At 48.5% G+C, this 71,092-nt stretch overlaps 1 protein-coding gene across 1 annotated transcript; it reads left to right on the forward strand.

The window, feature by feature from the left end:
• The first annotated feature begins 7,576 nt into the window (after positions 1 to 7,576).
• NEURL1B (neuralized E3 ubiquitin protein ligase 1B) lies at positions 7,577 to 47,432 on the forward strand. The gene is made up of 5 exons (XM_053567134.1): positions 7,577 to 7,764; positions 26,851 to 27,396; positions 39,472 to 40,191; positions 42,123 to 42,248; positions 42,635 to 47,432. Exons 1-5 carry the CDS (start codon positions 7,734 to 7,736, stop codon positions 42,877 to 42,879), a joined length of 1,668 nt encoding a protein of 555 aa, XP_053423109.1. The 5' UTR covers positions 7,577 to 7,733; the 3' UTR covers positions 42,880 to 47,432.
• The last annotated feature ends 23,660 nt before the right edge of the window (positions 47,433 to 71,092 follow it).

Here is a 71,092-nt window from a genome sequence, read left to right on the forward strand (position 1 = left end):
CCAGACACAAAGAGTGTGAACAGAAGCCTATGAAGAGTTTAACAGCAGGAGTTAGAACCTGCAACTGTGGCTGCTCATGAGACATGTGTTTCTTGCGGACTTATTATTACCAGACGTTCTTGCAAATCTTCAGGCTAAACGCATTTAATCCTCATGAAACTCTCAGCTAGTTTCTGCTATTTGCCTCATTCTACAGATATAGAACTTGAGGCACAGAAAAGTCAGGTGAGCAGCCCAAGGTCCCAGTCAGAGAGTGCCCAAACTGGGATTCAAACCCAGGCCCCCTGGGTCCAGCGCCCTCCCTATACCCCAGGTGGAGGGAGGACTCAGCTCCTGCGGACACGCACACGTCCTCTTGTGGGCTCCTTCCTCTCAACCTAAAGAGTCTCTGCCTTCTGCAAGGGGGCAAGTCACAGAGGTGGAGGAGCCATTGAGGAGTGCCCAGGGCAGGCCTGAGTCCAATGCGCCCCAGCTGTGTGGCGAAGCACAAATCCTTCACCTCTCTGAGCTTCGGTTTCTCAATCAGTGAAATGGTCAAAGAGAAGACGAAAAGAGCCCATGCAAGGGAGCTGGTTCTGTGAACTAGAAAGTGCTGGGTATCAGGTTTCCACAGATGGTCCACCTGCGTGAACTTTCAGGGCAGGAAGAAGCCTCCCTCCTGGTTGCCCATCCCTGCTGGCTCAGGACCACAGTTCTGGCTACTGCTCCTTGACAGACTGACTCTCTCAGAGCAGCCTCCTGATGCTGGTGGGGGCTGATGGGAAGTGCTTGCTGCTGGCTCAGTTGGAGCAGGTACTCATTCCTGGTCCCCAGGATATGACACAAGGTCTGACACAGAACAGCTGCCCCAGCAATAGTCATAGGAGGGAGTTGCAAAGAGCCTTCCCGGCCTTCCATCCAGCTGAGGCCCCAGTGATGGCAGAGCAAGAAGGCATGGCGGGGGGCAGAAATTGTTTACATCTCTGATGGCATCGATTGCCCTCATTCATAGAGTGCCCTTGTATCCCAAGTGCTGAGTCCCCATTGATCTGAGACGTAACAGTAAAGTCACTTGCCCAATTCATGTGGCAAGTATGCAAAGTCAAGATTTGAACAGAGATTCTTGTGACCAGATCTTGGGCTTTTAACGTGGTCCTGTGTATCCAACTTCAGAACTGTGATACCCACAACCTCAGTGTCACAGTCCCACTCAAATCGCAGCTGATTCCACAACGACACTGCAGACGCTTTACAGATGAGGATGCAGACACCTCCCCTCAGTTCAGGCAAGTGAAATGAAGAAGGGCAAAAGATATGGGCATGAGCCCAGCTGCAGTGAGAAGGCTCCAGCATGGGCTAAGGTGTCTCCTTGGGCCCCTAAATAAATGAGGAGCAGGGTCCCTTGGTGCAGAGAACAGGCAGAGTCCCAGTCTTTCCTTTCCTGTAACCAGTAACGCTGGTTCCCTGAGATGAAAAGCCCGCTCTCAGCACCAAGGCTGGGGTGACCCAAGGAACACACCTCGGCCTCATCTATTCTTCCAAATAGTCTTTGAGACAGATCCTGCTACCCTGCTCATTTTTTCAGGGGAAGAAACCAAAGCTCAGGGAAGGAGACTGCTTCCCAGAGGCCACACGGCCAGGAAATAGAGAGAGGTGGTGGTTTTGAACCAGCCGGTCAGCTTGGTCCTGGAGCCCAAGTTGTGCCCTGCTACAGTTACTTTCTGGGGGCCCGCTGGGTTGCATCCTGCTGGGACCGCACTTGTCCCACCAAGGTCTGCTTTTGCTCTCCTGCCTTTGCCAGCTCCCCCAGGCTCCCAGCAGTATGTCGAGAAATGCAGCGAGTCTCACCTTATACTACAGATGTGCTGTGGGAAAAATGTCTCCACACTGCATCTTACTGTAAACATGGCGGTCTCGATGAGCCTCCGCTCTGCACCGCTCCTCAGGCTTCCTCTCATTTCATTCTCACTCTCGGTGGTATTGTACCCATTCTACAGATGAAGAGCCTGAAGGCTCAGAGTGGGGATGTGGCATGCTCAAGGTTCCCCAGCTCGGAATAGTGGGCTGGGTCAGGGGTCCACAGCTGGACCCTTACCTCTGTAGCATCTCCTGCCAGAGCCAGAGGAAGCCCAGTGTCTACTTCCCGGGATCCCACCTGACCCCCTGGGGGTACATGAGGACCAGCACATGACATGTATTATCTCATTTAATCTTCAAAACAATCCCGTAAGCCTAGTACTATTATTAGCCCATTTCACATACGAGGGATGTGAGGCACAGAGAGGTCAAGTAACATCCTCAAGGTCACACAGCTAGATAGGCGGGAAGCTAGATGGTAAACCCAGGCAGTGGTTCCAGAGCCTGCCATTTAACCTGTGGGTGAACCCAGTTCCTGCCCTTGGGTTCATCATCCATTTATGTAGTCATTAAGCATTTATTGAGCACCTACTCTGTGCCAAGCACTTTCCATCACTTCATTGCAAATTTATATCACCTACAGGATAGGTATTTTTGTCACTCCCATTTCACCAATGAGGCCAGTGATGTTCAGAGAGGTTGAGAAAGTCCACAAAGACAAATAGCCAGTTGTTCAGCAGAGCTGGAGGATACAAGTGATCAGCCTTTAGAGGGTGGCGTGGGCTGAAATGTATTGGACCTGGTGTGCCCAGCCAGGAAGCTTGGGCTCTGCCCTGCTCACAGATGGTGTCTCCATTTGGGAGAGGAGGTGGTGTAGCCTCAGTGGGCTGAAGTGACCTGCCCGGAGTCACCTAAGCAGAAAATGGACTCCAACCCAGCCTTCCTGGCCCCTTCTAGATGCTATCTGCAGGGGAGGGAAGGGGTTTTAAGCAGAGAAGGGCTGTGATCAGCTTGTGGGCATGCAGGAGTGGGTCCAGGGCCGGGTGACCAAGGAGAAAGTTAAGGCCTTCCTAAGCTCACCCCTACTGACTGTTGACTGTGTGTCTGGCCCTTCTGATTAGTCCATCTATTCCTTCTAATGCCCTATGAAATACGGACTCTCATCAGCTCCATTTTATAAACATAGAAACTGAGGCATGGAGAGAATATATAACCTTCCAAGGTCACCTAATTAGTAAGTAGCCAAGCCAGGATTTGAGCCTGGGTTCTTAAGACCCCATAATCCATTGCTCCAGTTTTTATTTAAAAGTTCACATCCTCCTGGGTATGTCCTTCACAACTCTGGGAAGTTGACAGAGAACAGGTTATCCCAGGGCCAGGCCAGGGCTGGGCGCTAGACTCTGAGGTGGATCAACACCGGCCTGCCCTCAAGCTGCTCCATGGGACGAGGCAGGCCCTCTGCAAACTCTTAGCCATCTGGAAAGGCCCAGAGTGGGAAAGCACAGACTCTGGGGTCAGAGAGGGTTGGGCTCTAGTTCTGGTCCTGCCACTTTTGGCTGTGTGGCCTTGAACAAATTGCTTCACCTCTCTGAGCCTCCCAGCATGCTCTGTAGAATGTAGATGATAAGAGCTGCCACCCTGCCAGAGGAGGTAAGGAGTAACAGAAACAAATACAGGGTCTGAGAGCAGCTCCTTAACCCTTTACTTCCTATTCTGCTACTAGGGTTGTGATGAGGATTAAATAAATCAGAGCCTAATACATTCAGTCAAACTGTTCTCTGCCCATGTGACTCTGGCCAAGCTATCCACACTCTGCTTAATCACCTATAAAGTGGGCATGTTGAGAATACTACCTCCTAGGTAGTTATTGCGTAGTTAACACATCTATTGCAAGGTTTAGAACACACCTGGCACTCAATAAATGTTAGCTATTATTGTGTCATAATTATCGTAATTGCACAGTGAATGCAAGTTATTGGGATCCCAAATTAATTTCAATTCAGCCTTGCCTCAGGCTCTGTCTCATGCCCACGGCATGTGTTTCAGAATGTCTAAACAAGGTCCCTGTGGTATAAGAAAGTTAAGTTCAGGGCATCCACGACCCCAGCCTCCAGCAGGGCTGCCTCCCTTGGATGTCAGGAAAATGTCAGCCCTTGACATTTTAAGATGGCTGGCTGGGACCCATCTGTCTGAATGTTATGGATGTGTTTTGGGGCAAATTCAGGAGGAAGTTCTGTCCACTTAGCCTCACTGTGTATCACAGAAGCGCTCCCATTGGATTTAGCTTCGGGACCAAGTGTGTATCTGCAAGCACCATGAGATGAGCCTTCTTTCCCTTTTTGCCTTGGCTGCCAGGTGTACCTGCCAGATTTTCTGTCACATAAAAGTGCCTTGCTCATTTGGGACAGTGCAGCATGAGCACAGGTTTTGAAGCCTGAGAAATTCAGACATGTAGCTCCTCTGCTCCCTGCTGTGTCACCTCAAGCAAGTGACTTCATAACTCTGAGCCTGTTTCCTCCTCTGTAAAAAGAGAGCTGAGAACTCTCTGAGCTCCACCTCCTTCTGCCTGTGCAAACTTGGCAGCTCCTTTCTGTCTCTGAGCTTGACTTTCCTCTCCTGCAAAATGGGAATTGTGTTAATGACCATGCTGCCAGAATGTGATGAGGATCACTCAGAGGGCACAGCCTGGTGCCCACTATGTAGTTGGCAGTTTGTAACCAGCAACTGAAAAATATTGCTTTTGCAGGTGAAGACCTGCTGGGTTTGGAAATCTAAGGTTTTGTATGCAGGTTTTGCAGAAAAGCACAGCCTTCCTGTGGCAATTTTTTTAAACTGAGCTTTGTGGTTTGACTTCAGCCTGGATACTCAGCTCTTGAGTTGTGGGGAGGAGGCTCACCAAACATCCTAGAGGACAGAATCATTTCAGCCAGGTGTCCACAGTGGGCATAGCCCCTCCCCCAGCTCAATGTGTGCTCTTTTTACAAGGTGCACCTGACTGCCTGCTCCTGCTGGGGCATGCCCCTGGGGTTCAATGCCAGGAATCCTGGTGGGACACTCCCACTACCTGGAGGCTCTGCTGACACTGCACAAATAAGAGAGGCAGCCCCACCCATGGGCCCCTGCAACCCATGTGCGGGTACTGGTGCAAAAGAAGGTGCCAGAGTCCATGCAATTCTGGATATGGTTGGTGGGGATGTTTGTGGGATATGTGTGTGAGAGGAAGTAAAGTCCAGGAGTGGCTATGACTAGAGGCTGCTGCCCAGGTCCAAGACAGCTGGCACCCCATGCCCTGTCCCTCAGGCCTTGTGGACCTTTGGGTTCACATCTCAACCTCTCTTAGCAGCTAAAGAGCCTTAAGCAAGTAAATGCACCTCTCTGAGACTCAGTGGCCTTGTTCAAAGAACAGGGATGACAGAACCTATCTCCTTTGGTGTAGCATGACTGAGATCTTTGGGGAGGGAGAGAGTCAGATTCCATATCTGTGAGAATAGAGCCTCCATGCAGCAGGTGCTCAGGGCCCTTCCCTTCCTGCTGCCAGCCACAGTGTCTGGGCCCAGGCCCCTAATAAATGCAGACAGAAATTCCACCCCATGCCAGATGGCCCTGCTTGGGAGCTAGTGGAAAGGGGTGAGATTGGGAGAGGCAACAAAAATAGGGATCCACATCCCAGGAGGTCAGCTTGGCATGCATGCAACAAAGACAGGGGTGCATCTCTGCAGTTCTTCCAGAGCCAGAAGATGCAAGACCAATAATTTCCTCCTGAGGTCTCACGTGGCCTGCAGGGCTCAGTGGATTATTGGACTGGGAGGTTTAGTTTAAGAGCCACATGATCCAGGAAGCCCCTCCACAACAACCTTCCCAGGGAGCCACACGATTTCTGTTTGCACACCTCCTGCGACAGGAATCTCCTCCTCCCCCAATGCCACCTGCACCATCTTTGTGGAGCAGCTTTGTCTTTCTCGAGTGTGGTACTCAGAGCCAAAGTGACTTCTGGAATGGTGTAATCAACAAGCAGCAGAGCAGTAAGCCCCTCCTTTGTCCTAAAGTCTATATTTCTGTTAATGCATCCCTATTTTCTGTTTGTTTCTTTCTCCCCCAACACATCACTATGGATCATATCAGGGTCTAGTCTACCACCAACTCAAACTCGTTCCTTGAGAACTCTTTCCTTCCTCTTCCTTCTTCCCTCTCTCTCTTCTCCCCTTCTTCCTTTCCTCCTTCATTCCCTCTTTCCTGTTTTTATTTTATTTATTTATTTATTGCAGTTTTGGCCACGGCCGGGCTTGAACCCACCACCCCCAGTATATGGGGCTGGACCCTTACTCCTTGAGCCACAGGCGCTGCTCCCTCTTTCCTGTTTTTCTCCCAGCCCAGGCAAAGCATCTCTGCAGTTAATTTATTCAAACATGTATTAAGTACGTGTGTTCTGGGCACTGGGGTTTCATATATGAACACAGCCTGAAATCTGCTTACTGGAGCTTCCCATCTGGCAGTGGAGAAGAGAGAAAAGTAACAGCTACAACACCCACCCAGGGACAGAACAAAGTGCAGAGGGACCTCAGAGAGTGAGCAGCTACCGTAGATGCCCCAATTTAAGGCAATCTGAAGTAAGGTTAAGGGCAATCCCTGCTCTCCACAGGACAGAAGATGCACAATGAAGTTGAAAAATATAAACTTTAAGGGGTGAAGATGAGCTAGACATCGACCCATAAGATTTATTTTAAGTATATACATTGGGCATGGACTAGCAAGCCTCAATGCCCACTGAGTGTGACCCAGGTGTTTGCACAGGCGAGGTGCTCAGAAAATACCTGTGGGGTGAATGAATGAAAAATGCCTGTTATTGCCTCTGCCAGAAACATTCTCCCCAACCTACGGCTCATCAACCTAAGGCTGATTGTTTCTGGTTGAGATGGAACTTATATGCCGCCACCCACTCTTCCTAAGCCCCTCCAAACAACGTCACCCATCACTATCTTATTTTCTTCCTGACTTTGATCCCTAGTTGTGTGATCTTTTTTTTGGCTGGGGCTGGGTTTGAACCCACCACCTCCAGCATATGGGGCTGGTGCCCTACTTCTTTGAGCCACAGGTGCCACCCTAGTTGTGTGATCTTAATTGCTTGCTGTTTCTGTCTCCATCACTAGCATGACATCTCCATGAGAGCGGGAACTTGTCTGTATCAACGGGGCCCAGGGCAGTGCCTGGCACACAGGTTGTGCTTAATTCATATTTTAATGAACGAGGGAGTGAATTAATGAACTTGGGTTCCCTCCTCCCGATATTAGGACATCACCTAGGTTTCTCCTACTCATGTGGCCCTGGAGGGTAAAAAAAGATCCCACCCCCACTGCAGGGACCCTTTACACTGTACCGTGTGCCCTCTGCCATTCCCACCCCAACACTCCTCAACGAGCTCCGCCGGGTGGGACTTGGCCGGCCAGGGTCCAGCGCCTGGAAGAGGGCCTGGCACACAGTAGGCCTTCTCGGGTGTCGGAACAAATGAGCGAAAGGTCATCAAGCTGCGGAGCCCGGCACCCCGAGGGCACCCGGCTGCGCTGCGCGCGCGGGAGCTGCGAGGGCGGGAGGTTCTGCTGTGCCTCTCCCGCCACCCGGTGCAAACTTTCAAAAGATGCGGCGGCCGCGGCCCCGCCCCTGCACGGTTGGAGGCGGTGGGAGGCGGGGGCAGAGCCGGCGGGCCCGAACCGGTAGCTCCGCCTCCTCCAGCAGACGCCGCCACCTCTCTCCCGGCGCCCGCCCCAGCTGCCGCCCGCCCGCTAGTCTGTGCAGTGGCTATGCCCCGGAGGCTCGACCCCAGCCCTGGTCCCCGGCCCGCCGCCTAATTAGCCTACGCGCGCCCAGAGCGCGCCGCCGCCAACGCCGCGCCAGGCGCAGAGATGGGCAACACGGTGCACAGGACCCTGCCAGGTACGCCGGGGAACCCTGCCCGGGAGGCGGGCGCTGGGCTTCTCCTCTCCTCCAAGGGACCCGCCGGGTGACTCTGTGAGCCACCCCACACCCCGTGAAGCCCTCGGTGCACAGAGGGCTAGAGCCTCGGATGCCTCCTGGATCTCTGCTCTGCGCGCGCCCGGTGCCTGGGCTTTGCGCTCCGGGAGGGCGGGTACCGCGTCCTGGTTACCTTGGGGACCCCCGTCCTGATTCTCCTGGCTTTGACCAGATGCGCAAAAGGGCGCTGGGGTGATGCCGCGCGCCCCCTCGCCTTTGTCTCTGCCCGAGGGCGCTGATGACTGAATCCAGGGCGATCCAAGGGGTGACTGGAGCTAGGCTCACTCGGGCTTCCGACGGCCACTGGCCGCCCGTGGTGCCGAAACTGCAGCTGCCGAGAGTCGGGGGTGCTGGCAGGAGTACCCCAGTTTCCAGCCTTCTTGCACCCCCGCGGCACATGCTTCCTTGCCTTGGCCGCGATCCCACGCGCACCCGGGCTGCGCCCCCCTCTGGTGTCCGTTCAACCGGGGGCTCTTTACCCCATATGGAGCCGCTGCTGCAGAGTGCATCGCCCCCTAGTTAAAACCACCTTTCCAAGACTAGAGAAAGGGGATCCGGAGGGTGGGAGGAGGCCTTCCCGAAAGAATACCTGGTAATTGTGGGAGCATAGCAGCGCGCGCGCGCACTAGCGCGCACGCAGGCTCACTGCCCAGCTCTTCGCTTACCCCAGCTCGGTATGCAAAGGAGCTTCGCGATGAAGATGTGTAACCCAATTTTACGAATGAAGAAATTGAGGCTCAGAGAAGGGGAAATGACTCACCCAAGGTCACACAGCTGGTAATGGGGAAATCTGGATGGGGTCTCGCGTCTGCCTGTCCGCCCTCCCCTCACTCCCCCAAATCTTTAGAAGTATTTTGGCTTTAAGGCTGGGCCTTTCTAGCATCCTTAGCGCCAAAGGTGAGAAGGGTGTGTGTGTGTCTAAAGCACAAAGTCTCAGTTTTGTGGGAAAGCAAGTCAGCTGTGGGCAGATTTAGTGTGAGGCCTTAGAAGAGGGACATATCACCCCATCTCTGCTCTAACACTTTCACATAGCTTTTCTGTCTAGGCATTATATGTGCTTATTGAAAAATAATTGTTTCTTTACCTGGAGAAGGCTGAAATGGATGGTGCTGAGCCCCAGATTCTTAAGCCAGCTTATGGAAGGAGGAGCCAACTCCTACTTTCTAACCCTCTGGGCCACTTTAGAGCAGCTGCACTCAAACCTTCAAATTCTCAGAGAGATAAAGTCACCAACAAAGATTCAAGAGTCACCAACTAGTCAGTGGCAGAGGTGGGATTAGAACCCAAGTCTGCTTGCTGAAGGGTAGACTCTACCTCCTGTGGACATGGCTATTACCCAGATGGAAGAGACCCTCCCCACCAGTCAGGAGGTAACCAAAGATGTTGGCAAATATGGCAGCATTTTCCTAGCCATAAAGATATTGGGCTGAGACCCCTTTGTTCGATTTCTTAATTAAGAAATGTTTGTGCTGTTTTAGAAAAAAAAAAAAAAAAAAGCCATTCTGCCACCTGTGGGTCAGCCTTGGGATGGATAAAGGGACAGACACACACCAGGCAGGCTAAATATAGCTAGAGATTTATATAGTCTCCATTCCTTTCAGCCCTCGCTCTGTGGACTGGGCCGCCCTAAGCAGGAAGCCTGGGGTTAAGGTTGGTTCCCGCTGCAGTGACTAAGTATGGGAAATTCAAACTCTCCTCTGGAGCTTAAAGCTCGCATTCAGTTTGAAGACAGGCACAGAACTGGAATTCTGGAGCCACATCAGGTGGCAGGTGCCAAGAATATGAAGAGCTTGTTTTGTGACTTGCCTGTGATCAGTTCTTGCACACACTGTGCCACTGTTTACACTTTTGTGCCCAGTGTCAGTGTCTATCTTTTGAAATCCACCTCAGTTGTCACCCCTTCCAGGAAGCCTTCCCTGACCATCCACAGTTTCATCCTTTGCTCTGCTACTTGGATACCTCCTTAATAAGTCCCTGCTGTTCATCTACCACATTGCATTGTCTTTGCCCATCTCCATGCCTCTCCTCAGGGTCCCCTGAGGACAGAACTCATGCCTCAATCATCTTGTATCCCTGATTGCCCATCCCAGAGCCTGGTGCCTGGCAGGAGCTCAAAAGCCGGTGGTGGAGCTCAAATGTTGCCTGAATCTTAGACTGAATGAACACTTGGCACAGTCTTGCCCTGTAGAATCCTTGTGCTTTCGCTCTCAGGAAAAGGACACATGCGTGGGGTTTGTTCTGGGCGACTTGAAATAGAGAGCTGGCATTTGCCGAGCACCTGGATGCTATGCCAGGCTTCCTGCATATGTGGCTTCACTTACATGCCAGCCATGCTTCTCCTTTAAGCTCCTGCACTTGCTGATCCCTCTGTCTGGAACATTCTTCCCCCGACCGCCCTGTGGCTCCCTGCAGCCTCCTTCGGGTCTCTGTTCCAGTGTGGGTCCTGCCACTGCCCTGGGCCCAGCCCTTCCGTCTTGACCCTGCTCTATGTTTCTCCTTAGCAGGGATGACTGCCTGACACCCTGTGTGTACAGTCAGCTGGTGCTTGTCTGTCTCCTCAAGTAGGTTTTGTCTGTTTCTTTCACTGCTATATATTCAGCACCTACAGCAGTGGCTAGTTCATAGTAAATGTTCAGTAAATACATGTTGGATGAATGAATGACTTGGATTCTCCCAACAACCCTGCAACTATCCCCCTTTTACACATGAGAAACCAAGAATCAGAGGTAAAGTGGCTTAACCCACCCCACCCAGCTCATCCACTTGGGAGAACCAGGATTATTTAACTCCAAAGTCCTGCATTCTTCCTCTGACATGCAGTATCCTCCTAACCTATGATTCAGATAACATTTATGGGGTGCCCATTGTGCACATGGCATGTCACACTACACAATAAGGAAATGCCATTCTTTATGATGAGTTACCAGGAAGACCCATAGCAGCTCTGGAAAAGTACATCAGTACATTCAGATGAATGCCCTTTGGACAGAGTGTGAGGGGGTCAGCATAGGACCTCAAACCTGCTACTGTGTGCTCTACCTGTTCTCTTTCCAGTTGCAAATCAATCTTGCAAAGTAAAGTGCCCTTCTCCTCCATTGTACAGATGAGGAGACCGAGGCACAGAGAGGCTAAGACACCTGGCACACAGGCAGCGGCAAAGCTGGACTTAGAAGACAGGTCTGATTCCCACACGGTGCTCCTCTCTAATTCCATTTCCCTGAATCTGGTTTTGTAAGGGGGAAAAAAGTGTGAACAGGTGGGAGAAGGGAAGGGCAACATTCTGGGATGAGGGTGAGGGGAGAGACTCTTCCCTTCCTCTCTCAACAGCACATTCCAATCCCTCTCCATGCCTGTGGGGCTCCCCCTTAGTTCTAGTTGGAGAAGAGGCTAAATTCAAACTGCATGTTGGGTTTAATCATTAAGTTGGGCCATGTTTGACCAGGCCAATGGCTTTTTAGAGTTAGCTCAATAAACGCGCGCTTTGCAGTGAGGAAAACCTGTTGACCCTGTTCTGTGTCAAGCCCTGGGCCAGGGGTTTTCCCCACAGAATCCATTCTAAATCCTCATTAACAACCCTTTAGAAGGGCTTTATTTCTTCCCATTTGACAGGGCAGCAAATGGAGGCTCAGCCAGGTAAAAGACAAAGGTGCACATAGTTAGTCTTCCTAACCTGGCTGGGCAGTCTGCAAATGCCATGTCCGGATGAAGAAGCACCTGTGCCTACCCCAGACTCTCAGCCACCTTCCCCTCGGAGCCCCTTTTCTGTTTGACCTGAGGAAGGAGCACTGAGAGTGCAGGGGCTGCGGGGTTCCGCTTTGCCATTCCCTGTCTTCCTGTCTGAGCTATGGCTGATGATGCTCCCTGGATCTGGACTTTCTCAGCTCTTGGGAGGACAGTGACCTTTGTCACTCTCCTTCCAGCTGTACACATGGCTGACAAGTGATATTCCCCTTTCCTCCTACTTCACCTAGTCCTGATTTAAGTTGAGCTGGGCCTTCTTTCTTTGCCTGTCTTGCCCCATCTGCTTCCCTTCCACCAGGTTGCTAAGGATCACTTTCAGAGCCTGTACAGAGACTCTCCTCTAATGGTCCTGAAACCTCTGTGGCTGTCAGCACAGGAGCCTGACTAGCCCAGGCTCCTTGGTGGCAGCCTGCAGCGATGCTGGATCAGGAGTGGTAGGAACAGAGTGGTCTCATTCATCAGTGGAAGTGAAAAGGGCACCTTTCCAGCGTATAGGAACAGTGGAGAAGTTACTCGAGGTGAATTTGGAGCCAGAAGGAACTACGGCCTTCCTCTGTTTTAAACCTCTCCCTGTCACCACCTGACCTCCCTTCTCTCTGTCTCTCTCCCCTGGCTGTGGGACCAAGGGGAGGCTTCCTGGAGAAGGTGACATCTAAAGGGAAATCCCATTGACATACAGGTGGAGATTCAGATCTGAGAGAGTGATTTTCAACCAGTGTGCTGTGAAAATTTTTAAAAACCATTAATTAAATTATTTATTTATTTATTATCGAGATAGTCTCTCTTTGTTGCCCTCAGTAGAGTGCTGTGGCATCACAGCTCACAGCAACCTCAAACTCTTGAGCTCAAGCAATTCTCTTGCCTTAGCCTCCTGAGTAGCTGGGACTACAGGCACCTGCCACAATGCCTGACTATTTTTTTGTTTGTTTTTAGCAAGCCTGGGTTGGATTCGAACTCACCAGCCCTGGTGCATGTGGCTGGCACCCTACCCACTGAGCTACAGGCCCCATAAATTATTTTCAAGAGAAAATAAATTATTTTCAAGAGAAATTCAAAGCAAAGTGTATTCAAGTGTATTCTTTTTTTACCTTTTTTTTTTTTTTTTTGGACCAACATAATTTAAGTGTGCTATGGAAGTTTAACTATAGGTTCAAGTGTGTCATGAGATAAAAAAGGTTGAGAAAAACTTAAGAGTCCGGCTGCCTGGATTCAAACCTCAGCTCAACCAGTTCCCACTGGCATGACCTATTCGTGCCTCAGTGTCCTTACATGAACAGAGAGGCTAGGGATAGCTCCTTCACACTTGGCAGTGGTGGGGGGAGAAGGAGAGCATTTAGCACTTTCCCCAGAATGGAGGCTGTTGAGGATATGGTTGCTGCCATGGGAAGAGGCCTCAGGCCAGCCCTAGAGCCCCTGTACCAGGCAGGCTGAGTGACAGGTGCCCTTCACTCCTTTCCTTGAAAGCCCTGCCCTTAGTGACCACAAGCCTTGAATCAAGGGGCTGGATTGAGAGAGACCCCTTTCAATGTGCATTGACAGCAATTTCCAGGAGTTCCTTGGGCTCTTTCCTGGACACCCGATTTCTAATGAGAAGAATCTGCCTAGCAGGTTGCATTTATAGTTTTCATGAGTTCACCAAACCTCCAGGCCAGGCTCTGTGCTGGGCTGGGAAACAGCTTGAGTTTAGGGACCAGGTACTCAAATTCTAGCAGGAAAGATCAACAAGAACACAGCATTTACAGTAAGTGGTTAGAGCTCCGAGAAGGAGGCAAGGAGGGCTTCCTGGAGGAGGTGTGCTCTGTCTCACTGAGATCAGCAAAAAGAGACATATGCTAGGAGAAAGGAATTGGAAAGGCTGTTCAAGGCCAAGGGCCCCATGTACCCAAAGGACGGACATGTGGGGAGCTGCAGAGTTTGTGGAGTGGGGGAGTCCCAGTGCAAGTAGGGATGGCATGTGGGATTACAGTGATGGGAAAGAGCTCATGGCAGAGGCTGGGGCTGGGAGGTTCTTGGAGGCCAAGCTGCAGTCAGGAGACTTGAATTTCTCAGCTGCCACACTCCCCACCGGGATAATGCACCGTGTTTGCCAGCAGGGGCGTAGCATTTTTTGCTGGGCTGGACCGCAAGACCGCTCAGAACAGGCTGTTTAATCTTCCCCATGGAGAAGAGTCGCCTCTGCCCCTCTTTTGGACTAAAGAGCTTTCTGTACTTATGCTGCTCTCTGAGGGCTTAAAATAGAAGCTCAGAAGCCAGGTGTGTGGTTAGAGCCTAAAGCAGAGAGGGAAGAGAGAAGACAGACACCAGATCTCAGCCTCGCAGGTAGCAAACGCTCCCCTGACAGCAGTGCTGGGTGGTCAGAGCTTGGGCACACTCACCCCACGTCAGGCCCTTTGTCTGTTTCATCACACTGAGACCACCAGGACCAGGCTCCCAGAGGTCATCTCCTCATGTTACAGAGGAAGAAACTGAGGCTCAGAGGGGGATGAGACCTGCCTCGGTCAGGCGGCTGGGAAGTGGCAGCTGGGCTTGGGATCCCAGGCATGTGGGGCATCTTGGGGCTCCTCTGGCTCACTTGCTGCGGCCTCCATCCTCATCCTGAGCTCCTGAGCCTCTACCCTTCTTGCTGGTCACTCCCTTTGCCCTCCAAAGATGAGTTACTTCTACCAAGAGCAGCCAAAATGAAGCTGCTTCTGGAAGACGTCCATCCTGTATCCCCAGCCCACCTTACCCCAGGCCTGTGGACTCTGTAGCTAAAACAGTGGATGTGGCCTCTGGGAATTTTGTCCTAGAGAAGAGATGAACTTGAGCTCTGTACCCCTTCCTCCTGTCAGACTGGGTCTCAGGTGTCTGCCTGGTAAAAGCTGGCCCATGCTCTGCTGCTGACAGACGGCACAGTGCTCAAGACAACTCCCCTGAGCCTGCTGCTCACTTCTTCCCACCAGAGCCCCAGTCAGTCAGCAAGGGTCAGGGCCAGGGTGAGAGCTTCGTCATCCTGGACGGCATCTGTCCTGCAGGTGAGGAGCAGCCTGTGCCCACGCTAGGCCATTGGTGTCAGCGTTGGTAACCACACAGGCTGGAGTCCTTCATTCCTCCGGCCACCCTTTATTAGCCAGACTTGACCTCTCTAAGTCTCAGGTCCTTCTTCTACAGAGGGAGATAATGATGTTACCTCTCAGGAATGCAAAGTGTCTGCAGATACTAAGTGCTCACACACAGCACCTGTTATGACTATGCATTCACTGGGTGAAGGAGCCCCTGCTCCAGGCTGAGCCCAGGATCTGAAGCTCCCAAGGGAGGCAGACATAAAAGAATAATAATAACCATTAACTTGTATCACACAGCCCATCTGCACTCAGACGCTGTCTGAGCAGGCATATGCATTTAAACTCTCAGGACAGAGCCTTCTGAGATACCTACTATTCATGTTGTGTAACTGTTGAGAGAAAGGAAGCAGAGAGGGAAAATAACTTGCCCAGGGCATACAGCTCCAGCGGACATGATTCTGGCTAGAGGGAAGGAATGTCAGTGAGGATGAAAACTGCAGGGTCAGGGTGGGGGGGTTAGGGGGGAGTGTTTCCCATTTGCACTAGAAGCTTTTATTGTATTTAACAAAAGTCAGTGAGCATTTAGAAATACTGGAAGGTTAATTTTCAGTTCTTTGGTGGTGTATCTCACACCCCACATCTGGGCAGGCAGGGCAGGGGCACTCTCAGACAGCCTACTGGTCCACCATTGGGGACCCCCCCACCAGGCGCTACTCCTCAAAATCTGATATGCAGCTCTTCAGCCCTTGCCATAGCAGATCAGGGGAGAGCTGATGTCCTGAAGGCTCTCTGGACAGCAAAGTGAAGGCCATGTCATCCCCAAGGGAGCAAAGAATCCCCAGCAACCTAGCCTGGGGACTGTTGGGGCCTGAGAGCTGCCTGCAGACCTTGTGGGACAGAGCACTGTGGAGTGAATGCAGATGTGACCAATGTGTAGATATGACATGAGGCAGTCAGAGGAAGGACTTCCTAAGTGTGAGAGCTGTCTGGAAGTAGAAAGCAGGGATGGAGGCCTGTTACTGGTGTTAAGCCCAGCTCTGGGCTGCCCAGTATCCTGGTAACAAGAATGATAGAAGGCATGAGGGTTGGCTGGGCCTGCTGTCCAAGGATGGCTGTCCCTAGCCCTGCTTAGAAACACCTGCCACTGAGTCTGAAAAAGTGCTGAGGCTGGGACTTGATGTGGATATTGCAGAGGCATCAAGAGTACCTAAAGGATCCTGGATGAATTATCTGTAAGGTGCCTTTGACTCCAGGGTCTTCCAGGGAATGTGTTCCAGCACCTGTCTGCTGGACTCCTGCAGAGCCCTTCACACCTTTCATTTGAACTGTCCTCCTACTTCTGAAAGGTGGGGGATTGTTTGCCCCATTGTACAGGACAGTGAAGCTGCCTGCCTCAGCCTCGGTCTCTTCCCTCACTCTGACCTCTCAACTTCAGCGCATTTTCAGACTCAGTAGCAGGTGTTTTTGAGCACGGCTTGGGACAGCCATCATGGACGGCAGGCCCAGCCTACTCTCACGTCTTATTTCATTCTTTTTACCAGGGCTTGGGGCAGCTCACAGCTGGTCTCTTGCCTCACCTCTGAACAGTGGAGGAAAGTTCTTTAATGAGTAAGCCATTTGGGGAAATGGGTGCGGCAGAGCTGTCTCAGTCATTATTGGTACTTGGCAGAATGCCCACAGCTATTTAAAACCATATTTTGTTTATATCCTCAACATCATGCATTGTTTATATCACAATGATATCCCTTGGGCACGTGTTTTATTTCATTTTGCTGCCGGGATGATGGATTTATGAGAGGAGTGGGCACACATCTACCAGTGTCTCCATAGCTGGGTCTGCTTATGGTAATCCACTCCAGACAAGCAGATCTTCATTTCCCAGAAGGGCTTCCCTTCCCTCAAGGTTGGGGGCAGGAGAAGGCAGAGTGGAGTTTCCATGTCTACAGGGTATGGCACAGAACTTCATCTCGACAGGCTGGTCACCCAGGGGCTCTGTTCCCAGGACCAGAGAGTGCTGGGAATTGCACATCCCACTTCCCTGACCAGAGCCTTGCACAGAGTCACAGAACAATTACAGATTGGGTCTTGGGCTGGAATCTCAAGAGGGGAAGTGGAAAGAGGATTGATGTTGTAGGCAGATCCGAGTTTGAATCTCAGCTCCACCACCTCTAAGCTGTATGACCCTGGGCGAGTCACTTTCCCTCTCTGCCCAGACATTTCCTCATCTTTAGGATGAGGATGAGGATGGTCCCTCCCCCCCTCATGGATTTTAATGAGGAATGCATAGGAGACTCTATGTGAAGTCTCAAGCCCATCGGAAGGTGGGAACTCCATAAGTGACCATTGCCTTTCTTCCTTGGAGGCAAGGAATATGTGCTCCCAAAATTATTCTGTGCAATGAACCCATTTTAAATAGTCCTGCTGTGTCACACCTCTCAAGTCCCTGTGATAGATTACTAAAGTAGCTGTAGGTTGGCTAGGGAAGCAACTCTGCACGATGGCCAACAGCATGTGTGGTCTTTGGATTCGGATCTGAGTTGATTCTTGACTTTGCTATTTACCTGCATCATGATCTTGGGCCAGTCTTTACCCCTTCTCTGGGCTTAATGTCCTCATCTGTAAAATAGGCTCACAGGGTGATAGAAAAGCCCCAGTGAGCCCAGGACTGTCGGATCACCAGAGCTTAGGGTATGAAGGATGGGGGTTCTTAGTGGGGCTCACTTTACCTCTTGGGTAGGCATCCACAGGCATCACCCCCCTGCTCTCTTCAGGCATTTGGCAGAAGCTCAGCATAATGAATGATGGGGGAGAAAAGAGAAAGCTGCGTCTTCAGAGAGGGATGGTGGGGGGAAGAGATACACACGGGAGTCACTTCTTGGGGGACCTCAGAGCCAAACGTGGCAGGAAAGGAAATATTAGTAGGCCCTCGGGGTGCCAGGCACTGTGCTCTGTTCCTTCTCTGCAAGGTGTGACTTCTAAACTTTGCCCAAAGCAGCCCTAGCCATCTCCCTCCCAGCCTCGCAGAGCCTGCCTCCTCACTGGCAGCTGGTAGCAGTAACCTCCTCCAGCACTGTTAGGAGGCCCACTGGAGGTCTCCTGGGTGGAGGGCATCTCCCCTGGGAGGCCTGCTCACCTATCGACCCCCACCCCCAATTCTTTCTCAGACCTCCAGGATGCAGCACTGCCCCCCTTCCACTCCCACCTCCCGCTGTAATCAGTCACTGCTTCCTTTTTTAGATGCTTTGCTTATTGTTCATCCCAAGTTCCAAGTTCCGCCAAACTGTGTGGCTTTTGAGCTGCTCAAAACAAGCTGATTGATGACATCTACCACCACCCCTTCCCCGCCCCCAGCCACAGCTTCCTCCCTGAGGCCAAGCCAGGGCATGGCTCACCCTCTGTGCTGGAAGGTGGCTCAAGCTACTTGTACGTAGTCTAGCTTTCCCTCCGGGTCAGGACGGGCCAGCAAGCGTTTTGCCCAGCTGTTGCACTTGCAAAGAACATTTCCTCCACCCCAGGAGCCAGAAGAGCCTTGCTCAATGGACTCTTTGGGCCAGTGGACCTATTGTTTCAAAAAGTTTCCACTCTTTGGAGCCCTGTGGGTGTTCACCTGGGGCTGAGACTGGGAGCAGCCAGGCTTCTGGTGGGGGGAGAGTGGTTGTCCTCAAGGCAGGGAGGAGGAGCAGCAGGCATGACAGACAGCCTGCTCATCAGCGGGCAGCTGCCAGGGGCTGCAGGAGAAGAAGCAGGCACAGGGGTGGGACTGTGTTGGCCGTTGGAAGAGACTTTCAAATCCTGGACTGTGTTTCTCACTCCTGCTATGCTGGGCCGTTTTGATAGGGAAGAAAGAAAGGCCCCGGATTTGAATCTCATTCTTCAGAGAGACAGATCATGGGGGTTTATTCCCTTCTCCAAACCTTCAGCTGTCCCCAGAGTCTTCTTGAGGACTTCAGCCTCCTCTGCATGGCCCTTAAGCCATGTGATACAGCCCCCAGACCCCTCTCCACCCCTCCCCTCACTCTTCTGCCCTGCACTACCCAATACATTCAGCTTCTTCTCACCTGTAGGCCTTTGCCGGTGCTGTTCCCTCTGCCTGAAACACTCTTCCCCTTCTTTACCACCCTGCCAGCCCTCCTTCCACAGTCAGCAGAGTGGCTCCCTGCAAACCTGTCCCCGTTGGCCTTGACCCTCACGCCAGCTGCTCTGCGCAGTTGTGGGTATCTCAGCTCGAGGTGGCAGGGACTGTGTGTGCCCCTGTAGTCAGCACAGGGCCTAACACAGACATTGCAGAGGCAATGTCAGATGAAGAGGGAAAGGATGTACTGGAGAAGGAATGAGGGTACATCCTCCCACCCCTCGCTGCAGTGAGCCCCTAACCTGGGAGTCAGCATGTTGGAAGTTGGAGTTTTCTGGGTCCCATTATCAAGAAGAGACCTCAGTCAAGGGGCCCAGCCAGGGCTGGAGCCAGCATGGAAATCCCAGCTCTGGCTGAGCATGCTTCAAGGGGGGTGTCGGGATGACCTCACCCCCTGGGAACTCTCACATCAGAGCCCACTCAAGCTAAGAGGGCTGCCACTTAGGCCTGGATGGAGGGGGCTTTTCTCTCTCCAAGCAGCATCCTGTGACCTCCAGCCTCCCTCTGGGGTGTCCTTGCAGCTGTTGAAGGGTTTTGTTTGCAAAGCAAAGTTGGAGGGAAGCAGGGTGGCGGTTTCCTGCTCTGGCTGGCCCTTTTCCACCCTGGGTGCCGGCTGACCAGACCTCTGAAACAGAAAACAAAGTCCCAGTAAGCTGGCTTCTGTCTCCTGGACGCCTGTCACTGCCCCATTTGGCAGAGGTGAGGAGGGTTGGTTATTGTTTTTCTAGCCCATTTTTAAACCCACCAATGGAAAAGTTTCTCTCTGTAGCCAAAGGAGACCAATATCCTTGTCCCTCTTGGTGTGCGGGAAGCCTTGCCACAAAGCAGCCTTGCCTTTTCCTCTCTCTAAAGCAATCCACACACACACACACACACACACACACACACACACACACACACCACGTTGCTTCCTACTGCCAACAGTGCTGCCTTGCATTTTGGACTTGGGCAAATGTCACTTGAACCAGAGATTTCTCACTCAAGATCCACACTCCAGGAATGGATGCTGTAAGGGTCTAGGAAGACCTTGAAGTTGAGCATCAAATTTTGTGCATGGGGTGTGTGTTTCTGGGGAGAAAGACTGCTGTAGCTTTTATTGCTCTTGACAAGGTCCATGACCCCCACCCCAGTCCAAAGGTTACAGCAGCTGTCTTGAAGAACGGGTGGGGTAGGAGAAAGAACCTGAGCCTGAAAATAAAGATGGCAAAACCCACTCTGCAGGGTTGTCCTGAAGATTCAACCCAAGAAATAAAGGCCATGTGCCCAGCACATAGTAGGGGCTCAGTAACACGCCAGTGAAATCAGTTGTTCAACAGAGGGGCAGAAGAGACCATTCTTGCAGTTGGCAGTCCCCTTTCCTGCTGGAGAGGAATCTGCTGAAAACTTCAGCCAGCACGCCATCTGCTGAGTGCCGCATGCGGGAAGCCAGCCTTTCGGGGGCCAGAGCAGTGTAGCTGCTGCTTCCCACCACCCCCCGGGCAGTTTCTGCCATTTCCTTGGACTCCTTTTAGATCAAAGGAAGGGCCAGGCTGGGGAGATGAGTGAGGATCATTCAGGGGGTGGCACAGAGTACATTTGGGACATTGCTGGGGTGGCTTAAAAATAGACCTCTGTCCTTGGACACCAAGGGGAAGCAACCCCAGAGTTTACAAGAGGTCTTTCCTGGCCAAGGTCATGAGCCCTCCAAGGGAGAAACACTTCAGAATGTATTGCTCCAGCTTCCACTGGTAGGTGTCTCTGACCCAGAGACAAACCTTTCCTAGGCAAAGGAACTAAAGGAAGTGGTTGAAGAAAGAGACCAGTGGTTGAAGAAATGAGCACCTGCTGTGTGCCACATACCGTGTCTGACAAGTTGCCTTGTGTCATGGTCATAGACGTCTTGCCGAGTGAGATGACTTTTACTAGTTTTCTAGGTCTGGTAGGGGAAGTGGGAACAGAGAAGTTAAGCATAGATCCTAGGATCACACAGCCAATAAATGACAAAACCAGAATTCAAACCCAAGTCAGTCTGACACCAAGCCTGTGCTCTTTTTAACCACCTATCAAATCGTGATTTTTAAATAAAAAGCATGACGTGATCTCAAAACCATCTTTTTAACCATTTATCATAGTCTTCTTTGCTTTTTGGGAACTAAAACAGGATGGACGGAAGGACTGGGTCATAGACACCCTGATGTAGGAGACCCCAGATGGAGATGAGGGGCTCCCTGCCATGGTCGAACTTGATGTTCCCCATGGGGAAGGGGATGCCTATGTCTTGAACACCTATGTTCTGGGATATCTGCTGAGATCTTGCTGTGCTCTCATCGCCCACCAGCAGCCTGAAACGGAGTCTAAGGTTATGTACCATTTGGGTATACCTTTGAGAGGTACAGTGACTTGTTCAGAGGCCCTCAGACAAATCAGTAGCAAAGCATAGTCTTTCAACCAGAGTCCGAGAAATAAAGCAGGGTGCCTCCCAGAAAGGGAGCCGTCCAGAAAGATCTGCCCCAGGCTGGGCAGTGGCAACACCGATTTAGCCAGAGCAGAAGTCCTTCCTCACTAAACATCTACAGCCACCCCTCACCCACCACCACCCCCAAAGTCTCTGGCCATACATTTAGAGTTGGGGTGTTGTCTTCTCTTTCATGATGTGGTCGGGGCCTTTTCCAGGAAGAAGGTTTGTTTGCTTGTTTGTTTTGTTTCTTTAACTGTGATGGGGTGTCTGTTAGAATCTGGTCCTGATGCCACCAGCTGAGTGAGGGCTTCTGTGGTGGCAGATTCAGCCATGATCAGCAGGAAAACATGGGGGACATTTTGGCCCTTGATGGAATGTTCTGTAGCCATGAAATAAGCCCAGTGATGGCACAGGAGCGACGTGGGGAAATGCTTTTTATGTAATGTGGAGTTAGAGAAGAACAGGCAGGATGAAAAACCGGGTGTGCACTCTGATTGCAAGAGAGTTAGAAAAACTACTCAGGGCTGCCCAGTACTTCGCACTGCTTAGGGAAGAAAGTTAAAGGAAAGGGCGCTGGTTTGGGCTCAGACGGCCAGGTTCACAGCTCAGCAGCTGCGGGAAGTGTCTTTGCTGCCTGGAGCCTTGTTTTCCTCATGGAAAATGGAGACCAATCCTGCAGGTGAAGATTTGTTTTGAGAATGAGCTGCAATCACTTATCAAAAAATATTGGAAAACACCTGGCACAGGGTGCGATACGTAGTGAGGACACCCCCAGCGGTTCTCATCTGAGATCAGGACTGGAACTACGGAAAATGCAGCTTTCCCAAAAGGCAAAGTGGGGAGATAAAGCCGGGGATGGATTTTTCTCCTCTTTCCCAAACTTTCTATACTGTGGCCATTGTTTATATTGCGGCAATTCAAATGATTAAGTTCAGGGTTTCCTTGAACATCTGTCAACTAGGAATTCCTGCAAGGCCCTTTGAGCCCACCTCCACAATTTTCTGTTCTTTGTAGAAACCACTTTCCCTGAACCGAGCTAAAAGCAGATGTTGGTGTACAATTTGGAGATTGCTTATTGTTCTTTTATTTTAAGCATCTTCAATTTGTGTAAATAACAGATCCTCTTAGAAACTTTTTCACTCTGGTTTTCTTTATCTTACATCAGGGCTCTGGCCCCTAAGGAAGGGAAAAATGAGTGTTTATCCCTCATTCCCTGAAGGAAGTCAAATCATATAATCAAGATTAAACAAATATGTAAACTTAGCTGGTTACTTGGCTGCATTTTATCCTAACATATAGTTGGTTTTCCCCTTATAGTAACAAGGCAGTATTTCTCCCCACTCCAACATTCATTTAAATCGCCAGACCCCTCTCAAAGAACATCTGCTCAAGATTCCCAAGCCATTTTGCAAAGAAACTCTCTGATGGGGAGATACGGTTGGAAAACACAACATTGATGGGGAGGGAAGATAGAAATAATTAAATAAGGTTGGCCTATAGATGCTGGTGCTCAGGAGGGCTTTTGATCTGTGGTCATATTTAATGTTTCCTGGAGAATTTGCCAGCTGGAGGGACCTTGGCCTATTGCGCACTGGCAGAAGCCGTAGCCAGAAGTCAAGTGCTTCGTACAAGGCCACAGTGTGCATGGAGAACACAGGCTTCTGCTGTCCCCAGCTGCCTCTGCTGATGGTTTATACTTGGATGGAGTTCCCCCCATATCCCCCTCCACCACCAATTTGGGATTTGTCCTTTGAACTAGCTCTCCAGCCAGCCCTTCCTTTATCCTTGTGGTTCCAGAGATGGCCTCTGGTCTCTGTCCACCCTCCTTGCTGTCTTGGAGCCCCCTCCCTAACAGTTCTGCCCATGGCGTGCTTTGCTGGAGCCCTAAGGTAGCTCCCTCCTGCCTACACTGTGCCCTCTAAGCCTCTTGGATTGGCATTCATGGCCTTCCCATCTGATTCCTTGGACTTTGCAGCAACCTCACCCCTCACCCCTGTAAGACAGTGGCTGCCCAACTTCACACACCTCCTACTACACTTGCTGTATTACTTTACCCTCTCCACAGATTCCAGCCTCCCCTTGCCTCTGCCCCAGGCATTCCCCTCTCCACCCTCTCCTCCCTCCAGACCTGGCTCAGTGGGCATCACCACTATCCAGCCCCTGGCTGAGTCTGGGGCTTCCTGGAGGCCCCCAGTGCTGTTGCCTGAGGTGCTATTTATCATGCCTATTGTCACTGGGTACTCAGCTGTGTGTCCATCCTAGAGAGGGTCAGATCTCCATGAGGGTAGGATGGGATGATGTCATTGGCCGAAAGGATGAGTGACTAAGTGAGCAGTGGGGCGAACATTTTGCCTGTTGGCCTCCTGTGCCAGTCCAGCGCCTGGCAGGCCTGCTGAGAGGTTTAGGGAGGCAAGGGGGCTACTCCTCTTATAGTAACAAGGCAGTATCTCCTACATCAGGGGTCTATGGCCCATAGACCATCTATCCATCCTGTGTTAACTCCTAAGAGGCGTAGAGACTATGACAAAGCGCTTAAATAGACAGATCTCGGGATTACAAAACCTGGTTTCAATTCCAGCACTGTCCTTAGGTAAACCAGCTGTGTGACTTTGGCCAAGCAACTTGACCTCTCTGAAACTCCATTTCTCCATCCGTGATGGGATAGATAACAGTAGTCTCTGCCTCATAAGGATAATATGAGAATTAAGTGAGGAAATGCCTGGCAAACACCCAGCCCAGAGTAAGTGTCTGAATGCCTGATGAGTCTATCCATCAGGAAATTTTTTGTTGCAAGTATCAGAAACCCAGCTCAACCTGGTTAAAAGCAAAAGAGGGGCTGGGTACAGTGGCAGATGCCTGTAATCCTAGCACGTTGGGAAATTAAGGCAGGGAGCTTGCTTGAGGCCAGGAATTCAGGACCAGCCTGAGCAAGAACAAGACCCTGTCTCTATAAGAAAAGAAAAAATTAGCCAGGAGTGGTGGCTACTATTTGTAGTTCCAGCCACTCAGGAGGTTGAGACAGGAGTTTGAGGTTGCAGTGAGCTATGATGATGCCACTGCACTCTAGCTAGGGCTACAGAGAAAGACCCTGTCTCAAAAATAAATAGGCGCTTCTATCTGAGAAGGCTGCAGTCATCTGATTGGCCAGGCCTGGGTCACACTCCAAGGAAAACTGGGATGTAATAACCAGAAAAAGAGGAATGGATGCTGACCAGGTAGAAGCAGCTGGTACCCATATGACAGTGGTGGGGGGGTCCTCTGTCATGGCTCAAAGTCCAGAGAGGTCATGCTTAACTGGCCTCCCTAGCGCCTTACGCTTCTTGGGCCAAAGTGACCTATGACATCCCACCTCCCTGCATCAGGGATGGCTTGGCCAGAGAGCCCAAGAAAGGGGTTCCCGCCCTGACTTTGACTGACCTTGAGCTTGGGAAGGCCCCTCTCCTTCTGTCCTCCCATCTGTAAAATTGGCATATAGGAAGTTATGATCTCTGAGGCCTGTTCCACCTCTGACTATAATACAGGCAGCAGCTGGCATTTCTCAAGTGCCTAGTGTGTGTAAGGACTTTGCTGGGCACAGGAGAACCAAGACGGAGATGCCCCTGCCTTCCAGGACCTACCTGTGTTATCTCCCTGCCCTTAACACTGATTTGCTTCCCTTTCATGTGCCTGGTATATAGAGCCGACGTGTCTTTAAAATTTGTTTCATCTACTTTCTGTAAAAAATGAATTAAAGCCTCCAAATCTCTACTACCTTCAACTCATATCCAGAATCTGACCCCTTCTCGCCATCTTTTACTGGTACTCGCATCTGATCCACCATTGTCTCTAACCCGGAATAATACAGTCCAGCTTCCTTGCCCACCTGTCCTCAACATTCCCCTCCATATACAATGGCCTGAGCAGTCCTACCACCTTTCTGCTGTAAACTTTCAATAAGGGCTCAGTCCATTCAGAGTAAAATGGTTAAAGAAAAAATAACTACTATAGGGAACCCCCCCAAAACTTCTTTCCTTCCACACCCCACGTGCTAACACCATCCTGGCTACACAGGCTCCTTGTCATTTCTCGACCACACCAGCACATTTGCACCTCAGGGCCTTTGCACTTGCTGTACCCTCTGCCTGGAATGATTTTCCCCCACGTGTCCCCATGGAAATCCTAAGATAGCCACTCTCTCTGCATTGGTCTCAGTAACGCATCCTACCAGGTGGAGTCTATCTTACATGTTGTCGACTTGGCGCACTGGAATGTCAGCTCCATCAGAGTGGGAAGAATCTTGATGGTTGCTGTATTCCCAGTGCCTAGCATGGTGCCTGGCACATGGGTGCTCAATATTTATTAAATGAATGAATCACTGACGTCCCTAAGTGCTTTTTTCTAATATGGGAATTTGGCTTTTTGTATTCCCTGTATTTTTGTCTTCTGTGGGTCAGTGGCTTTTGTTGGGAGGGAGGCCTCCCTGCCTGCCTTGGAGACTGGGGCTTCCTTCTCCTTGGGCTGGAGAGGGAAGCCATGGCTTGTCTGCCTCCTCATTGCCTCTCCCTCTTCATTTTTCCTGCCCTCGTTCCCACCAGCCTTAGTGTTAATTGAACTCCCCACCACCACCCACTGATGTGCCCAGAGCACAGGGCATCCTGTGGCTGAGTGTGGGAGGAGCGGTCCCTCTTCCCTGGGGTCACCATTTTTCTCATTGTGGGCCTCAGACTGCCTGCAATTTGTAAGAATTCCCCATGAAAATTGTACTCAGCTACTGTTGTGAATTAATAGCAGGGACTCCTGCAGTAATCACCCACCCTACTCCCTCCCAGGATGTCACAGCCTCCCAAGAACTGCCCCTGGGGGGTGAGAGGGAGAAAAGCAGGGCTGAGATAAACACTCCCACTCATTGGATTAGCTAGGTTTATGACCAGTAGCCAGATCCTTTGAAAGACCACCCAAGGATTCCCCAGGTCCTTCAGAGTAGAATTTTCTTAGAAACGAACCCTCAAAAGTGTAAATTCTAGAAAACACAACCTTTCTATAAGGAGTGAGGAATGCCTTCATTTTCTGTGGGTCACAGCATCCTGGCTTAGATTTGCTTTGGAACCTCAGTAATACCATGAGTGGCCTGTTACACATAGACTTTGTGCCAGATATTATTATTCTAGGGACTTCATCCACTCAATCATTTAGCAGCTGTGTGAGTTAAGTAATGTCCCCATGTTACAGGCAAGAAACTAAGTTGGAGATACTAAGTTAGGGATTCAGGTGGCCTTGGGGATCCCAAAAGAATGCTGTTTCTATTGTCTTACCTGCCTTGCTTTTGAACAAAACTTACAGAGAAATAAGCTGCCAAAGACTTTCAGTATACCCCCCGCCCCCCAACAAAGGCAACAGGGACACTACAGCCCAGAGGTGGCCTCGGGAGGGCCTTCTAGATTTGGCAGTATTTGACGAAGAGGGAGAAGTCATTTGAACCCTGCTGGCTATCAAGACAAGTTCATTGGTGTTGCCCTGTCTGACATTGAAACACTTGTAGTGTTTACCTACCCACCTGATATACACCCTGCCTTGGTTTGCTCATCTGTGAAATGGGTATAGTGACTTTGCTGTGACAAAGAGATTTGGGCTGGAGTTCCCAGGCGCCTAACTGTCTTGCCTATCTCTTCCTACAGACCCGAGTCCTCCCGCGCGCCTCCTGGCCACCCGGCCATGCTGTGGTCCTGGCCCAGAGCGGCGCCAAGTCCTCGGCGAGGCGCTGCGCTTCCACACACAGGCCAAGGGCAAGAACGTGCGGCTGGATGGACACTCCCGCCGGGCCACGCGGCGCAACAGCTTCTGCAATGGCGTCACGTTCACACAGCGGCCCATCCGGCTGTACGAGCAGGTGCGGCTGCGCCTGGTGGCCGTGCGCCCTGGCTGGAGTGGTGCGCTACGCTTTGGCTTCACCACTCACGACCCGTCGCTCATGAGTGCTCAGGACATCCCCAAGTATGCCTGCCCGGATCTGGTCACGCGGCCTGGCTACTGGGCCAAGGCGCTGCCAGAGAACCTGGCACTGCGCGACACCGTGTTGGCCTACTGGGCAGATCGCCATGGCCGCGTCTTCTACACCGTCAATGACGGCGAACCAGTGCTCTTCCACTGTGGTGTGGCCGTGGGCGGCCCACTCTGGGCGCTCATCGATGTCTATGGCATCACCGACGAGGTGCAGCTCCTTGGTAGGTGGCGGCCCTACTCGGGACCAGGCAAAGGTGCCCCATACACGCTGTGTTTTCTTTAGTATTCACAACCAGTGGGCCTGCTTTGGCAGACTTTGTGCTAAGCGCTTTCCACATCTTAGCTCATTTATTTATCACAACCCACCAGCCACCCCAGTTTACAGATGAGAAAACTGAGGCATGGAGAGCTTAAATGGTTTGGGTTACAAAGCCAGGATTTGGAACCCACAGGGGTTGAACCCATGCTCTGGCCCAGATTCATTTCTCTTCAATTCCTTGTTTATTTGCTGTTACTCATTAACTCTTGTTGAACTCACTAGCAGCAGCATTTATTCACTTGTTCAGGCCTTCACTCCATTTGTTCATTTACTCAGTATTCAAGCCTGATCACAAGCATCGTGAGGACCTGCACTGTGCAGGCAGTGAGCAAGTCAGATGGACCCAAGCCCACCTGAGGTGTGTGGCTCATGCCTATAATCCCAGCACTATGGGAGGCCAAGGTGGGAGGATCATGGCCTGAGGCCAGGAGTTTGAGGCTGCAGTGAGCTATGATTGTACCACTGCACTCCAGCCTGGACAGCAGAGCAAGATCCTGTCTCAAAAAACCCTCAAAAAATAGCCCAGGCCTCAGGGTTCAGGAAGGCAGATGAGTGTGAGCCAATCCTTACAGAGGAGCCAGCCACTAATACTTGATCCTCCTGGCCAGCACTCGTGAGAGTACAAGTTTGGCACACTTAATGGGGAGGCCTTTCTTTACACTTTTAAAAAATGAGGTAAAATTCACGTAACAGAAAAGTAACCATTTAAAAATAGATAAACTGGGTTGTATGCAGTTGACAGCCTTCACCTTTGTCTAGTTCTAACACATTTCATCACCCCAAAGGGAGACCCTCTACCCATTTAGCCACCACTTTCATTCTGCCCTTCTCCCAGCCCCTAGCAACCACTAATTTGCTGTTTGAAACCTCTGCCCTTGAACCTACACATAGCACCTAAACCAGCCCAGCCTCAATTTATGGGGAAATAAAGGGAGAGAAGATTTCTCAGGGTGTTTGGACACAGCTCTAAATGTAATTTCCCTATGATGAAATGCACAGATACAAAGATTTATGCACCTGTCTATAACCCCAGATACTCTGCCTGTCTCTTCTGAGTCAGCTTCCCACGTCTCTAGAGGTATATAAATGGTAGAATAGAGTAGATATGCATTTGTGTCTGGCTTCTTTCAGCATAATATTTTTATATTCATCCATATTGCTGTGTGTAGCCATGGTTTGTTCCTGATTATTGCTGAGTAGTATTCCGTAGTATTACTGCAGTTTGTGTATCTGAATGTTTGGGCTGGTTTTTTAGTCCTGCATCTTGATGGAAAACCCTGGCCTGGGCTCTTGCTCTCCTGCACTCCCCCAATCACCACCCCACTATTGGGGAAGGAGGGAAGATTCATCATTCCAGCTGTGCATCCACCCCCAGAAGCAAAAGGCACCAAGACTTCTGTAAGGTCAAGAGCAGGAATTGGAGCTCAGGGACCTCAGTTGTAGACTGGGCTCGCCACTTGCCAGCTATGTGGCCTTGGCCAGATGACTGTGCTTCAGTTTTTTTCATCTGCAAAATGCGTTCAGGATAGCACCCACCTTATGAGATTGTTAGTAGGGTTACATGAGATGATGTAGGAAAAGGATGCAACACAATGCCCGACACAGAGAGGGCACTCAAGAAATAACATCTAGGAAATAAGAATGTTCGCGAGCAGAGCAGATTGTGAATAGCCGCCCACAGTCCAAGCCTGGGCTTTATTTGGGCATTTTAAGACGTTAAAACACAAACCTTTCATGCTGGTTTTCATGAAAAGTTTTGGAAGTTTACCTCCAAGGAATGCAGGTTTCTATAACCTCCTACATCTTCTGTCACTCTTTTGGAGATCTTAATTCCTATGGAGCAGGGAAGCAATCCCCCTCATCCACAGCCTGTGTCTCTGGCTAATAGCCAAAAAATCATAGCCGCTCCATAATCAGGCCAAGTAGATTAGGATTTTTAAAAAATACAAATTGGAAGCAGCCTTTGATGACATAATGAGACTGGATACACCTCCCTCCACATTTACTTATTCAACAAACCCTTGTTGAACCCCTACAGCATTCTGGTGGGAATTGGCAGAGTCCCCTGGAATGGCAGGACAACAAAGCAGACGTGAGCCTCAGTTTCCTTATGTGCAAGTCATCCCTGAGATGCAATAATTAACAGAGAGTACTTGGCACATGTGCTACAGGAAAATGTTCACAGAAACATGAAAGAGGGAAAGGGAATTAGAAGGAATTCCATCTTTGAGTAATGAGATGAGTGAATTTCACTTCCCTCTTTATATGCGTGAATTGCCATTTAAATATATATCTATGTGTAAAGGGTTTGTATTGCTTTTATAGTTAAAAAGATCAGTAAAGTTATTTTCCTTTCCAAAAGTTATGTGAGATAATGGAAGGGAAATTTCTGACACATGATTGAAGCTCAATAAAGCTTTCCACCAGGCACGGTGGCTCACACCTGTAATCTTAGCACTCTGGGAGGCCGAGGCATCTGGATTACCTGAGCTCAGGAGTTTGAGACCAGCCTGAGCAAGAGTTAGACCCTGCCTCTAAAAAATAGCTGGGTATTGTGACTGGTACTGGTAGTCCCAAGCTACTTCGGAGACTGAGGCAAGAGGATCATTTGAGCCCAAGAGTTTGAGGTTGCTGTGAGCTATGATGCCACAGCACTCTACCAAGGGCAGCAAAGTAAGACTCGGTCTCAAAAAACAAAAACAAAAACAAAAACAAAACTCATTGTTTCCTTCCCAGGGAAAAGCAGGTTGACATTGGTTATATCTGGGTAAAGGGATTGTGGGTGATCTTATTTCCTTTTTTCCCCTCCCAAGTTATCAATGATTTATAAGTCAGGAAAGAATAATTATAATAAAAATAAAGAACTAAGCAGTCATGACTTTATGTGGTGTTAAGTACAGACAACAAGTACCCTACGATTGTCAGCATAGGATGAGGCAATATGAATTCCTACCAGAAATCTAATTCCTGGGAGAACTTGACTGCTTGAGGATGTGTCTGAGGTACCAAATAGATACATAAAAGGCACCCAGTGTCTATGTTATCCTCAGCGCTAATTGCAAGGAACAAGGAGATGACATGGTTCTTTTAGAGCTTTTCAGCTGTGAAATTCCAGAATTGAAAATCCCTGGGACTCCTCTATTCCTTCAAACAGAAGTATGGAGGTAGGGTTGTCAAATTTAGCAAATGAAATACAGGACACCTAGTTAAACTTTATTTTCAGATAAACAATGAAAATGATTTATTTATTCTTTTTTTTGGGGGGGTTGGAGACCACTGTGGCGTCACAGCTCACAGCAACCTCAAACTCCTGGGCTCAAGCAATCCTCTTGCCTCAGCCTCCCAAGTAGCTGGGACTACAGGCGCCCGCCACAACACTGGTTATTTTTTTAGAGACAGGGTCTCACTCTTGCTCAGGCTGGTCTCGAACTCGTGAGCTCAAGCAATCCACCCACCTCAGCCTCCCAGAGTGCAACAATGTTTTAGTACAAGTATGTCCCATGCAATATTTGGAACATACTTATGTGGAAAAAAAAAATTGTTTATCTGAAATTAAAATGTAAGTGGTCATCCTTTATTTTATCTGGTAACCCTGGTCTGGGAAGCATACTCCCCATCTTATGGGATGGGAGTGCACTTTGCTGTTTGCCCTAGAACTTAAGCCAAAGTTAAATCTCAGAAATAAAAAGAGATTCATAGGCCTCACATATTTTTTTACCTGGTTGCAATTGTGCATCCAGCCTACTTCCTCCTGTATGGCAGTCGAGCTGCCCCATAGAACACTGCTTCTGTGGGGCCAGGCTCTGGGATGCCCTTTTTAGACAAAGAATCAGGTTTCAGAGAAAGAAAGTGACTAGCCTAGAACTACCAAGATTACCAGTGGCAGAGCCAGGACTGGGAGCCAATGTGTCTGTATTTGGTTTAGTGATTCTCAGCCTTGGCTATAAATTGTGCTCACCTGAGGAGCTTTGAAAATCCTGTTTCTCAGGCTGTCCCCAGACCAATTAAATCAGAACCTCAGTGCTGGGTGCTGTGACTCACACCATTAATCCCAGCACTTTGGGAGGCTGAGACAGGAGGCCAGGAATTCAAGACCACCCTAGACAACAAAGCAGGACCCTGTCTTTACAAAAATTATAAAAATTAACCAGGCATGGTGGTAAGAGCCTGTAGTCCCACCTACTCGGGAGGCTGCGTCAGGAGAATCACTTGAGCCCAGATGTTTGTGGTTGCAGTAAGCTGTGATAGTGCCGCTGCACTCCAGCCTGGAGGACAGAGGGAGACCCTGTCTCAAAAAAAAAAAAAAGTCAGAGCCTCAAAGGGTGGCTCCCAGGCATTCAGATTTCTTAGTGCTCCTCAGGTGACACCAGGGTACTAGCCAGGAGTGTGATCACAGCCCCCTTTGTTTGGGTGTGTATTCTCCCTTCTTTTCTCCCCTCCTTGCTTATAGACTCCTAGGTTCAGGACTCAGTATTGGGCCATACACGCCCCCTTTCTTGCTTGTTTGCCTTTTTCGCTTTGTCCTCAGTCTCCACTCCTCTTCATGCCTTCTCTTGTCCAAATAGGTGCCACTGTGATGTTTGTCAAAATCCCACGAGTATATCTCTTAAAGATGTGTAGTTTGTCTTATATATTTTATGCATATATGGATGGTATTATTAGCATAATACCTGTTTTTGTTTGTTTTTCCTTTTCCACTCACCCATTTTTAGGGTCTATGTCTGTTCTATGTCTCTCTGGTTCCTTGTTTTCTCATGGCCTCCCCCATTGTTACTGTCGATCCCCCCACCTACCCGCACACACTAGACTGTAGGGTGCATTGTCTCCCAGGGCTGCTCGGGACTCTCCCAGTACTGCTTGTTCAGTGGTCTGTAGGACACAGACTAGGGTGGGCTTTCTAGTCCCAAAGTGTCCATCCTGAGAGCCTCGGATTTCTCAAGATGCTCCTTGTGGTCAAAGTGCAGGAGCTGAACTTAGAAAAATTCCTTTCTGCTGAATTTAGCAGTTTCTGGACTTGGGAGAGGAAGGTTCTGCCCAGCTGTGCACGTCTTTCCTGCCGCTCCTCTCCTTGGCTCCAAGAGATATTACAGGTTGAGTATCCCTTATCCCAAGCATTTTGGATTTCAGTATTTTTTGGATTTTGGAATATTTGCACTATACTTACCATTTCAGTATCTCTTACCTGAAAATGTAAAATGCTCCAATGAGCATTTCCTTTGAGCATCATGTCCGTACTCAAATCTTTTGTTTCGGGTTTTGAAGCATTGCAGATTTTGGATTGGGGTATACTCACCATGTATCTCCTTCTCTATAGAAGCCCTTTCCAGGGGCTCCTGAGTTCAGGCCCCATGCCATTTGGAGGCAGCCCTATCCTTCTTCCCATGTAGCTCAGGAGTAGTCAGTGTCAGCCATAGTATTCTTCCTCTCTCTGTCCAGTGGTGGAAGGCTGGTCAGATTGAACAAGCAGTGCTGGCCCAAGGCTTTGGCATTGCAGACTATATTTTCAGAAATCTTTGGTTGCAAGGGACAGAAACCAGTTCAGTCTCACGTGAGGAAGAAGGAGATTTAACATTTCATGTGACTTCAAATTCTTGGGAACAGCTACCTTTACGTCTGGCTTCATGCAGGGGCCCAAAGATCAGCACCTGGAATAGTTGCCTGTCTTCGTTTCTTGCTCTACTTTTTTCTTTGTTGGCTTCATGCTCAGCTGGGCTATCCCTTTGCAGTGGAGGAAAAGCCATCAGGAACTCCCGTCCCTGTCCCACCAACCTAAATCCAACAGAATAGCTGCTTTCCCACAGGTCTGCCTAAAGTCTCAAAACTTAGCCTCATCTATCTGGCTTGGCTGTGATGCCCAGCTCTAGACCCATCTCCATGGCCAGGGGGATTGGATGAAGTAGCTGACAGATCAAGCCTCCCCAGTTCAGGGTAATCGGAAGAAGGTATGGGCAGTTCCTCCCAAAGAAAATCTGAGTGCTGGTACCAGAAGAAGGGGGGTGGATCCCAAGCAACTAGAAACAACAGCCCCGCATTGGAGCTTGGAAGGGAGTCATTACCCAGCCTGAAAGTGCTGAGACCCCATGTTATTTACAGTTACTGGGCATCCACTCTGCGGCAGGCACAATGCTGAGACCTCTACGAGTGTCATGTCTTTGTTCCTTAGGAGAATCCTGTGAGGTAGGAAATACTATCCTCCTCATCAGCAGGCTCAGCATAGATAGATAACTTGCCCAAGGTCACAGATGGCGGTTCCAGAATCAGTGTTTGCTCATGAGTGTTATGAACAAAGTGTTAGATGAAGATTTGAACTTACAGATCTAAATGCAGGGCTCAGAAGTCTAAGTTCACCACTCCAAGCTACAGGTGAGGAAACTGAGGCCCAGAACAGGACAGGGACTAGCCCAAGATCTCCCAGCTGATAATGGCCAGGATGGGGTGATAGAGCTTACACCCAGGGCCCAGGGGTGCCTCAGTATGTGGCTTATGCACCCACATCAGGCAGGGAGGAGCTGCTGCGGCCAGCTTCACGTAGTGCCCCAGCCGGGAGCAGCGCAGGGTAACAGGCTTTTGGAGTTAATGTTTTCTTTCCAAACAGGCCAGGCCAGCTCCCACCTCCCCACCCCAATAGTAAAGCATTTGCTAGGCAGGGTGGCTCAAAGGGTTGCCCTTTTCCAGCCTGGAGTGATATTTCTGCTCTGACTGCTCGCCTGTCCTACTAAGGGCTCCTGACAGCCTGTCCTGTGCCAGGCATGGTGCCAAGTCTGTGATTGCACCATTCTGCCCTGTTTAATTCCATAGACCAATAAGATAGGGTGAGGGTCCCTAGTTTGCAGGTGGGAAAACTAAGGTCACAGCCAGGACTGGCCAGAGTCTGTCTCCCTAGTCCAGCCTTCTTTGTTTGACAGAAGGACAGCATCCCGAAAAGCATGGGCTTGGTGGCCCACAGACCTGGGTCCCGCCAGGTCATGCCCAGACTGACAGTCCCTGACTTCTCTCCTGGATCCCCAAGGCCCTCCCTTTGTGCCCACCCACTTGGCCTGCCTCCTGTGCCCACAGATTAGAGCTGTGCCCCATCACCTCCCACCTCTTCCTTGTCCCCTTCCCATTCTCCACTGAATCATTCCCGGGAGCACAAAAGCACTCCCATGGTATCTTTTAGAAAAGCCTTTGACTGTCTCCCCCCTACCCCAGGCACAGTCCCGTCTCTCTGCCCTTCCTCAAGGCAGGTCTTTCCCAAGTGCTGTCCACCAGCCCTCTCCTTCCCCCACCCCCACCCCAGGCTGGGGCCCACCCAGCATTGACCTTTCAGCCTATTAGACCCTGAGAATCCCCCCACAAATCCATTCAGCCTCTGTCTTTAGCACAGGTGACCCCGGCCCACTGCTTGTGCTGCCACTCCTCATGGCTCCTGAGCCTGCCTAGCTCCCAGCCTCTCCCCTCCCACCCACGCCACTCCTCTGGGCCTAGTCTCCACATGTGAGAGCCCCAGGGTTCCAGCCTCAGCTCAATATCTCTTTCCTTTTAACTGTCTTAATCTGAGTAATACCGCATGCATATAGGAAAATATCTAAAACAACTGTAGAGTTCAACAAATTGGCATAAAGCAAGGCTGTTTCTCTTTACCCTTTTTACCCAAATGATCCATCACTGGGCTCTGAGTCCCACCTCTGAACTGTTGGCTCCGAAATCCATCTCCCCAGCCCTGACACCTCCCCTGAACTCCAGGCAGTCCCCACTCAACAAGCCTTGGCTGGCTTTAAGAGGCGCCCCACACTGACATGCTCAGACAGAACTTGCCCCTCCACCTCCTGCTCCCCAGAAGCCCCCATTGGCAATAAGTGCCACTACCCACTTGGTTGATCAGGCCAAAAACCCAGGAGTCATCCTTGAATCTTCTTTTCCTGGTCCAATATCCATTCTGTCAGTCTGTCCTGTCATTTCTGCCACCAGCACATGGCCCAAATCAGTCCTTCAGAAACAGGGAAGTGACGAATGGATAGGCCCTCTGTCTCCAGTTCTCTCTGCCTGCATTTTCATTTTCACTCTGGCTGAATTTGGAGCCAGTATTGCTAGTGTCAAGGGGCCTGGCTCTGGAGTCACAATCTGGGTTAGAAACCCAGGTACTGTCACCCCTAGGCTCTGTGAACTTCAGTAACTCCACCTCTCAGAGCCTCGGTGTTCTCTCACTGTGAAATGTGCCCGTTTTACAGAACCATTGAGAATAGTCATGAGGACCGAAGGGAATAATCAGTGTATGTGGTTGCATCTGGCAAGTGGTCAACATGCTTGTGTACACTTGAATTGGGTCCAAAGAGTGGGCTTGGAGCTAAGCCATAGGTAGGTGCTGGGTAGTCTCAGTACGCTCCCTTGGTGGCCTCTTGATGTTGGATTTCTGCCTACAGCTGACTGGTTTTCCATAGAAGAAATGCCCATTTGAGCAGTTGATTCTGGAGTGTACAACCAAGGCCAGCACCATGCCATCCTGGACCTGTCAGGCCCCCTCCCCAATGGGGAATGAGCTCCTTGCATGGAGATTAATGTGAGATGTAGCATTTTCTGAGGGGCTGCCACAGGTATCACGCTCACTGTAACCCAGTCTTGCAAACACACTGAGCCTCCAGCGCCTCTGTGCCTGGAATGCTCACACACTACTCTCACCTGGCCACTATGCCCCTGGCCTTCAGACCTCCCTTTAACTACTATCAGAAAGATCTTTTTTGGCTCCCTCTTAGGCCCTACTCTTAAAAAGTCCCCTTTTACATACTCTCAAAGAATCTCAGCTCTGTTGATCCCCACTGTGACCTGAGGTAATTCACCTCTCAGAGCACCCCACTTATCTGTGCATGGTGGCTTCTGGGGGCACTCATCAGCGTTCTGTAAGATGGTCTCGTTTTATAGAGTCTGTCCCTCCCACTGGAATGGGCACTCTGTGAACACAGGATCCAGGCCTGTGTGTCCCCTTCTGTTTGCCCAGTGCCCAGCAGCACTTGGCACATGGTGAGTGCTCTATACATTTTGTTGAATGCTGAAGGAATGATTATAATTAATGTTCACTTTATTGAGCACTTAGAGCCACGCTCTGTTATATTCCTTATAAAAGTAATTTAATCTCCATAACAGGGTGGTGGGGCAAAGGGATTTACCACTAACATTCTATGTACTCAAAGCTGAGGCTCCAAAGGTCACAAAGCCAGGAAGAGCCAAAACCAGAACTTGAACCCAAGTTGGCCCACTCCACAGGCCATGCTCTTAATGAGGATGCTGCCCTAAAGGACAGGTTCCTGTGTGGAGCCACTAGGGCCAAGGAGGAGAACACTGGGGTTGGGAGCAGAGCTAGCAGGGGCCCAGGACAAACTGAAGCCAGTGCCTTTAAACTTGGCCTGGCAGGGAAACTGTGGGTAGGACAAGGAGCCCTAGGAAAAGCACATTTATACCAAGAGACTCTCAGAAATATCCACTTGTTTAAAATCCTTTTTTAAAAAAGTGCCTGTTTTATTCTTTGTACGTATTTTTTTTCCTGATTACAAAATCAGTAAATTAGGGGGAAATGAGGAAACCAGAAAACAGTACAGCAGCAAATTTCTTCACTGTTTATAACCACTCCAATTTTTTGATGTATCTCCTTATTTTTTCCCTATGCAACTCAAGCACACATTTCCAACAAAATAGAATCAAACCATTTGCTCAGCTTTGTATCCTCTTTTGTTCACTTAATGTTATATCAAGGGCACTTCCTATATTGTTAAACATTAATTAAAAACTTGACTTTTTAAAAAAATTTTGATTTTTTTGAAAACTAGGAGTGTACATGGTTACTATAGAAAACCTGGGTTACTATAGGAAAATTTTCTTTAGAAAAATCTAAAGTCCTTCATAGTCTCACTGCTGAGAGATAATTACCATTAACATTTTCTTACTTTTCTCTCCAGCACCTGATTTCCTATGCACATAAATAAGATGATAGAGACAGACACATTGAAAATGCACTTCTTTCCTCAGGCTATGGGGAGGCAAAGTACACACATTTAGATGCCCAAAGAGCCCAAGCAAGTAGCTGAGTGGGGTGAAGAGGATGACCTTGGGGCCTCAGGGAAAGTAAGATCTACCAACCTCAATAAAAGGGCAAGCTATAGCCCATTGTTGTCATATTAGAATTCAGGCCCTATTAGCAGACCTGATTTTCCCAAGAGAAGCTATAGATGCAGTTTAAGTGAAAGGTGTGTTGGAGGTTACATATAAGACTCTCACAGGGCCTAGGGCATATGGTTTGAAAAAGCACATTCATGGGCGGCGCCTGTGGCTCAGTGAGTAGGGCACCGGCCCCATATACCGAGGGTGGCGGGTTCAAACCCAGCCCCGGCCAAACTGCAACAAAAAAATAGCCGGGCGTTGTGGCGGGCGCCTGTAGTCCCAGCTGCTCGGGAGGCTGAGGCAGGAGAATCGCGTAAGCCCAAGAGTTAGAGGTTGCTGTGAGCCGTGTGAGGCCACGGCACTCTACCCAAGGGCAGTACAGTGAGACTCTGTCTCTACAAAAAAAAAAAAAAGAAAGAAAAAGCACATTCATTATTATTTCACTTTATATTTGGAAAACTAAAAAGAGAGAAATTTTTTGTGATACAAACTACAGAATGGTAATAGTTAAAATCTTGGCTAGAGAGCAGTCTGTTTAAAAACGTTTGAGAAGCATGCTCTTATTAAGGGTTGACAAGAACATCTTTATCAGTAAAAAAATCTTCAAAATATTTTAATGGCTTTTTCTTTCTCTGATTTGTCTTTCAGTCTAGCAGTCTCTTCTAGAGACCATATTCATTCATTTATTCATCCAATAAACTCTTGATAATGAAGGCTATTTGTCAAGCAGTCTGCTAAGCCCTGAGACACGGTGGTGGACAACCTTGCCTTCCGGGGACTCATATTGTAGCCAGGAGACAGGAAAATAAATAAGTTATCTACCAAAGTATGAAGATCTTTATTACCTGGATGATAAACATTATTTTTGCTTTGTTATACAACCATAACATAGTATCAAGAACATTTTTTCACAGCACTAGAGATTACTCAAAAAATATTTTCATAACTAACTTGTTAAGGACTTTCCCTTCATTTCCTGTTTTATAGAACGAGTGGATCTCTCGCAAAGACCTTACTATTTAAATGTTTAGGGACATCCCCAGGGCCAGGCCCCGTGCTCTGTGCTGGGCACACAGCAGTGAGGACAGGCCCAGGTCCTCCTTTCTTTCAGGGAGGTGCTGAAGGGCCCAGACTCTGAAACCAGACAGTCTGGGTTCAGGCCCACGGGTTTTGCCGCTTAGTACCAATGTGCTCTTGGTGATGTTCCCACCCTCCGTGCCTCAGCTCCTCCTTAGCTCAGTGGCTGGGAGTAATAGCACATAACGCAGAGTGTGGTTGTGAGGATCAAACGAGATAACGTGAAAGAAGCTTATTAGTTACCTGTCGCATAATAAGGCCACAAATGCAGGTTTGCTCTTCTTTTACTGAAACTTGTGTTCCATTAGGGGCGAGTGACAATAAAGGATGTTCAAATGCCCTTTGAATGTTCAGAAGTATGTAAGGCAGAAAAGGAGGGCAGAGAGGAGGAGAAAAGCAGGGGGAGTGAGACAGAAAAGGAAGAAGGAAAAAGGGTAATCCAGGAGGGAGAAAATAAAGAGGAAGGGCGAGAAGGGGGGAAGAAAAGAGGCAAGGTGGAGAGAAAAGGAAGGAGGGGGTGAAAGAGGTGGCGGCAAGGGAAAAGGAGGGCTGGAAAGAGAGCGCGAAAAGAAAGGCGGAAGGGCCTTCTCTGCCCATCCCCAAAGTTAAGAGCGTGTTAAGTGGGCCGTGGATTGCGCTTAATCCAATTCTGTGCACCAGTGGCTCCTTAAACAAGGCCGCAAACGAACAAAGGAAGGGTCGGGGCGACGTGGAGGCGGGGGCTCCTGCGGCCCCGGCCCCGCACTCACGCTGCCCGCTGTCCCACCAGAGAGCGCCTTCGCCGACACGCTGACGTCCACGCGCCTCAGCCAGGCCCGTTTCAGCGCCTGCCCGCCGCCCAGCAGCCACGACGCCGCCAACTTCGACAACAACGAGCTGGAGAACAACCAGGTGGTGGCCAAGCTGGGCCACCTGGCGCTGGGCCGCGCTCCGGGCCCGCTGCCCGCTGACGTCGCGGCTGCCGCCATCCCGTGCGGGCCCCGCGACCGCCCGCGGCCCGCGTCGTCGCCGGCGCTGCTGGAGGCCGACCTGCGCTTCCACGCGACGCGCGGGCCCGACGTGAGCCTCTCGGCTGACCGCAAGGTGGCCTGCGCGCCGCGGCCCGACGGCGGCCGCACGCTCGTCTTCTCCGAGCGCCCGCTGCGGCCCGGCGAGAGCCTCTTCGTGGAGGTGGGTCGTCCAGGGCTGGCGGCGCCCGGGGCGCTGGCCTTCGGCATCACGTCCTGCGACCCCAGCGGGCTGCGGCCCAACGAGCTGCCCGCTGACCCCGACGCGCTGCTCGACCGCAAGGAGTACTGGGTGGTGGCGCGCGCAGGGCCCGTGCCGGCCGGCGGCGACGCGCTCAGCTTCACGCTGCGGCCCGGCGGCGACGTGCTCCTGGGCGTCAACGGGCGCCCGCGCGGCCGCCTGCTGTGCGTCGACACCACGCAGGCGCTCTGGGCCTTCTTTGCAGTGCGCGGCGGCGCCGCGGGCCAGCTGCGCCTCCTCGGTGAGTGCCCCGCACGTGTCCACACCCACCCGCCACTACCGCCCGCACCCATCCCCCGCCCACCCGCCGGCTCCCGCCTCCTGACGGCTGCCACCCCCTGGGCCAAGCCTGCCATCCCCCAGCGATGGGCGTCCATCCCCATCACCCTGTCCGAGATTGTCCGCTGCCCCCAGAGTTTCCGGAGAACGTGCATTGGATAAGACTGTGCAGGCCATGCTGCCCTTGTTGCCCCCTTTTGTAAAGGACCGCATTCTGTAAACCACCAACCTAGCTAGGTAACTGGCTGGTCCAAGGGCTTGGCCGGCTGCATGCAGTTGGTTGATGGTTAGTGCGACTTTCATTTGATACTGTAGTTCCGTTATGATTTATAACATTGGTGTTTTAAATAACGCGTGTAATGTATATTAAGTGTGGAAAGGAGAAATTCATTCAACTGCGTACTTGTAAGAGAGGAAATGAGAATAGCACCCTCCACAGAAAGTGGAATGGAGACTTGAACCACCCTATTCTGAGATGATTCTTGCCTCCATAGCCATGCCACAAATAGGTAGGGAGTGCCCACCAGCTGTGGCCAAGGCTCTCAGCTCTAGGATGGGGCCACAGAGGACAGGATACAGACACCCAAATGGAGAGCTGCATGGGGTGGCATTTGCCACAGAAACGAGCCTCTCTCCCTTGCTTGGTGCATTGAGAGTGGTGGTCCTGGAAGGCTTCCCAGGTAGTACAGATCAAATTTCATGGTTCAAGAAGTAAAGTACAAATAATAACGACCAGTCCGTATTTCATATGTTATCTCATTCAATTTTATCTTCCTGATAACCCTGTGAACTCAGTATTCGTATCCCCATCTACAGATAATAGTACTGAAGCACAGAGAGATTAAATGGCTGTCCCAGAGTCACATAGCTGATCAGCTATAAAGATGTTAAGCAAATCACAGACTCTCCTGAGCCTCCACTTCCTTCTGTGTAGAAATAGTAATACTTGCACCAGGGGGGTTGTCATGAGGAAGAAATGATATGGCACATATGATGCCTTCAGCAGGGCCTGACATAGCCCTCGTGGTTATAGTATCAGAAACTCTTGCTGTCCAAATGAAGGCAGAGGAGGGCAGGGTGCCCTGAGGGTTTTGAGGCACTATCAGACATAACATCCTTTCAGCCTGAGATGAGTTGCCCATTGTCCATTGGTCTTCTAGTAGGGCAAGGAAAGCTTCTCCATTCTAAGAAATAACCTGTTATTATCTATTATCTGAACCAACAGTAAGTTGAGGAAGAAAACTCACCCGTGCTGAACACAAATAGTCGGTTGTAAGTGACAAAAGTCCAAAGTGTCCTAGGCAACAAAAGGAAAGTTATGGGTACACATAAATCAAAAGTCTGAGAGTATGTTGGGTGGATTCAGGAACAGCTGGATCTAAGTGTTGAAAGGATGTCATCAGCATCCCATCTCTCTGTTCATCTCAAAGTTCTTGCCTTTATGATGGCTTGACCCAGGCAGGCGCTTGTCAGAGGATGGCCCTTCTACCTCCAAGCTTTCCTGCCAGTGGAGAAAGCCCCTTCTTTCCTGATAATTCTAGTGGAAGTTGCAGAATTGGGCCTCAGTGGTCTTGCTTGGCTTACATTGCCTTCCCTGAGCCACTGTGGAGACCAAGTAATGGAAGTTCTTACTGGCCTGGCCTGTGGGGGGGATGCGGTAGTACTCAGGGAACACCCCTGTGCTGTTCCTAAAAGAAACAGGAGTGGAGGCTGGGTGGGCAGAGAACAAATGTCCCCCACACTTGCATGCATTCATCAGTCCTTAGCAGAAGGGAGGTGGCACTGGTCCTCATTAGACAAACAGGGAAGCTAAGGTGAGAAGGAGTGAAAACCAGGCACTGGCAGGGCAGGTCCAACCTTCCACTGCTCTGATGGAGTCTCTCTGGGTCTCAGGTACCCTGCAGTCCAGTCCCACGACCACGACTCCATCAGGGTCCCTCAGTGGCTCCCAAGATGACAGTGATTCAGACATGACCTTCAGTGTCAATCAGTCCTCCTCCGCATCTGAGTCATCCCTGGGTAAGAAAATATAACCTTGGTAAGAGCAGGGGCTGGCGACCGGCCTGGCCCCTTGCGCTGTGCCTTCCCAGGGCCGAGCAGGGTAGCTGCCTTCCCCCTGGCATCCTCGCCTTCCCTCAGCAGTATGTTCACCCAGGGGAGGAGAAATGTCTACACGGGGCATGTCAAGGGGTGATGACGGAGGCGTTTTATCTTAGTGGCGGGGAGGGGGAGGCAGTAAAAGGGTGGAGAAAGGTGTAAAACCTGGAAGGTAACCCAAAATTGCTATTTTCCAAAATTGTTCCCCCACCAGTTCCATCAAGAAGCTCTTCATCCTTGGGGCTGCCCCAGCAGAGCCCACCTGGGAGACAGATTATTAACACGTGTCCTGCTCTCTCTTTCGTCAGTGACAGCCCCCAGCTCCCCACTGAGCCCCCCAGTGTCTCCTGTGTTCTCCCCACCGGAGCCAGCAGGCAGCAAGAATGGCGAGTGCACAGTGTGCTTCGATGGCGAGGTGGACACAGTCATCTACACGTGTGGACACATGTGCTTGTGCCACAGCTGTGGCCTGCGGCTCAAGCGGCAAGCTCGGGCCTGCTGCCCCATCTGTCGGCGGCCCATCAAGGACGTCATTAAGATCTACAGGCCATAGCCGGGCCTGCCCACAGGCCTTGGCCAGAGCAGGGTCACCTTTCTGAAACTTCCCTGGGCCAGGCAACCACCATGGCCTCCAGGGAGTTCAGGGGCAGCAGCCATCTCTCCAGTGGTGGGTAACACGTGGCAGTCATGGAGAATGGGCCCCGGGGGATTGAGCCCAGCAAGGGGTGCTTCTGGCTCAAAAGTGCTTTGCCCCCAAAAGGTCATCCTAAGAGCAAGCTCAGGAACTGCCTGGCAGATCACCCGTCCCCTTGGTGACCTTTTAGCTGGGAAACAGCGTCTTCTGTCTGTGCAATGCTTCTTTCTGGGTTTCGGTTGAGGGTGTGTGAGAGAAGGGGAGGGCAGGGAGGGAGCCAGAGACCAGAGAAAGAATGTGAGAGGAACGAGAGAGGGAGAGCACGCAGGGATTTTACCAGGTATCCGGCTCTGGGAAGTTACTGAACACTGCGGAATGTGCAATCCGGAGCCCAGGTGTTAGCGTGACTAGAAATTGTTCCCTTTCCGGGATTGTGACAGAAGCTCGTTTTGAATGTACAAAGCCTGAACCTAAACAGAACTCCCTTGGGTGGTATAGAAAAGACACACTCAGATTTTCTAAGGGGAGGTAAAAATAACTCATTGTTTACAGCTCCAAAGCAGCAACTCCTTGAGGGGAAGGTAGGCGGAGAACATAAGAGAACAATTCTCTTTCTTTCATTTCTTACGCAGTCTTGGGGGTGCTGCAGCTGAGCACTGCAGGCTGTGTCATCTTTTCACCCCTTCCCCCCAGATAGCCTAATAATAAGCACATCGCACCTTGACTCGTCTCTGGAGGCTTTTTGATCCCCGCCCCCTTCTCTAAGAAGAGGAGCTGGATATTCTGTTTCCTGGAGGAGGGATGGAATCCTAGAGGCAGTTGATTCACCTGGACTTGGAAATGCCCCTCCATGGTACAGACAGCTGTCCATGTTTCCTACTATCACCCCTGGGCCTGGCACTAGCCATGTATGTGGGCACTTCTAGGGTGACCTGCTGGCAGGAGTGGGAGGAACCAGGACTTTGTGACTGGTCCTTGTTGTGACTCTCAGTCCATCTTCCTCTGCTAGTTACTACATGTTAATTGATAAGTGTGTTAACTGATAATTGAGACAGTAACTGAAAATGCTGGTATTGTGATTCTCCCCTTTCCAGGCCTATTTGCTGGTATTTCTCAGGACCCTGGTCCTACCCTACCCCCTCAACCCTGCCCGTCTCTACAGACTCTCAGACCACACCTGGGATAACAGGTGGTCCAGGCCTGCTCCTCTCTTTTTGTCACCAGTTCCGGGCTCCACCCCTGCCCTGTTCTGTGTTGTACCTGTAGGAAAGTCCCTCAGCCTGTCTGTTTTTCGGTTCCCATTTGGAAGTTTAGAACCTGAGCACTCCAAGATCTCTTAGGAGGACCAGCACAACATTCTAAAAAGCCTGAGACACCTTGCAAAGAGAAAGCATTTTTGTTACAATTCCTAACCTGCTCATCTGAGGAAGAGAGGAAAACATTCAGAGAATTTATGCAGTCGTTTACCAAACACTTCCTGGGTTTCTGAGTGACCAAACCCTTATCAAATCAGGTCCCATAGACCAGTCAGTGCCTGGGGGTCTTGGGCCACTCCTCCAGCTGAGAATGGTCGTAGTTTTCTGCCCTGGCCCTCACTTCAGACCCCCCTCCCTCTTGCCCTGGCAAGAATCCCTGATTGGTTACTTTTCCCTAGTGAATTTGGGAAATGTGCCCACATTTTAATTTTGTGGCATAATCTTTCCCCCATGTGCTGGGCATTGGTGGGGCCATGCACAGGCCCTGTGTGGGAGGACTTGTCACCCAGCCCTTGGTTTTTCAGGTGGCTGTCCCCCTGACTGGACTGAGATGCAGTCACAGCTCTGGTGGTGTCAGTAGCCAGGGGGAGTTACCTCCTCTCTCTGGCCACTTGATCTTCCTGGCTTCTTCCTTGAGCTGTAGCCAGGGTTATGTACAGCCACCACCAGGAAACCAGTGACTGAGGGTCTGGACCCAAGGGTAGACCAGGCACGCTCCTAGAGACCTGTTACCCAGGAAGAAAGGAGCTAGTGGCCTGCTTAACCTGCTCCACAGCTGCTATTTAGCCACCCTGTTTGCAAGAGGAGTTAAGGGGGTGTTTATCTTCTAAAAACCAGACATTTCCTGATGCTCTAAATTGATTTATTCAGTGTTACAGAGGAGATGCTCACATCCCTATCTATGGTCTGTCCTGAGAAGGGGATAAGAGAAAAGAGGAAAAGGAGCCACTGTTTTATATTTTGCACCTGCTATGTGCCTTGGCACTGGGTGACAGAGGTGCCTTCATGTGTTAATCCTGTGAAGCTGGTCTTTTTGCCATAATGAGTCATATCTAAGATACTGCAACTCATAAAATGGACCATTTTATGTACCACTGGGGGGAAAAGGCTGCCAATCTTAATTGTAAGAAGCCACAACTATACAGTTCATTCTGGTCAGAGATAAAGTGTGAAAAAACTGTGCTACTTAGAATTGATGAAAAATGGTACCATCTCCATATGGCAGATAAGGGACCTGGGGTCCTATCAGTGAAGTGACTCAACACACAACAGCAAGTGGGAGAGCTGGGATTCAGGAGTATCTGGTGCCAACTCTCATGCCATCTACTGCCTGGCCCTGAGTCCCAGAAAGCTTAGACTGAGTTTTCCTCCTTGAGACTCATCTGGAGAAGCCTGGGTGCCTGTACCTGAGTGGAGGGTTCCACCCTCAGGCTGCACCACCTCCACTGCCCACACCCTGGAAGGACAAGTGTCCTTTCCTTTCAGGCTCGCTTTCTGCCCCCCTCCTGCTGGCAGAGCCAAGCTATGTGAGATCTTGACTTTAAGCCAAGCTGGGGGCCTTCATTGACATAGGGGAGCCTGTGTGGGACAATTTTGGGAGGGGCCCAGGGCCTTGCCCTACCACCTTCCTGGTCCTTATGCCCACTGACCCTTTAAGCAGAGCCCCTGGCCAGCTGAGCATCCCTTCATGTACCCAGCCCTCCTATTTTCCAGACTCACTGCCCATCATGTGCCCTTCTGGGTCACAGCAGCCAGGCCTCCAGGGCTAGGACAGGATAGACCAGGGGACACCTCATTTTGGTCTTGTGCCTCTTCTTTAGGAGCGTCTTGGAAAACTGAGTGGTTTCTAAGTCAAAGCAAGTTCCTTTTTCTAGTGTGTCCTCAGAACAGGGTGTCTCCCAGGATCCAGCCACGCCCTCACGGCAGCAGCAGCACTTCTCAGTCTGGCTGCGCCCACTGCTATGCTCTGGACTCAGGTTGAGAAGTGAGACTAAAGATAAAGGCTGCCTGGGCTCATGGCCGGAGGAGGATAGATTGGTAAACTTTATCGGATCCCTCTGGTGTCAAGTCTGGGCTAACACGTAGGTACTTAGCCAAGGTTTGCTGAATAATCCAGAAGTCAGATTATGAATGTTCAGGAGGTTGGTAAAACAGCACCACGTATGCACACAAAGTCATTCAACAAATGCTTGCAGAGTGCCTGCTAGGTGTGGGGTGTTGGGAAGATGGAGCAGAGGAAACTGTGCCCAGCCCTGATGCAGCAGGTGGTGGCATTAAGAGGGTAATTCGCCTTTGGGGCAGAATCCACTGGACCTTATTTGCTATTCTATTGCCTTTGGTCCATCTAGGTGAGAGCCTAGCAGCTGCTTTCCCAGCCCGAAGCCTCCTGCATGCTTTGAAAAGCACTGCATTAGACATGGGGGACACCTTGCAGTCAGGGAGCTGCTACCAAAACAGCCTTAGGCAGAGGCCCCACAGGCTGATCACCCTCAGGTGCTGCCAGGGGGCTGTGGGGAGATGGCTACCTACCACTTTCTGTTCCTGGAAATCAGTCCCCAAGTCCCCTCACCCACAAGTGAGGTAGTCCCAGTTGAGACTGGGGTGGCGTGAAGTCTTGGCAAATGAGAGGCAATAACCTCCCACCGCTGGATCCTGTCCCTGTCCCAGGTCTGACAAAGGAACACCGGCTCAGGAACACATGGCCTCCTGGCATTTCTTGGTATTTGTCTCACTGTCTTTATCCAGGTCCCTAATGAAACCACTTGTACAACAATCTGTCTGTGCCTTATGAAAGTGTGCACTTTTTATCCTTTTTAAAAGCAACCTTTAAAAGTGGGCAGGGGACTAGCATACATGGTAGGGTTCTAGGAATCTGATAATCACTGAAATCCTCTTGGCATTATATTTTTGATGTTGGAGTGATAAAGTGTACATCCCTCACCCCAAACCCCACTATCTGTGTACAGACCTTTTTAAACATGCCTCCTCTTATTATTATTTTTCTGATTCAATACTGTGACTTCTCCAGTACAGTCTAATCTTTGGGGATCTATAATAAAGGTTTTAAAACTAGGGGGAGTGGGCTGGGAAGGGTTTGCACTGGTCCTGTGTGTTGTGCTTTTGTTGTGTTGTGTGTTCTGATTATGTCTGTTTTTATCTGTTTTATATTAATGTAATTTTCCTGTTTAAAAAAAATACAACTTTGGCTTGTTAAAAAATAAGTCTCTTCAGAACTCAGTTTTTTAAATCACACTTGCATACATCACCGTTGGGGATGGAGGTGAGAGGTCCAAATTGTTGCCAGCCTTAAGGAAATAAATTGCAAGATGTCTATAGGCCTCTGACGATGTTTGACACTGTTGCCAAGTAACTCACTTCTGCAAAAAGATCCCAAGGAAATAACTATAATCAAGGAGAAGCTCTATGTGTAAAGATGCTCATTGCAGCTTTATTTATAAATGTCCAACAACCAGGGAGTACTTGTCAAAACTCCTGGTCACAAGTGACAGAAATCCAACTCAGGTTTAAGTTCAGGTAACTGAAAAGTCTAGTAGCAGAGCTCAGCTGCAGGTGTGAGGTGTCAGAAATGCTGTGTCAGGGCAGGTCTCTTCTCTCTGCTCTGCCTTCCTTTTGTTTTGGCCCCATTCCCTGGAAAGTTCTGAAGACTGGACCTGCAGCTCCAGCCTGCATCCTGTCTTTTTGCAATCTCCACATGCGCCAACTTGGATCATGCATCTCTTCCTGAATCAATCACTGGAGACAGTGATACAGGGCTCTGATTGGTCAGATCCAGGACGAGAGCTCACCTGCACCCTGCACCTTTCCCCTTCTAAACTCAAAGTGAGAAATTGCAGTTCTCAGGAAAAGCTGGAGCAATGAAGAACGCATACTGTGCAGACGAAAACAACAGACCTCACAGCAGGGACAGGTTAGCGTGATACAAACACACACTGGTCACCAGCACGGGGCTTGAAGCAGGACCTCACCAAAACTTTGGGCGAGGGCACTTAATGCCTTTGTGCCTCAGTTTCCTCATCTGCAGAGGAAGACCTGATTTAGACCGGTGTGAACGCTATGGAGCTCATTCTGGGGATGTGTTAGACCCAGCGTCTAGCACTCAACAAGCAATGACTGTTAGAAGAGTTTATAACACAGGAGCAGATTTATGTTAAAATATAGAGAGGAGGGCGGTGCCTGTGGCTCAAAGGAGTAGGGCGCTGGCCCCATACGCCAGAGGTGGCGGGTTCAAACACAGCCCCAGCCAAAAACTGCAAAAAAAAAAAAAAAGAGGAAATCAAGGTATAAAATTGCACATACTCTGATCTCTTGGATGTAAAACATCAACCCACAACCCAAAAACCTGACCATGCATTGGAAAGGCAAGTAAAAAAGAAGCAAAATGTCCATAGACGGCTGTGTCTGAGTGACAGCATTACTGGTGACTTTTTTCCCTGTGTTTTCCATATTTTCCATAATGAGCAAATATGACTTTTAATTTAAACCTGTTATTTGGAAAAAATAATATCTCTAGTCTGCAAAAAGCAGGGAGAACAGCTGGCCCTTGCTGGAATTTGTTAGGAATTCCCAGGCTGATTGTCTGTGAGTTTATGAGCCAAATTTAGTCATGGTGGAGATAAGGGACTGTAAGTCTCTAGCGGAAGCCAGACAGGCTGACCAGTTTGGCTGTGCTTCCTCCAGGCCACGCCAGGCTTTACAGCCCAGCTCATAGGGGCAGACGCTTGCAGTGGTATCAGGAGGGGTCTGGGAGGTCCAGCGTGAAGGAGCTGCCCCAGGCCTTTTCTTCCCAGTTTGTTAGGACAGCCCAGCTTGTTAGGATGACCCTGAGTTTTAGGAGCAATAAACCAGCATTATCATTAAGAGAAATGAATCAGCATTTATCAAGCAGCAGAAACCATGATTTTCACACATTCCTGCAATGAATCTTTATAACAATGTTCTCCTCATTGTAGAAGCAAGTGAACCAAGGTCCTTCTGAGGTAAAAGTAGGATTAGACCCCTGAGGGCAGGGGCTACTGCAGAGACAAGCAAAATCTTTTAGAGGCACAGTTTGCACCTCTTCCCCAAGGTCTTTGTTAGGGATAGTCTACCCAGAACCCAGGCCCCTTTCTCTTCTTGTAAGAGTCTGATGCCACCTGCTACTGCTGGGCCATGCAACATTTTCATAGATGCTATCTGATAGTCAAATCTTTTTAAATAAAGAAATGCCATATTAATCCAGGCTCTTTAGGTTGTAAGGGACTGAAATCACACTCAAGAAAAATTCAACTTAAGAATAAAAAGTGGAGGCACAGAATTGACTGACTCACACACTGAAAAAGTCAAATTAGCTTCAGGAATGGCTGGATCCAGGTGTTCACAGGATGTCATCAGTCATCTGCCTCTATCATTTCTGCTTTCCTCTGGGTTATCACTCTCAGGCAGGCTCCCTCTGGGGTACCAAGATGACCTCCAGTAACTCAACTTATATCATGCCAGCTTAGTAATCCTTTAAAGGAGTTTCAGGAAAAATCCCAGGGGTGTCTTTCTTTTGACTCCTTGGATCAAAAGTTCAATCCCTGAACCAATTTCTGTCAATGCCCACACCTAATACAAAACAAGTATGCCATGGTCCTTGCCTTCAAGAACCAGCCAATCTGGAGGGGGAGGCAACCCCATAAACAGACGTATTCAGACCAGTGCAGTTCTGAGGTTCTTGAGTCAGATCCAACCCAAAGCATAAAGGCTGTGGATCATTTCATGGTGTAATTTAGGCATCCTTCTTACACCTGGCCGTTCTCATGCTTACTAATGCCTAGGTCATGCTCCCTGGCACATCATGCTTCTCCAGTCCTTTAGAAGAAACCCTGTGCCCTGGCCTTCTCATCTCCTGCTGCTTGAAGTGCAGCAAGCCTCAGGGGAGTCTTATGGCACGGCTGCTCTTCCCCTCATTTACTGGGTTCCTGCAGGACAAACAATCTTTTAATAATAACAGCAGATCATTTAATGAGCATGTGAAGAACATCTATCACATCATTAAATCCTCATGACAGCCCTTTGAAGCGACTCCATGGTTACTGTCATTTTACTGGACAGAAAGTCGAGGCTCAGAGAATCAGTTAACTCTGTATGGCAGGGGTCCTCAAACTGCGGCCTGCAGGCCACATGAGGCAGTGTGATTGTATTTGTTCCCGTTTTGTTTTTTTACTTCCAAAATAAGATATGTGCAGTGTGCAAAGGAATTTGTTCATAGTTTTTTTTTTTTTTAAACTATAGTCCAGCCCTCCAAGGGTCTGAGGGACAGTGAATTGGCCCCCTGTTTAAAAAGTTTGAGGACGCCTGCTATGGCCTCTTCTCTTTCCATCGTAATTATTTCTCACAATCTAGCCCCCATGGTTCTCAAGTGCAAATGGGCCCAGAACATGTGCACCTGTGATCTCATCAACCCCCATAAACAACTCACCAGCAGGTGTTAAGAGTCCCCTTTATAGAGAAGGGAAGGGAGGCTGAGACAGGGCAGTGACCTGCCCCATATCACATTGCTGGTGAGCTTGGGGACAGGATTTGAACCAGGTCTGGCTCTTCCCTCTGTGTTATAGCTTGTCTGTCAGCAGGAGGGGAAAGGGGGAGGAGGAAGAAGAAGAGAAAAGAGAATAGAAGAGAAAAAAAGAGAAAAGAAAACCAGCCAGATTCAGTACCTAGAAGGGCAGAAAAAGCCATCAGCTCTGCCCTGAATTACACAACATCAACTTGTTTAATCCCAGGGACAGGGGATCTTTGCTTTTTTCCTTCAGGCTCAGCTCTCCTGGCTCTGGGCAGCTGGTTTTGGCTCCCACATAGGGATGTGGAAAACATGAATGTTCTAGGCATCTAGCTATGGGAACAGAACCTGACCTTGGCTGTAAATGCACCCAGGGAGACGCTTCCAGAAGCCTGGGGGGTAGGCTGCATCAAAACCGAGTGCCTCAGACAGCCCTTTCTTCAGCCTCCTCTTCCAGCTCTGGCCTGCCCAGGTCAAAACCTTTACCCCAAACTGAGAGCCTAAGACCCTTCCCTCCTGCCTCTCCCAGCTGCCGCGGGAAGGCCTCTGCCATCCTCCCAGGATCACTGGAAAGGCCTGAGTTCACATCCACACTCTGTTCCAGCAAGTGGGGGGCTTGGCCTCCCCAAGGGGCTCCTGAGGATGCCTCATCACCCAAGTTTATGAGCATGTGCTCCTTGGAGCTGAAGGAGGAGGCCCCCTCTGAGCCTCACTGTCCTACCTCCATGGGAGCCCTGTGAGAGCCTCCCTCAGCCCCTTCGGAGGCTGCATCCTAGCATCGCAGCTTGAGTGGGTGTTTGCAAGGGGGTGGAGACAGACAAACCAAGGGTCCAGGCCTGCCTGTTCTGTGGCTGCTTGGGCAAGTTGCTTGCCCTCTCTGAGCCTCAGTTTCTGGACCTTTGAAGTAAGAAGAGTGTCAGTCAAACTGTGTTAGGAAGTGACTGGCGTTTAGCAGATGCTAAGTTACCAACAGGCTCTTCTACACCCCCCATCCCACCCACTTCTCTGTCCTGCCGCAACCACCTGGGCCTCCCTTCGTGGCAGACCTGATGGTTCCACACTGCCTCAGTGAGTCTGTCCCATGACGCTGTTGCAGTGTCTGCAGGTGACACTGTACCCATATCCCCAGCTCCTAGCACAGGGTCTCCCAGTAGCAGAGCCTGGGCACTTACATCCCTCAACCTGCACCCAATGTGGAATTTCCGGCACTGGCACACCTCTTGCCCACAAAGAATGAAACCGAGTAATGATGTGATGCTGCCGGGGCATTGCCAGCCCCTCACCCCTTGCTGCTTTTGGCTTCCCATCAGGAATGGGACTCCATTCCTGACCTCAGACTCCAGAGAGAAAATCACACTTCTGCTCGGCTCCCAGGAGCAGCTCTGCATTCCAGGAGGGGCGTGGGAAAGGCCAGGCCTTCCCAACGGAGCTGCCTGCAGCCAAGCCTCTCCCACAGCCTCAGCACTGGCCCGTGCCCACCTCGGGGCCCCCTAGGGAGATGGGGCTATGGGAGAAGATCCCCATTGCCACCCCAGCACAGGAACACCAGAAAATTCTCAGACAGCCTTCCCTGCCTTCCCCATCACCCCCAATTCCCCATGCTAACTGACCCCTCTCTCCTTTTGCTGCAGCCCCAGTCCCCACACATACATAAGAGAAGACTCCTGTACATGATTCTGGTAACCGCAGCCCTCTTCAGCCTGTCTCCCCTGACAAGAGGTCCCAGACCGTCCAGATCTGACTCTAGAGCCATCCCTCCCAACCGACCTTGCTGTCCTTCCACCCTGAGTTTGTTTCTGCCAGGCTTATTATGTACAGAGGTCATGTGCCTGGGAGCTCCTTCCCCAGGGACGCCCAAGTGATGGGCCCTGGGGACTGGGGAGCAGCTGGCCAGCAGAAGAGCCGTCTGAGCACTCTGCAGAATAGGGCTGCCCAGGCCCAGAAGCCAGCCGGCAACATAGGGGAGGGACCCGGCAGGGCGGGGTAACAGGGGACATTTTTCTTCTGCTACAACCATCATCTCTTCTTCCAAGAGGCTTCTGTGACTCCTCTGGGTGGCTGCCCCTGAGCAGACTCCCTCCCAGGGCTGGGCTCCCCTGGCTCAGGAAGGGTGGACGGACAGGCAGGGAGCAGTGGGACAGCCTGGGATGATGCTAGGCGAGGTCCACAGCCCCTGTGGACCACCCTTTCCATGTGCTCGCCCTAAGGCTGGGAGCCTGGAAGTCCTAAGGTTCAGAGAAGGGGCTTGAAAGGCTCCTCCGTGGTCTGGGGGAACTGGACGCTTTCGCTGTAGAAGATGGAGCATGGTTGCCCTCTAGTGGCCATAGTGGCAAATATCTTAGAAAGAAACTGCCGGACAGTCAAGGTTCAGATGCCAGATGAATTTACATACCCCGCCCCGCCCAGCTCACCTTCCAGATGTCTCTAGGTGCTCTAGAAGCCAGGCTTCTGAGAATGGCCTTGTGGCTCTGGGTTATCCTGAAAAGGGCATGTCAGGGTGACCTTGGGGCTGGGGTTACATAAGATTTTGGGGGTGACCAGAGCTGTGGTGGGGCTGAGGTGAGGGTGGGCTGAGGTCAAGACAGGATCCTTTCTTAGACCGTGTAGTGCTGGGAAGATGGTGAGTCTGGTCCTCACCTGGGCCACTAATCTAACTGGCTCATTTTATCCACATCTGATCCTGCACCAGGCACATTAAAATAAAACAATGCAATGTTTTTTAAAACTCCCAAATGTAGACAGAAATAGTAATACTGCAAACACTGAATCTCTGGCCACCCAAAAAGAAAAGAAGTAACCTAGCTGGTTCAGGAAATCTACTCTACGTTTGTGACAAATTCTGTAGATTATAAACCTCTATAGGTTCCAAATTTCAAGTGGAAATAGCAGAAACCCAGAACAACCAGTTTGCCTCCTAGGATGGCAGAAGACACAGGTGGGACGGAGCTGAAAAGCCCATGGATAGACTTTGCCCCAGACGGTTCAAACCATGATAGTGCCAGCCGGCTCTCCCTGCCTCTGCACATGGTCATCCTGACGTGCTCAAGGCCTACCCACCTGGCTCCAGGTCCATCCTCATAGCAAAAGATCTGGGATTGAATCTCATCATACTAAATTTAGTGCGAGCGAAATATTAATGATAGCTTGTAAAACTAAAAATGAAAATATTACAAAGCCGTATGATACATTAAAATATGCATAGTAATTAGTCATTTTAAAAAGCTGAAGGAACATACCAAAATATTAACAAAGGTCATTTTGATGGAGGTATAGTGGTGGTGAATTAAAAGTGGTTTAGGTTTTTTCTCTTCCTTCTTTATATGTAAGAAAAAAATTAAATTATACAAGGAGCATTATAACAAAAAATATAATTGTATGTTATAATTTAAAAATATTTAAATATTATTACAATTTAATGCAACAAAGATCTGGACAGGAGCATAAGAAGAAAAATAACAAGAGGAGACAATCTTCTAAAGAGAGTGGTCAAAGTAGAGCCCAGTGAAATAACAAATTAATCAAATGAGACACATCTCTGCTCTCACCAACCTCCTTGCCAGGTGGTAGGGACAGAAATGAACTTAGATGTTACAACAGAGTTGCAAAAATCATTACAATAAATTGCTAAATTGACCTGCCAATGCTAAGAAGTTAAGTCAAGCTAAATCAAAAGAGTTTCCAAGGGCTGTTTATCATTCCCTACTTGTCTGTAAGTGTCCTGGCTGGGGTAACACCAAGAGGTCGTGGGAGCTCTGACCCAACCTGAAGGAGTCAGGGGAGGCTTTCAGGAAAAGGGAACTTTGAGGAGCGTCTTGAAGGCAGAAGATAAGGTCTCCAGGTGGAGAAGAAAAGGGGCTCACCAGGAAGGTGGAACAGCACATGCAAATGCCCAGAGGCAGCTTCATTCCAGCTTGACCCATCAAGACAATAATGAAAAAAGATGTAAGAAAGAATGGGGTGGTGCCTGTGGCTCAGTGGGTAGGGCATGGGCCCCATATACTGAGGGTGGCAGGTTCAAACCTAGCCCCGGCCAAACTGCAAAAAAAAAATAGCCAGGCGTTGTGACAGGCTACAGACACAGTAGTCCCAGCTACTCAGGAGGCTGAGGCAAGAGAATCATCTAAGCCCAGGAGTTGGAGGTTGCTATGAGCTGTGACGCCACAGCACTCTACCAAGGGCGTCAAAGTGAGACTCTGCCTCTAAAAAAAAAAAAGATGTAAGAAAGAGCTGGTTTGGAGAGGATACTGAACAGTACCAAGGATGGATTTTGAATATCTCTTTTTAAATAGTTCCTTTTAGGCCAGGCATGGTGACCTAGGCCTGTAATCCTAGCACGCTGGGAGGCTGAGGCAGGTGGACAGCTTAAGCTCAGGAGTTCAAGACCAGACTGAGCAAGAGCAAGACCCTATTTTTCTACTAAAAATAGAAAAATTAGCCAGTGTTGTGGCAGGTGCCTATAGTTCAGCTACTTGGGAGGATGAGGCAGGAGGATTGCTTGAATCCAGGAGTTTGAGGCTGCTGTGAGCTATGCTGAGGCCATGGCAGCACTCTAGCCTAGGCTACAGAGCAAGAGACTATCTCAAAAAAAAAAAAAAAAAAGGTTCTTTTATTTCGCCTCCTCCCTCACATAAAACAGAAAACACTTAAGCTCCGATACACCTGCTAAGCCTCTCCCCAGCGCTGTGGTTTGCCTAAAAAATTGCAAAATTGACCTTCTAATGCTAAGAGTTAAGTCAAATTAAACCAGAAGTGTCCAAGGGCTATTTATCATTCCCTATTTGTCTGCAAGGGAGAGCTTGTCTGCCCTGGGTGTGGATAAGATGTGAGTTCTGTAAGCTCCATGACCCCTGCAAAGTCATTGGCACCTGCTACCCTCAGATTCTCTAGTAACAGAATAGGTACACAGAGCCCTGCGATGCCATCTACAATGCCTCTCATGGCAAGGCCTGGCTCCAGGGGAGCTGTGAGCCTCCCAGGTGGATTTGAAGAGCCCAGCTCTGCTCCTTCTTCATGGATGAGAGAGAGAACAGGATGCCTTAGCTGCTTTGAGACATGCTGCTTGGTGTCCACAGTAACCCTGGAGCCAGACCAAGTCTGCACTCCCGAGAAGGACATTCAGGCTCAGTGGTGTCTGGCCTTCAGACTCTCCTGCCTCCCCGCCTGCCCCTCCAGAGTTCCCACAAACATCCTGCACCTTGCTGAGCCCCAGCCAGAGCAATCCATCTCCACAACTGTGGAAGCCTCCTATGTTAAAATGTTAACTGAATCTCCTTGACCCCTGGCATTCGCCCACCTTACCTGGAATCTCCACCTCCCTCCCCACTCAATGGTGCCTGGGGGCCAGCAAGCACATGGGATGGGAGGACTCTCTAGGACTAGTCTGGGGTACCATGTGGACAGAGGGAAATGAGAATGGGCCCCTGTGCTCTACACCCCATCAACAACTTGGCACTATACAAGCCTATGGAACTTGGCCGTGAACTTGAGGGAAAGGAAGGGAACCTCAGTGGAATGGAGACTGGAAAGCGAAATTAAGTTGGGAAAACAAGCTCGCTTCATGCATGTCTGGGTTTGTGGACTGAGATTCATACTTGTTGGACTCAGGCTTCTTTCTTGGCCTCAGATGTCCTCTACCATGCCCCAAGTACACACACACACACACACACGCACACGCGCACACACACACACTCTCTCACTCACTTTGCTTGGTTCATGGCAACTCACTTGTTCACCAAACTTCAGTGTCCATATGGCATCCTCAGAAAGCCTACCGCAGCGGATGTCACCCTTGTCCCCATAGTACCAGGCTGCATCAATCTGTAAGCATCACTCACTTCCCTGTCTCTCTCAGTAAACCATCAGCTCCCCGAGAACACAGACAACCTCTAGTCTGCTGTTACATCCCTGGTGCTCAGAACAGCGCCCAGCACCTAGTGGGCACCCCACAAATATTTCTTCACTTACACAAATGACTACCTGGTGGGTGAGGAAGATAGGATTTGGGGAAAGTGTCCAAAGAGGGGATTATTTTTCTGGTAACTGTAGAAAGTCGCTTCAGGCCATGTGTATGGGACAGCGATTCCCACCTGAGCGCCTTCTGAGCCTTTTTTTTTTTTTTTGTTAAGAGTACAAATTGATATTTACAGGATAAATAAATTCTGGGGATACGATGTACAGCATTGTGAATATAGTTAACAATATCATATTGTGTACTTAAGATTAAGTAACATTCTCTTAAGTAGATTAAACAAGTAGACCTTAAGCATTTTCATGCCCCCCCAAAATTGATAATTTATGTGTTAATCATTATACAATGTATACAGGCATCAAATCATCAAGATGTTTACCTCAAAGACACAAAATATATATTTTTAAAAATCCACACATCAGGAAGAACAATCCATCAAATGAACATATTACACATTCTCAGTAAGCTGCATAACTAAATAAACAAAATTTTAAAATGATTATTATTAAGAAATAACCATTGTGATGAAAATGTGTCAAATGGTCTATGAAGCGAGTGTATGATGCCCCATGATCGTATCAATGTATACAGTTATGATTTAATAAAAAAAAGAAAAAAGAAGAAATAATAATATGATAGTCACAATGTACCATATGCTCGACAATGTTCTAAGCTCCCCATAGACCGTTTTTAGTTAAAAACTCTGTATGGAAACTAGTCCATTAAACTATTCTCCACATATGGAAATTGCACATGTATAGTTTAATTTTTTTTTGAGACAAGAGTCTCACACTGTACTTTGGGGTAGAGTGCCATGGTGTCATCATACCTCAGCAATGTCAAACTCTTGGGCTCAAGTGATCTTCTTGCCTCAGCCTCCCAAGTACCTGGGACTACAGGTGCCACTACAATGTCCAGCTATTTTTTCTGCATTTAATAGAGATGGGGTTTTGCTCTAGCTCAGGCTGGTCTCGAACTCCTGAGTTCAAGCAATACACCCACCTCGGCCTCCCAGAGTGCTAGGATTACAGGTATAAATTTTAAATCTTTGTTCAGGGTAGGAAATTTTCTTATTCTTTTTTGAGACAGAGTCTCATTTTGTTGTAAAATAGAGTGCCATGGCGTCGTAGGTCACAGTAACTTCAAACTCTTGGGCTCAAGTGATCCTCCTGCCTCAGCCTCCCAAGTAGCTGGGACTACAGGTGCCTGCCATAATGCCCAGCCATTTTTTAAAGATGGGGGGTCTCCCTCTTGCTCAGGCTGGTCTTGAACTCCTGCTGCTTATAAAGCGGTGGTCCCCATGGTCCAGTCTGAGGAAAGTCTTGTGGAATCAGGAACGCAGTCCAGCAAAAAAAAAAAGCAATGTCAAAATAGCATACCTGAGTTCAGGCAACCTGCCTGCCTTGGCTTCCCAGAGCACTAGAATTACAGGCATGAGCCACTATGCCCAGCTAGGAAAAACTTTTAATGTAAAATATATCATTAGGTTTTTTAAAAAATTATAAAATTAAATATCTAATATTTAGGTGTAATTTAATATCTAATTAAAGGGAAATGTTTTGTTTGTTGATGAAATTACAGAGTCTCAGTTTCTGTAGAATGACTTTTGAAATCTCCAAAGGATTAAAAATTACTAAAACAGAAAATATGTGATATCTATCTACAGTATTCCTGAACTTCTGAACCAAATAACACTATATACAACCCCTATGTTCACACGCTTCTGACATGAGGCAAAAGCAGAGCTTAAGAAATGGTTTAACACAGAGGTCATCAGAAATACGCATAGACTTTCCCAGGACCCCCCAAAGGCATGGGTAAGTAGATCGTGTAGACCCTCACAAAGCCAGGGGAGGGCTTTGGCTCTCTCTGTGACTTGGTGGAAGATCACTGAAGGACAAAGGGAATCCTCAGCTATTTTTCACAGTCTTGAAGGGAATCAATCAGATAATTTAAGAGCGTGAGAAAGATGTCCTTCTATGAGAGCAATAAAAATAAACATAGGCTTCTCAAAATTTAATTCATTGTGCCAGAGCTTCTGGATCCACACCTTAAGGTCTGGCTTCCTGCTGGGCCTCTGGACCCATCCCCTGTACCACCTGCTTTATTCACTCCCACCCACCTGGGTGTCTGGCTACTGTCTCCTCTCTCTTCACATCCCAGGGCTCTTCTCTTTGTTTCATAAAGGTGATCAGGTCCAGCTTAGAGATGGCAAGTTCCAGGGAAACCAGGTTTCTGTAGTTCTCTAACATCACGTCCCTATACCCATGCCTGAGCAGGGTCCAGGCATGCCCATTCCCCTCTAGAGAATTCTGTGGCCACATCCCTGAATGTCAATATTTCCTTTAATAACCTTGAACCTGCACATGGTGGTGAAGGACATGGCCCTCTATCAGATGGATATTATCAACCTGAAGATTATGTATGACAAACCAGCTCCCGTGGTGTCCTGGCATCCTCCCTACAGACCTTCCAAGAACCTGCAGGTCACAGAGCGACAGAGACTGGGAAAGAAGCACCAGAGTGGATGAGAAAGATGTAAACTGGAACAAAGCCCAGCTCCTGCTGAGCCTTTCTTGCCTCCATCCTGCTGGCTTTGTTTGTCCCACTTCTCCCCTCTCCACTTTTAGAGAGGGTAGGGAGCATAAGAGCATAGGGAGCTCTAGGGAGAAGGGTAGGGAGCATAAGAGCCATGCAAGTTGGGTCTGGAGAAAGGACTTTGCAGCCTGTGGAAGGCAGGGTAGGTGCCCAGGGGGGTGACAAAGTTAGGATGTTAGTCCCCTTGGCGGTGACTAAGAATTACAAGTAGAGAAATTATGCTATTTTGACATTGCTTTTTCTTGCTGGACTGCATTCCTGATTCCACAAGACTTTCCTCAGACTGGACCATGGGACCACAGCTTTATACGCATCAGGTACCCAAGAAACCATGACAGTCCCTGGCTCTTTCTCTACCTTCCTCCTAAAGGGAAAGGGAAGAGAGATTTCTCTCTGGCCTGGAGTGCACAGCCCTGCATATTTTATGCCTGTGCTGGCTCTTCATCCAGTAAACGTTTACCAAGCCCCATCTATGTCAGGTACAGAAGGTCCTTTATTTTCCTTTTTTTTTTTTATTAAATCATAACTGTGTACATTGATGCATTTATAGGGTTCAGGGTACTGCTTTGATATACAACGTGAAATGCTTACATTGAACTAAGTAACCCATCCATCACAATTATACTCATTTCTTAATAGTTTTGAAATGTACCATTGCATCATGCACATTAGGTGAGGTCCCTCCAAATCCATTCCCTCCTCCCATATCCCCCTCCCCTCCCCTCTCTCTCCTCTTCCCTTCTACTTTCTGGACCATAGTTATATTTTGCCATTCATATGAATGTGTAGGTGATTATACATTGATTTCATAGTAGTATTGAGTACATTGGATACTTTTTTTCCCATTCTTGAGATATTACTAAGAAGAATATGTTCCAACTCCATCCAGGTAGACATAAAAGATGTGAAGTCTCCATCTTTTTATGGCTGCATAGTATTCCATGGTGTACATATACCACAATTTGTTAATCCATTCATGGGTCGATGGGCACTTGGGCTGTTTCCAAGTCTTAGCTATTATGAATGGTCTGCAATAAACATTCTGGTACAAATATCTTTGTTGTAAAATAATTTTTGATCATCTGGGTATGTACCTAGTAGAGGAATTGCAAGATCAAACGGACGGTAGGTCTACTTTTGGTTCCTTGAGTGTTCTCCAAACTTCTTTCCAAAAAGGTCATATTACCTTGCATTCCCACCAGCAGTGTAGAAGCATTCCCTTCTCTCCACATCCACGCCAACATCTGTAGTTTGGGGATTTTGTAATGTGGGCTAATCTTAACTGGAGTTAGATGATATCTCAAAGTGGTTTTGATTTGCATTTATCTGATGATTAAGGATGATGAGCATTTTTCATGTGTTGTGCGCCTGTCTTCTTCAGAGAAGTTGCTCTTCAAGTCTCTTGCCCACATAGAAATGGGGTTATTTGTTCTTTTCTTATTGATTTGAGTTCTCTGTAGATTCTAGATATCAGACCTTTGTCAGAAGCATAACCTGCAAAAATCTTCTCCCATTCTGAAGGTGGTCTGTTTGCTTTACTTATTGTGCTCTTGGCTGTGCAAGAGCTTTTTAGTTTGATCAGATCCCAGTAATGTATTTTTGGTGTTGCTTCAATTGCCTGGGGGGTCCTCCTCATAAAATATTCTCCCAGATCAATTTCTTCAAGTGTTTTCCCCACACTCTCTTCTAGTATTTTTATAGTTTCATGTCTTAAATTTAAATCTTTTATCCAGTGGGAATCAATTTTTGTTAATGGTGAAAGGTGGGGGTCCAGTTTGAATCTTCTACAGGTTGCTAGCCAGTTCACCCAACACCATTTGTGTTGTTCACCCAACACCATTTGTTAAATAGGGAGTCTTTCCCCTCCTGAATATTTTTGATAGGCTTGGTGAAGATCAAATGATGATAAGTAGCTGGATTCATCTCTTGGTTCTCTATTCTGTTCCATAAATCTATCACTTTGTTTTTGTACCAGTACCAGGCTGTTTTGATCACCATAGATTTATAGTATAGCCTGAAGTCTGGTAATGTGATACCTCCTGATTTGTTCTTATTTCTGAGTAATGTATTTGCTATTTGAGTTTTTTCTGATTCCATATAAAACGAAGTACTATTTTTTCAAGTTCTTTAAAGTATGACAATGGTGCTTTAATAGGGATTGCATTAAATCTGTAGAATGCTTTGGGCAATATAAACATTTTAACAATGTTGATTCTTCCCAGCCATGAGCATGGTGTTTTTCCATTTGTTAACGTCTTCAGCTATTTCTTTTCTCAGAGTTTCATAGTTCTGTTATAGAGATCTTTCACGTCCTTTGTTAGGTAAATTCCCAGATATTTCATCTTCTTTGGCACTATTGTAAAAGAAATAGAGTCCTTAATTGTTTTTTCAGCTTACTATTGTTGGCATATATAAAAGCTACTAACTTGTAAGTATTGATTTTGTATCCTGAGACGCTGCTGTATTCCTTGATCACTTCTAAGAGTTTTGAAGCTGAGTCCCTGGGATTTTCCAGGTGTAGGATCATATCATCAGTGCAGAGTGAGAGTTTGATCTCCTCTGACTCTATTTGGATACCCTTGATCACCTTCTCTTGCCTGATTATGATGACTAAGACTTCCATTACTATGTTGAATAGCAGTGGAGACCATGGGCATCCTCGCCTTGTTCCTGGTCTGAGTGGAAATGTTTTCAGTTTTACACCATTTAATATGATATTGGATCTGGGTTTGCTGTAGATGGCCTCTATCAGTTTAAGAAACATCCCTTCTGGGGTGGCACCTGTGGCTCAGTCGGTAAGGCGCCAGCCCCATATACTGAGGGTGGTGGGTTCAAACCCGGCCCCAGCTGAACTGTAACCAAAAAAAAAAAAAAAAAAAAGAAAGAAACATCCCTTCTATGCCTATTTTCTTAAGTGTTCTGATCATGAAAGGATGCTGGATATTATCAAAGGCTTTTTGTGTATCAATTGAGAGAATCATATGGTCTTTGTTTTTTCTTTTATTGATGTGATGGATTATATTTATTGATTTGTGTATGTTGAACCAACCCTGTAACCCTGGAATAAAACCAACTTGATCGTGGTGTATAATTTTTTTGATGTGTTGTTGAATTCTGTTGCTAAGATCTTATTAAATATTTTTGCATCGATATTCATTAATGATATTGGTCTATCATTTTCTTTCTTTGTTGGATTCTTTCCTGGTTTGTGTATCAGGGTGATATTTGCTTCACAGAATGTATTGGGAAGTGTTCCTTCTTTTTCAATGCTTTGGAAAAGGTTGTATAATGTAGATACTAGTTCCTCTTGAAAGGTTTGATAGAATTCGGGTGTGAAGCCATCTGGTCCTGGACTTTTCTTTTTTGGGAGATTTTATATTGTTGATGCTATTTCAGTGATTGATCTAGGTCTATTCAAGATTTCTAATTCTTTTTTTTTTTTTTTTTTTGATACAGAGTCTTCACTTTATTGCCCTTGGTAGAGTGCTGTGGTGTCATAGCTCATAGCAACCTCCAGCTCCTGGGGGTAGGTGATTCTCTTGCCTCAGCCTCCCAAGTGGCTGGGACTATAGGTGCCTGCCATAACGCCCAGCTATTTTTTGTTGCAGTTGGGCCAGGGTAGGGTTCAAACCTGCCACTCTTGGTATATGGGGCCAGTACCCTACTCACTGAGCCACAGGCACTGCCCAAGATTTCTAATTCTTTCTGGTTGAGTCTAGGAAGGTGGTGTGCTTCTAGGCATTGGTCCATTTCCTTCAGATTTTCATATTTCTGGGAATAGAGATTTAGTAATCATTGAGGATTTTTTGAATTTATGAAATGTCTGTTGTTATTTCTCCTTTATTGTTTCCTTCTCTCTTTTTTTTTTTTTCTGCAGTTTTTGGCCAGGGCTGGGTTTAAACCTTCTACCTCTGGTATATGGGGCTGGTGCCCTTCTCCTTTGAGCCACAGGTGCCACCCATCTCCTTTATTGTTTCTGATAGATGATATTAGAGATTTTACTTTTCTACTTCTGGTTAGGTTGGCCAAAGGTTTTTCAATTTTGTTAATCTTTTCAAAAAACCCACTTTTTGTTTCATTGATCTTCTGAATGATTCTTTTGTTTTCGATTTCATTTAATTCTGCTCTAATTTTGGTTATTTCTTTTCTTCTGCTGGGTTTTGGGGTTGGAATTTTCTTCCTTTTCTAGTTCCTTGAGATGATCCACTAAGTTGTTGGCTTCCTCTCTTTCTATTTTCTTGATGAAGGCTTCAAATGCTATAAATTTCCCTCTTAGGACTGCCTTTGCAGTATCCCACAGGTTTTGATAATTTGTGTCTTCATTATCATTTTGTTCCAAACATTTGGTGATCTCCTTCCTTTTTTATTTTTTTTGTAGAGACAGAGTCTCACTTTATGGCCCTCGGTAGGGTGCCGTGGCCTCACACAGCTCACAGCAACCTCCAACTCCTGGGCTTAAGCGATTCTCTTGCCTCAGCCTCCCGAGTAGCTGGGACTACAGGCGCCTGCCACAACGCCTGGCTATTTTTTGGTTGCAGTTTGGCCGGGGCCGGGTTTGAACCCACCACCCTCGGTATATGGGGCCGGTGCCCTACCGACTGAGCCACAGGTGCTGCCTGGTGATCTCCTTCTTAATCTTGTCTTTGACCCAGCTATCATTCAGCCTAAGATTATTTAGTTTCCATGACTTTGAGTATGAGGATTCCTGTTGCTGTTGAGTTCACTTTTTTTTTACATTTTTTTTTAATTGTTGGGGATTCATTGAGGGTACAATAAGCCAGGTTACACTGATTGTATTTGTTAGGTAAAGTCCCTCTTGCAATCATGTCTTGCCCCCAGAAGGTGTGGCACACACCAAGGACCCACCCCCCTCTCTCCTTCCCTCTCTCTGCTTTTTCTCCACCCCCCTCCATGACCTCAATTGTTGCTAATTCTCCTCAGATCAAAATTGAGTACATAGGATTCATGCTTCTCCATTCTTGTGATGCTTTACTAAGAATAATGTCTTCCACTTCCATCCAGGTTAATACAAAGGATGTAAAGTCTCCATTTTTTTTTAAATAGCTGAATAGTATTCCATGGTATACATATACCACAGCTTGTTAATCCATTCCTGGGTTGGCGGGCATTTGGGCTATTTCCACATTTTGGCGATTGTAAATAGAGGTGCAATAAACAGTCTAGAACAAGTGTCCTTATGATAAAAGGATTTTTTTTCCTTCTGGGTAGATGCCCAGTAATGGGATTGTGGGATCAAATGGGAGGTCTAGCTTGAGTGCTTTGAGGTTTCTCCATACTTCCTTCCAGAAAGGTTGTACTAGTTTGCAGTCCCACCAGCAGTGTAAAAGTGCTCCCTTCTCTCCATATCCATGCAAGCATCTGCAGTTTTGAGATTTTCATTAAACTGAAAAGCTTCTGTACAGCTAAGGAGACAACAACCAAAGCAAATAGACAACCTACACAATGGGAGAGGATATTTGCATATATTGAATCAGACAAAAGGTTGATAACTAGGATCTATAGAGAACTCAAATTAATCCACATGAAAAAAGCCAACAGTCCATATATCAATGGGCAAGAGACATGAATAGAACCTTCTCTAAAGAAGACAGACAAATGGCTAACAAACATATGAAAAAATGTTCATCATCCCTATATATTAGAGAAATGCAAATCAAAACCACCCTGAGATACCATCAACCCCAGCAAGAATGGCCCATATCACAAAATCTCAAAACTGCAGATGCTGGCTTGGATGTGGAGAGTTCACCTTTTATTCCATGGTGATCTGAGAAGATACAAGGAATAATTTCTATGCCTTTAAATTTGTGAGGTTATACTTGTGTCCTAGGATATGATCTATTTTGGAGGATGACCCATGAGCTGATGAAAAGAATGTATATTCAGTTTTATTAGGGTGAAATGTTCTGGAGAGGTCTGTAAAGTCCATTTGCTCTAGGGTCAGGTTTAAGTCTAATATTTCTTTGTTTAGTTTCTTCTTGGAAGATCTATTCAAAACTGTCAAAGGGGTGTTAAAATCTCCAACTATTATAGTGCAGGAAGATATCAAGTTGTTCATATCCATTAGGGTCTGCTTTATGAATTGAGGAGCATTCTGGTAGGGTGCATAAATGTTAATTATCAAAATATCTTCATGTTGGGTGTTTCCCTTGACAAATATGTAGTTACCATTCTTATCTTTCTTTATCTTTGTTGGTTTAAAGCCAATTGTATCTGCCACTGCAATTGCAACCCCTTCTTTTTTCTGGTTTCCATTTGCTTGTATTATACAACTCCATCCCTTCACCCTAAGTCTATTTTTATTCTTTAAGGTAAGGTGAAATTCTTGTATACAGCTGATGTCCAGTCTGAGTTTATGTATCCGATCAGCCAGCCTGTGCCTCTTTAATGTGCTCTTTAAACCATGCACATTAATTGAGAGAATTGATAAGCCTGGTTGTGTTTTGGGTGTCATGATTTCAGATGTCCAGTGGAAATTTTTAATCCTTTCACCACTGTGGAAGTTGGGTTTTGTTAAAAAAATTCTGGGTGAGATTACTTTGGAGGTAGAGAATTACACTGGTTGTTGTGGAGGATGGGTCTGAGAATATCGTGGACAGCTGGTTTAGTTATGGCAAATTTTTTCAACATGTATATGTCATTAAAGTATTTGGTTTCTCTATCACAAATGAAACTCAGTTGGATACAGGATCCTGTGCTGGAAGTTGTTTTGCTTAGGAGTTTGGAAATTGATGCCCATCTTCTTCTGGCTTGAAATGCTTCAGTTGAGAGATCTGAAATCATTCTGATACTTCTCCCTTAGTAGGTGATGCTTTTCTTACATCTGGCTGCTTGCAGAATTTTCTCCTTTGTCTTAACTTTGGCAAAGTTAATCACAATGTGTCTAGGAGATGCTTTATTTGGATTGAGTCTTGCTGGGGTTCTGAAACTGTCTGCTGTCTGAAGTTCTGTATTTCTTGCAATGCTTAGAAAATTCTTCTCCAAAATCTCTTGGAATAGAGCATCTTTAGGCCCATCCTCTTCTCCTTCAGGAATTTCTATAAGATGGATGTTTGATCTTTTGGAGTGATCCCACAACTCTCTTAGGGAATGATCAGTTTTTGCTCTCCATTTGTCTACCTCTTAGAGTGTTTTGGAACATTAAAAAGATTTGTCTTCAGTTTCAGAGATCCTTTCTTCTTCCTGGTCAACTCTATTACTGAGGGATTTTGGAGTTCCTCAAATAAATTTTTTATTTCCTTGAGCTCTGCTATCTCTTTTCCCATTATGTCCATATCTTTGGTGACTTGGGCTTTGAATTCATTAATTTCTTGAGACAACTTTAGAACTACTCTTTGGAATTCAATTTCTATCTTTTTTCCATTCTATTTATCTTATTTGCAATCCATATTCTGAATTTGACTTCTGACTTTGCTGCCATGTGTCTGTGCATGGCATCTTCAGTTGTATCTGCTTTGTCATTTCATGGCGGGGGAGTTGATCTACTCTGGTTATTCATGTTGCCAGAGTTCTTCTGTTGGGTCTGCACCATGTTTATTTTCCACCATTTGGTTATTAGAACTGGTAGGGTGAGATTGAATTAGAGTTCCCAGATAGTAGAGATAGCCTCTTACCAAAGCGCTAGGCTTTGTAACCGTGGCTTGTCTCCTACAACCTTACAAAGGCCCCTTTCAGAGTTTTGGCCAGAGACTCTGAGGACCTACTTGGTGAGATAGTGCAAGCTAGCTCTGTTTTGATATCAGCCAACCTCTACCCTATCCTAAGAAGCCACAGTATTAGGTTTAAATCTCAACTGTGAAGAGATACAAACAGCTGTGGCACTCAGCCCCCACCCTTCAGTTCTTTTCCACAACAGAACTTTGAAGGTCAACCTCAGAATGTCCCTGAATGGACAGCCCCAGACACAGGTTCCAATTAAATTGTCTCAGGCAGTACAAACCCTGCTCAACAGAGAGGGGTTCAAGGGTCTCCAATAGCACAGTTGGAGCCAGGGACCCTTGCTCCCACCCGCCAGACTCAGTCCACACTGTTGTCCACTTCTCTGCTTATAGGCCCAGTTGGAGCCAGGGACCCACCGGTCTCAGTCCACACCCAGCTAACCTCTGCTTGCCAGACCAGTTGGAGTCAGGGAACCACACCCCACCTGCCAGTCTCAGTCCACTGCCAGGCAAGTCTCTGTTTGCAGGCTCTGTTAGAATCAGGACACTGCACCTCCATCTGCAGGTCTCAGTCCTCACCCAGTAAGCCTCTGCTCACAAGCCCCGCTGGAGACAGGGGAACCATGCCCTAGACCTCAGGTCTTGGTTCACACCCAGCAAGCCACTGCTTGAGGGTTCTGTTGGAATCAAAGGACTACACCCTTCCTTGCTCTCAGGTCTCAGTCCACACCTAGCAAGCCTCTGCTTACAGGCCCAGAAGGGGCTGGGGACCAGCCCTGTCTGCTGAACTCAGTCCACATGGGGCAACCACTCTCCTGCTGTGGGTGCCATCAGAGCTAGGGGTTCTGCACCCCATCTCATCAGACACAGCCCAAACTGAGGGTCAACACCACCACTGGCCGGGCATAGTCATAACCAGGGGACTGCTCCTCCTTCCACCAAGTGTCCCTTTCTTCCCACACCCTCTTTCTTCCCCGTTAGTCACAGATTCCGTCCTGATGATTGGCAGTTCACACTATGCCCAGATCTCTCAGGACAAGACCAAACACTCTGTGCTCTGCAGGGGGCATAACTTCAAACCACCATGTGAGGGGGAAGGGTGGACTGGGAATTTGGATTTGTGGGGAGAAATACCTGTTCAATTTTATGCCTGGTGGGGTGGTGTCTAAGTTCATAAGTGAAACCTCCCCGGAGAAAGAGACCTGGAGTTTAGCTGCTCTCTTCAGCAAGGTAAAATGAAAGGTCTTTTGTTCCCTGCTTGTTCGCAGAGAGCCTGTGGCAGGCCTCCTGCTTGGGAGAGGGGTGTCCCGTCCCCTAATCCATAGGCTTTGTACCTGAAATTTGTTTTCTTGAATGCTCTTCCTTGGAGAGGAACTTCTTTCTTGGCTCATCTCCCCACCTTTGGCTTCATAGAGTCTGATTCCATCCATTTTTTCTTCCTCTGCTCAGGAGCCTCTCCCAAGGTCATTTATTTTCCTATGTTCCCCATCAGCATAATATTCCCTTTTATACATTCTACCCTGGTCCCTGAAGTAAACAGCTATTATTTTTCTCCTGCCCAGCTTTCTCTCCCTTTTTGGAAACAGCACCTCCATCTTTCTTAAGGGTGCCACCTGTTCCACCCCACTACCCCCCGGGGCATTGTGAAGGCTGACCACCTCCATCTGACCCCACCTCCACCTGACCCCATCCCACCCCACCCTAATTCATTATCCTCACAGCAATTGGAGTGATTTTGTTAAAATGTAAACAAGATTCTATAATTCCTCTGCTTAAAATCCTTCAAAGATCCTCATCTCAAATCCAAAGCTCTTTATCAGGGCCTGCAAAACCTTGCATGATCTGCATAAAAGTTTCAACAGAAATGTCGCTTACTCAGAAATACCCTTCATGGCCACACAATGGCGACTTTTGTCCCTTTCAGCACCCTGTTTGTCATCTTTTTTATTTTTATTTATTTATTTGTTTTGTTTTGAGAAAGTTTCATTATGTCACCCTTGGTACAGTACTTTTGAGAAAGTTTCATTATGTCACCCTTGGCATCACAGTTCACAGCAACCTCCAACTCCCGGGCTTAAGCGATTCTCTTGCCTCAGCCTCCCAAGTAGCTGGGACTACAGGTGCCTGACACAATGCTGGCTATTTTTTCATTGTAGTTGTCCTTGTTTGGCAGGCCTGGCTGGATTCGAACTAGTTCCAGTGTATGTGGAACATACACCCTAGCCGCTGAGCCACAGGCACTGAGCCTGTTTGTCATCTTCATAGCATTTACTATATTTTATCAGTTCAGTTTCTCTCTTGTCCTGTAGAGGGTGAGGGAGGGCAGGGCCAGCTCACGCTCTCTCTGTCTCTCTCACACTTTTTTTATTTTATTTTTTCAAAATATTAAAGGGGTGCAATTGTTTTACATGGATGGTTTTATAATGCTTTTCTCAGGGCTATAGTGTGCCCGTCACCTGAATATTGTTCATTGTACCTGTTAGGTAAGTTTTTACCCCTCCCTTCCTCTCCCCACCCCCCTTCTTGATTTCCATTAATCTTTAATTCTTCCTGTGCCCATCAGTTAGCCCCACATTATTAGAGAATGCATGTGGTCCCCCTTACTTTTTATTCTCAGTACGTGGCACGTGGCAGGTGTTCAACTGATTGTTGAAGAAGGCTGTGGACAGTGACCTGGGGGCGGGGGTGGAGAGCCAGAGAGATGTGCTGGGCCATTTCAGGGGTCCGAGATGGAGATGGAAGTGGCCTGCACTCAGGGCGAGAGGCCCATAGACACCAGAGGACAGAGGGTGTCCTAAGCTTAGTCCATGTGGGCTGCTGTGACGGAACACCATAGATGGGTGGTTTATAACAGCGCACGTTTACTCCTCCCCTTTCTGGAGACAGGGAAGTCCAAGATTACAGCACCAGTGTGCTCAGTGTCTGATGAGGGCAGCCTCATAGATGGCGCCTTCTGGCTGTGTCCTCGCATGGTGGAAGGGGCAGCAAGGAATCTCTCGGGACCTCTTTGATAAGGTTACTAACCCCATTCACCCCTAACCTCAGGACATGATCACCCCAAAGGCCCCACCACCTAATATATTACATGGTGGAGGGATTAGAATTCCAACACATGAATTTTAGGGTGACACAGACCTTCATACCATCCCAGGGAGGATGTGTTTTGGGAGCACAGAAAGCAGAATGTGCTGGCAGGTCAAATGGTAGGGGAGAAATCAAAGATGACCCCTAAATTTCCAGGCTGAACAACTCTAAGGATAGTGGTGCCATAGACATGGGATGGTGGGAGGGCACGTTTTAAAGGAAAGCCTGCACTTCATGTCTGGGATGTATCATGCTGTGATGTCTGGGAAACACTTGAGGGGAGGTGTTGCCTGGGCAGCTGGCCTGGGAGTCTGGGCAGGAGGCAGGAGGAAGGTTAAGATCCAAGATATAAGTCTTGAATAGGGTCAACAGAATATAAAGTAATTGAAGATCACAGACTGTGTGTGACATCAACTGGGGAAAGCGTGTAGGTGGGGAGAAGCAGAGGGTACAGGAGCACACGCAGCACCCCAAGATTCTGAGATCAGGGAGAGAAAGAACAATCAGCCAAAAATCCTGGACCGAATAGGCCAAGGCAAGGGGCAGGGAAACCAGGCCAGCGGGATGCCCCTGAGCAGAAGGCAGAGATTCTCAAGGAGAAAGGAGTCAATGTGAGGATGCCAGGGAGGAAATCAGCATGATAGGGACAAAGAAGGGGCCTTAGATTGGCAATGGGAAGGCCCCTGGGAGCTTCATGAGAACAATTGCAGCAGAACCGTGGCCATGGACGTGTGATTAATATATCCTACAGGGAACTGGGGAAGCAAAAATGATAACATCCTGACAATGTTTCTGCAAGTTCGGCTGCAGAGGAAAGAAAAGAAATGGGTGGCGGGTGGGGGTATACAATCCCATGAGGGGATTTCTGTTTGTTTGAGTAAATGATTGATTTGTTTTAACAGATCGAGATACTGGCATTTGGGGTAAGAAAGTTCTCCGCGACACAGGATGATTCCATGTATTGCTAGCTGTTTGACATCCCTGGCTACTCCCAGTAAAGGCAGACAGG

The sequence above is a fragment of the Nycticebus coucang genome, chromosome 17, assembly GCF_027406575.1.
Source record: "Nycticebus coucang isolate mNycCou1 chromosome 17, mNycCou1.pri, whole genome shotgun sequence".
Lineage (NCBI taxonomy): Eukaryota > Metazoa > Chordata > Mammalia > Primates > Lorisidae > Nycticebus > Nycticebus coucang.

What these genes read in the sequence shown, in the direction of transcription:
- NEURL1B (XM_053567134.1), top strand. Translation starts at nt 7,734, where the DNA reads ATGGGCAACACGGTGCACAGGACCCTGCCAG. An exon ending in GGTGCACAGGACCCTGCCAG is followed by an intron (nt 7,765 to 26,850) that starts GTACGCCGGGGA and finishes CTCTTCCTACAG; the next exon opens with ACCCGAGTCCTCCCGCGCGC. An exon ending in CGACGAGGTGCAGCTCCTTG is followed by an intron (nt 27,397 to 39,471) that starts GTAGGTGGCGGC and finishes CTGTCCCACCAG; the next exon opens with AGAGCGCCTTCGCCGACACG.